Source organism: Ochlerotatus camptorhynchus, unplaced genomic scaffold (assembly GCF_037179485.1).
Source record: "Ochlerotatus camptorhynchus isolate MF236.1 unplaced genomic scaffold, CSIRO-AGI_Acam_v1.1 ptg000414l, whole genome shotgun sequence".
NCBI lineage: Eukaryota > Metazoa > Arthropoda > Insecta > Diptera > Culicidae > Ochlerotatus > Ochlerotatus camptorhynchus.
Window position 1 is genome coordinate 440,962 of NW_027040900.1, and position 72,089 is coordinate 513,050.

At 42.6% G+C, this 72,089-nt stretch overlaps 2 protein-coding genes across 2 annotated transcripts; one reads left to right on the top strand and one right to left on the bottom strand.

Annotated features, from left to right (window-relative positions):
• Positions 1-15,139: 15,139 nt before the first annotated feature.
• On the bottom strand, positions 15,140-35,882 carry LOC135711009 (glutamate receptor ionotropic, kainate 2-like). The gene is made up of 7 exons (XM_065233749.1): positions 35,683-35,882; positions 17,459-18,435; positions 17,155-17,399; positions 16,904-17,093; positions 16,047-16,842; positions 15,711-15,985; positions 15,140-15,648 (listed from the first exon to the last, which is right to left on the bottom strand). Exons 1-7 carry the CDS (start codon positions 35,753-35,755, stop codon positions 15,418-15,420), a joined length of 2,787 nt encoding a protein of 928 aa, XP_065089821.1. The 5' UTR covers positions 35,756-35,882; the 3' UTR covers positions 15,140-15,417.
• A 6,381-nt stretch (positions 35,883-42,263) lies between these two features.
• Positions 42,264-43,916, top strand: LOC135711003 (uncharacterized; the record flags this gene model as incomplete). Its single annotated transcript, XM_065233741.1, has 5 exons — positions 42,264-42,269; positions 42,587-42,870; positions 43,264-43,361; positions 43,528-43,611; positions 43,669-43,916. Coding segments are annotated over exons 1-5 (720 nt in total), but the record flags the coding sequence as incomplete, so codon positions are not given.
• Between the last annotated feature and the right edge of the window lie 28,173 nt (positions 43,917-72,089).

A 72,089-nucleotide genomic window follows, 5' to 3' on the forward strand; every position in this document is an offset into this window, starting at 1 on the left:
TAGCTGTAAAATGAGAAAGGGGATCAAGGGGCTTGTCAATTCTTTTGAATGATTCTACCGTGGTTTTTAATTCTATGTGTTCCTAGCACACCTGAACGCATGTCTTATATTTCCTTATCCATTTATGGGCTTTATTTTAATTATATAGCTAACTTTAACAAATTCATCACCCTGATTCACACACCAAAACTGTGGTAATCTTAGGAGAAACATGTATGTAACATTTTCTTCTTTGAACACTTTTTATTTTTTTGGAACCAATTGCATCAAACTTTGATTTCATTAGGTTTCGTAGGAGGAAAAACATGACCGCGTAAATTTGGAATTAAGTGTTTACATTTTGAAGTCTAGAGAGAAGCAGCAAAATTTTGAACAAGAGTCAGAAGTACCATTTGAAAAATATTCAGTGTTTTGAGCTGACTTTGCATCGTTCGATTCGCAAGAATTTTGTAAGCAGAACGATAAATGAAATCGAGTGTTTATCGATACCTGCAATATCCAAGATTTCCCTATGTTTCTCAATTGCCGTCAAATGAAAATTTCCTCAAAAATGCCAACACAAATAACTACTCCAATTACTTTTTAACAAAAAAAAAAAAACATGGTAAAGTTGATCCTTGTTGATTGAAAAGGCAAAAGAGGAGCTACACACAATCATAATAAACTTTTTTTCGACCACTATGACTAAGGTCTCAGAGTGGGACTCCTAGCTAGCTGTATCAAAGTTAAGCACTATTTACTAACGAAAATAATTGTTAATATGCATCAACTCGATATTTCGTGATGTAATCATACGTTGACTCACTAAAAGCACAATATTTCAACATACAACGGACAAAATGATAGTTTTACACCTATTCAACGCAATCCTCGAAAAAAAAAAGTTGAGCTCGTTTCTTCGGGACCTTCTGGTCTTAGAGTTACCTCTATGATATTACCAACAATCAATACGAAAATAACGATTTTAAATTGGCGCACTACTTGACTACTTGGTCCCAAGCAAACGATTAATGTACCCCATTCTAGTCGAAATTCTAGTACTACGCAATGTTTGTTTTGATTCGCTATGAAAGTTTGACAGATAAAGAGCCAGAGCTGAGCCAAAAAGTTGAGCACGTTATTTCGGGACCTTCTAGTCTTAGAGTTACCTCTAAAGGGTGATACGGTCAAAATTTGGGCAATATCAACTTGACGTATTTCTTTCAATTTTGCATTTAAAAAACCTGAACACCCCTCATTTTGAAGGTGTGTGTGTGTAGAATGTTGCTCCTATTTTGATTTTGGAATTCACTCTTCAGTTGTCAAAATGCCGTCCAAGCAAGAAGAGCAGCGTATCAAAATTTTGCTCGCGCATAGCGAAAATCCGAGCTACTCGCACGCAAAGTAGGCAAAATCGCTAAAAGTTGCCAAATCAACCGTTACAAATGTAATTAAAGTGTTTGGGGAACGTTTGTCGACAGCCAGGAAGTCTGGATCGGGGGGAAATCGAAAACCGGAAGCCGCTGAGACGACAAAGAGAGTTGCCGGTAGTTTCAAGCGAAACCCTAACCTCTCTCTCCGAGATGCCGCAAATAAGCTGGGTGTATCGTCTACAACCGTGCATCGAGCCAAAAAACGAGCCGGACTATCGACTTACAAGAAGGTAGTGACTCCAAATCGCGATGATAAACAAAATACGACGGCCAAAGCGCAATCCCGGAGGCTGTACACGACGATGCTGACGAAGTTTGACTGCGTGGTAATGGACGACGAAACCTACGTCAAAGCCGACTACAAGCAGCTTCCGGGACAGGAGTTTTATACGGCAAAAGGAAGGGGAAACGTAGCAGATGTTTTCAAGCACATGAAACTGTCAAAGTTCGCAAAGAAATATCTGGTTTGGCAAGCCATCTGTACCTGTGGCTTGAAAAGCAGCATTTTCATAGCTTCCGGGACTGTCAACCAAGAAATTTACGTGAAAGAGTGTTTGAATAAACGTCTGCTGCCTTTCCTGAAGAAACACGGTTGTTCCGTACTGTTTTGGCCGGATTTGGCATCTTGCCATTACGGTAAAAAGGCCATGGAGTGGTACGCCGCCAACAACGTGCAGGTGGTTCCCAAGGACAAGAACCCTCCCAACACGCCAGAGCTCCGCCCAATTGAGAAATACTGGGCTATTGTCAAGCGGAACATAAAGAAGACCAAAAAAACTGCTAAGGGCGAGCAGCAGTTCAAGGCAAACTGGATTTCTGCGGCGAAGAAGGTGGACAAGGTGGCTGTACAAAATCTGATGGCAGGGGTCAAGCGTAAGGCCCGGCAATTCGGATTTGGAAAAGCGGAAGCCTAACTGAATATTTTTCCTGAATTTTATACTAATTGAACTTGAAAAAGAAATTTAATTTGATTTTTTAAATAAACGATTTCACCGATTTACACGCGTTTTCCCTTGACCAAATTTTGATCGTATCACCCTTTATGATATTACCATAGAGGTAACTCTAAGACTAGAAGGTCCCGAAATAACGTGCTCAACTTTTTGACTCAGCTCTGGTACGATAGAGGTAACTCTAAGACCACTGGGTCCCGAAGAAAATCATTATTATTTTTGGTTCACTCAGTACCAGAACAACGGTCCCAAGCAGTCCCAAGCTATTTCACTCATCCCTGCATGTTCTGCATGAATCCACACACCCCTGATGTTATCTGTCAAACTTTCATAGTGAATCAAAACAAACATAGTGTAGTAATAGAATTTCAACTAGAATAGGGTACGTTAATCGTTTGCTTGGGACCAATAGGCTACTAACATAGAGGTAACTCTAAGACCTCTGGGTCCCGAAGAAAATCATTATTATTTTTGGCTCACTCAGTACCAGAACAACGGTCCCAAGCAGTCCCAAGCTATTTCACTCACCCCTGCATGTTCTGCATGAATCCACACACCCCTGATGTTATCTGTCAAACTTTCATAGCGAATCAAAACAAACATAGTGTAGTAATAGAATTTCAACTAGAATAGGGTACTTGTTGCTGGTACTATCTTCGGTCCCAAGCTAATCGATGCACTCCTCGAAACATAGGAAAATCCACGAACCCCTCATTTTATCTGTCAATCTTTCATAGCGAATCAAAACAAACATAGTGTAGTACTAGTCTAGTCTAGTCTAGTCTAGTCTAGTCTAGTCTAGTCTACACATACACTTAAAAAAAAAAAAAAAAAACAAACATAGTGTAGTACTAGAATTTTAACTAGAATGAGGTACGTAATCGATTTGCTTGGGACCAATAGGCTAGTCAAGTAGTGAGCCAATTTAAAATCGTTAGTTTCCACCGGTTGCTCACGCTGCTGAGCGCCGCCTACAACGTACTCTCCTAAATTCTATGCCGCCGCCTGTCAACATTTACAAGAGAGTTCGTGGGGCCATGCTTGGCATACACAGTTGTACCAACAATCAATACGAAACTATCGATTTGAAATTGGCTCACTACTTGACTAGCCTATTGGTCCCAAGCAAATCGATTAACGTATCCCATTCTGGTTGAAATTCTGGTACTACACTATGTTTGTTTTGATTATTTATGAAAGTTTGACAGATAAAATGAGGGGTTCGTGCATTTTCTCATGTTTCGAGGGGTGAATCGATTAGCTTGGGACCGAAGATAGTACCAGAGCTGAGCCAACAAGTTGAGCACATTTCTTCGGGACCTACTAGTCTTAGGGTTACCTCTATGGTTGTACCAACAATCAATACGAAACTAACGATTTTAAATTGGCTCACCACTTTAGTAGCCTATTGGTCCCAAGCAAACGATTAACGTACCCTATTCTAGTTGAAATTCTATTACTCCACTATGTTTGTTTTGATTCGCTATGAAAGTTTGACAGATAACATCAGGGGTGTGTGGATTCATGCAGAACATGCAGGGGTGAGTGAAATAGCTTGGGACTGCTTGGGACCGTTGTTCTGGTACTGAGTGAGCCAAAAATAATAATGATTTTCTTCGGGACCCAGTGGTCTTAGAGTTACCAACAATCAATACGAAACTATCGATTTTAAATTGGCTCACCACTTTAGTAGCCTATTGGTCCCAAGCAAACGATTAACGTACCCTATTTTAGTCGAAATTCTAGTACTACGCAATGTTTGTTTTGATTCGCTATGAAAGTTTGACAGATAAAATGAGGGGTTATTGGTTTTACCTATGTTTCGAGGGGTGATTCGACAAGCTTGGGACCGAAGATAGTACCAGAGGTGAGCCAAAAAGTTGAGCACGTTTCTTCGGGACCTACTTGTCTTAGAGTTACCTCTATGGAGTTACCTCTATGGTTGTACCACAAACGAAGTGACAGACGGAGCGGCTCGAAATTTGATTTGACGCACTTACATTTACAATTTTCGAGTGTACCTCACGGCAACACTATCTACTCATATGTACTAGATTAAACTAGGGGGTACCGCCTGTTATCTCTTTTTCTCTAACGAAAATTGAAAGGGAGAGCCTGTTGTCAAACAGCATGTCATTATATCGCTTCTTTTGTATAATGAAAGACCATAGGCCAAAATGATTAGGGATGAACACATCGGGTTAACATTTGCTTACAAGTAAACGATGTTGAGCTGTCAATGACTCGCGCTTGTTGCAATTGTTGCTACAGATTTCTTCAGTCCGTGCTAGAAGCCTAAGTCACAGTCATTCGCGACCGAGAAGACATAGACATCGTTGTTAGACGCCAAACAGAACCCGGCCATACTCGGTATGCTGGTATACATTCACTCCTCCGTAGCGGAACTGGAAGGATCCACCCAAGCTGCCGGATATCAGTTTTGTCTGCTCCAGCTTCTTCTTATTATTCTGCAGAACCAGACAGTGCGAGTACTGGTCGTGTTTGCCAAACCAACCGGTGGAATACTAATCTGAAAGCCGATTTCTTAGGCACGTTGCATTTGTCGCAGTAGATCGTCACTTGCCGCTGCACTTTCATGGAGCGGATTACAATCGCCGTGGCAGTAGTTTCGTCGTACAGATCGATATCAACCCGATAGGTATGGCCGGCATGCTTCGCGTAGTGACGCTCGCTCATGTCACGGGGAATCCTTTCCGAACAGGCGGCGCATTGAAACTTCTGTACGAATCGATCGGGACATAGGATTTGATGTCACGCTTTTGTCTCTTGTTTTTGAATTGCGGACTGTTCGAAAAAAGTTTAAAACTCTGCAGGAAATTCAAAAATATGAAACTTTTTCTGAACTTGTACAGATAAAGTTCTGTTAATCTCATTTCTTTTTTTCCTTTGATTTGTTTTTCGTCGATCTGGTTTTCCGTACTGAGCACCAATGCTACCGATGCCAGCACTGATAAAAATCCCCTTATACCTTTTGGCAAATTTCCATTGCTGATTATTCATAAAATGTATAAGGCTACCACCAACCAAAACATTGATAATTGTATCGTTAAAAACGAAATTTTTTATTTCTCCTTTCCAATATTAATAATAAATTTTTAATGTGCCCAAAATTCAACCGTAAAATTCATTGTAATTTCGTTATTTTATTATAATTTTTTGCGGCCATCCTCGGTATGCATTCGTTACTCCGTAGCGGAACCGGAAGCTCTCGACGAGGGCGATCTAAAGGAGGAAAATTTACTCCAAAATCATGCCGACATCCATCGAATCAAAAAGGCGATCGACGTGCTGGAGGTGAGAATGAAGGAGGATCGGATGAAACAGATTTTTTTTAAATTTATTACGGCTAGAGATGCTGTATGTCAAGCGTTTGAGCATGTTGTTGTTGTTGTTGGATTTTGTTGTTTGATGGCTCGAGGATCGGTGCCTCATATCCGCCAGTGCGTTTGAGCATGATTGCGGTACGATGCACTATTCTGGACTGGTCTACTATACGTGGCAAAACTAGTCATTATACCTGCTACGTGTACCTTGTTACCTGAAGACGAGGAGGGAATCTTCGGATTCATGGAGGAGGACATCAGAAATGAGGAAACTCGTATGCGAGGACAAAAGTGTTACATCTGCAAGGGTTGATGCATATATTATGTCACGCTCTAGGGGGGGTCTAAGATTTTGTGACAAGCAATGCATTAGGTATAGGAAAAACGTCACGATAGGGGTGGGAGGTAAATTTCTCTTCGATTTAGCGTGACATAATTAATGCATGGGCCCCAAGGAACGGTATGCGAACGTTTTGTGTTGCACGAAGAAGTGCTTCCGTTCATTTCAGACGCTTTGTGGGATGCAGAATGAGTGCCTGTCGCATTACGTGGATACGTTCCAGTCGTGGTGCGATAAGCACGTAGCGCTGGTGGGTAAGGTGAAATAATCCGGGACCGAAGCCTGTGGGATTTGCTACGATGAGATGGGACCGTACAGGAAGCTGGAATCGATTCGTGCTGTCAGAATGTCTGGTTCCATCGGAGCTGCATGGCACAGTTTGCCCAATCGGCGGGGTACTTTTTCAAGTGCCCTTTGTGCAACAACAAGGACGACTTTAGTCAGCAGATGCAGCAGCGTGGCATTTATATTCCGGAAAAGTAAGTGAAGCAGAGGAGGGTATTTGAATACTGAATATTTTATTTTATTTGTTCCAGGGATGCCTCGTGGGAGCCTGAACCTAATGCATTCAACGATCAGTTGGAACGTCCTTCGGAGTGTGACGCTGAAGCGTGTCGCTGTCGGTATGGGCGAGATTACGATTGCAACCGTTGGGATATGATCCTGTGTGCAACGTGCGGTTCGACTTGTCGCTACGATCAGTGCATGGAGGTTCCCTCGAAGAACTATGTTTGCACCTTTTGTCTTCCGATTGTTTGAAGCTAGCCTAGGCTTCCCGAAGAGCGGAAGCAGCTTGACGTGCGGAAGCCAGTAGCACAGAGGGGAGTTCTAGGGGCTGATCTCGTGGCAGACGTCATATTAAATCGGATGATTCAGATTCTGAAGAGTCAGTTGCATCGACGACTAAACGCAAATCTCAGAAAAGACGAACCACAAAAGACAGTGACGACAGTGATTCCGATCTGGTTTCTAAACGAAAGAAACCAACGTCGAAGCGACGGCTGTCCACGTCTTCGTTTAGTTCTTCCTCGTTCGTTTCTTCGAATGGCGAAGAAATCAGTCTGGAGGAACTGATCAAGAAGATTCCACTGCCACGAGGAACTTCCGTCGAAAAATTGCTTCGAGCCAAACCGGTCGTATCAAATCGTTGACTTCTTCGGACAATGAAGACGAAGCATCCTCCGCCGGATCGTCGACCGTGTTCGATTTCAACTATCGTGTGAATTTAACCAAAAAAGCAGTGCCGAAAATCGATGGTAGAATTGCAGTCGATCAAAGAGTTCATCTATTCCGACACGGACACGCTAACGGATGCCTCGGTGGGACAGGAGATCGTGCGTCCCAAGACGCCTGCCAGAAATCTTTTGAAAAACTGTTCAAATTGTAGCTTTTCGGGTCGAAACCGTCCCACGAAAACGGTCCACCAGCGAGTCTGATCCGGAGTACGTTACAGCGATGAAAATTAGGTTGATTTAATTTTAATGGTGACGTTCCTTAGACGGTGAATTTTCCAGCACTAGTCAGGTCTTTCCCACGGCGCAGTGGATTACTGCCAACGGTGCCACCTCAAGTGGGAATGCGATTCGAAACCGGGTTGACGTTGATGCTCAAAAGTGAGAAAATGTTCCGGATTTCACTACCCACATTAAGCGAATGTCAGCTGGTATCACGCTGCTTTCAGATACTGAGGGAGAACCTTCCAAAACTTCTAGTGTTTGGACTGGTGGAGATTGCTAAAGTATGATCCCGATGAAAACATTTTGCGTATACGTATACGTGACGTAGTGTGCGTAAGATAAACGTCAGCAATCTCTATGACACAAAGAATGCATCTGAAACCGACGGAGAATCGCAAGTGCTGTGGTGAGGCAGAAGGAAACAAGTTAGCACTTTCATTATCACGACGTTCTTATGCATAATCTAGTGTGACGTAACGTTGGATCATACGTAAGAAAACCGTGAGAACGAAAGAGTTGTCAACATTACTTCTGCCGCACCTACAGTAACGCACACGGTTCCCGCGCTGATTGTTCCTTACTTTCTCACTCTAATCAAAATTTCCTTCGATGAGTGAGAAAACAGCACCACGTCAACGCGAGCGAGAACGAGGGTTGCCAGATCATTGCACACAAAACCAACTTGAATTAATTCAAAGCAAAAATACTAGCGAACCTGGCGGTGAGGGGCGGAAGGTGGACTAAAATTCTATTACAGAGAACCACATTATTTTAATTAATTTCTTCGGAGAAAGTAGTCTGTCACTTCGTTTGTGGTTGTACCAACAATCAATACGAAACTAACGATTTTAAATTGGCTCACTACTTGACTAGCCTATTGGTCCCAAGCAAACGGTTAACGTACCCCATGCTAGTCGAAATTCTAGTACTACGCAATGTTTGTTTTGATTCGCTATGAAAGTTTCACAGATAAAATGAGGGGTTATTGGATTTTTCTATGTTTCGAGGGGTGAATCGAAGAGTGTACCAGAGCTGAGCCAAAAAGTTGAGCACGTTACTTCGGGACCTTCTAGTCTTAGAGTTACCTCTATGCTACTATTCTTAGAGTTACCTCTATGGTCCAGGTCTCGTAGCCGTAGAGGACCACCGGTTTAATCAGCGTCTTGTAGACAGTCAACTTCGTGCGGCGCCGAATTTTATTCGACCGGAGCGTCCTTCGGAGTCCAAAGTAGGCACGATTCCCTGCCATAATAGATGTGATGAACTAGCCTACGGCTAAAAATCACAAAAATAAAGAAAAAAAAAAAAAAAAAAAAAACCTGCCATAATGCGTCTTTAAATTTCTCTGCTGGTATCATTTTCGGCGGTCACCAGTGAGCCCAAATACACGAACTCATCGACCACCTCGATTTCGTCACCGTCAATCTGAACTCGGGGTGGGAGGCTTACGTTGTCTTCCATAGAACCTCTTTCTTTCATGTATTTTGTATTTGAAGCGTTGATGGCAAGTCCAATCCACCTAGCTTCAGCCCTCAGTTTGATGTACGTTTCCGCCATCATCTCAAAGTTCCGTGCCATAATGTCAATGTCATCGGAGAAGCCAAGAAGCTGGATGGATTCGAAATGGCAGCAGAGAAATGCTCAATCTCCCATATATGTAACCATAGACATATCCCTTGGTCACGTGAAGTCACGGTGAACAACGTGCGCATCCCGTACCGAAAAGTCGTTAAAATACTTGGCGTGTATCTCGATCGACATCTTTCGCTTAATCACCACTTTGAACAGCTAAGAGCTGATTTAAAAAAGAGAATTTGCTTACTGAAAACTATTGGTAGATGCCAGTCCACCAGTAATCGAAACACAATCATGAACGTGGGAAGCAGCTTAATTTTGGCAAAAATCTTCTATGGTGTAGAAATCACATGCCGAAATTCCACCCAATTGATTAAGTCGCTTGCACCATTTTACAACAAAATGGTTCGTGAAGCCTCTGGTCTTCTTCCATCATCACCATCAAAATCAGCGTGCGCTGAGGCAGGAGTCCTGCCTTTCGATTATCTGGTTGCACTCGTTATTAGTAAACGCTCAATATTCTACAATGAGCGAAATTCCAAACCTTCTAAAAACCTCTTAATTACGGTAGCTAAAAATCTGTACCACACTCTTACTGGAAATCAACTCGCAACAGCCTTACCATTGATGCGAGTAAGTGATCGCAGATGGAATGACCCCATCCCCCGAATTGATTGGCGACTTAAGCACATACTTTCAACGGCTGATCCCCTATCGAAAATACAAGCAGAATTTAATTCACTTGTTGCGAGAAACTATGGATCCCACATTAAAATATGTGGGTTTTGGCCTACATGGTCCAGATATAAGTATATCACTCCGACTACCCAACCGATGTTCTGTTTTCTCTGCAGAAACGGCCGCATTGAAGATAGCCCTAGAATCAATATCCCGGTTGAATACCGCCGCAGTGATTTTCACCGATTCCGCTAGTGCTCTGAAATCTATTGAAAGTGGAAAATCGCGGCACCCTTGGATACAGTCTATAGATATGCATAACAACCCCAACGTAACATTCTGCTGGATTCCTGGACACAAGGGAATCACCGGCAACGAAGAAGCCGATAGACTTGCAGCTTACGGTAGAACCAGTCAGCGACAAAGGACTAAAGTTCCCGGCGGCGATATTCGAAAACACATAGTGTCATCTATAAAATATGCCTGGAACATTACGTGGTCAAACGAAACCGAACTATTTTTGAGAAAAGTGAAAGGAAACATAGAGAAATGGAACGACAGGGAAAAGCGGAAAGATCAAAGGATCTTACCCCGATTGAGAGTCGGACATACCAAACTCACGCACACTCATTACATAGGAAGTACCCGCAACCCAATGACGTTTATATAAGGTCTGGGCCAAAGGGCTTATTGGTGTTAGTGAAATGTGCAAATGGTTAGTGGTGTTCGTATTATATTGCAATGTTTATCTTTTTACACGAAACAGCTGTTGGCAGTGACGTATATCTATCTGTTCTCAGTATGTTGGCAGTGACGTATATCTATCTGTTCGCAGATGTTCAGCAATGTTTACAACATTTTTGCTTCTAACACCAGCAAGCTGCCTGTTGGCCCAGACCTTATATAAATGTCATTGCCCGCAACCCCCCCCCCCCTCCCAATGCGAAGTATGTCAGTGTCGCCTAACTGTGGAACATCTGCTCGTTTTCTGCCCAGTCTACGAAAACTGTCGGAAAACCGTCGACTTACCTGGATCCATACGAGAAATCCTAGGCAATGATCCCAACGCTGAAGAAAAATTGTTGTTATTCCTGAGAGAAAGTCAACTAGTTGATAAAATATAACCACTTTGTGATTTATAATATTCGACCTCGAACTGAACGTAGTACCAACAATCAATACGAAACTAACGATTTTAAATTGGCTCACCACTTTAGTAGCCTATTGGTCCCAAGCAAACGATAAACGTACCCTATTCTAGTTGAAATTCTATTACTACACTATGTTTGTTTTGATTCGCTATGAAAGTTTGACAGATAACATCAGGGGTGTGTGGATTCATGCAGAACATGCAGGGGTGAGTGAAATAGCTTGGGACTGCTTGGGAGCGTTGTTCTGGTACTGAGTGAGCCAAAAATAATAATGATTTTCTTCGGGACCCAGTGGTCTTAGAGTTACCTCTATGGTAGTACCTTTTATATTTCCTATTCATTAGAGGCGAATGAATTTGTTAAAATTTAAAACCTCTTCAATAAAATAATAAATAAAATAAATAAATAAATAAGTCCAATCCACCTAGCTTCAGCCCTCAGTTTGATGTACGTTTCCGCCATCATCTCAAAGTTCCGTGCCATAATGTCAATGTCATCGGAGAAGCCAAGAAGCTGGATGGACTTCCTGAAAATCGTGCCACTCGTGTCTATCCCAGCTCTTCTGATCACACCTATGGTAATATCATACACAGCAAAAAAAAAAATGTAATATCGATCAACGTAATTCAAGCTGATGTATGAAATAATGATGTAATAGCAAAAAGCAGATACAATATTACATCAATGGATGTAATTTTGTTCGCAAAATCGATGTACATCGTACAATGTGATATTACTCAACCGATGGATTGACCTGGTTGCAGCAGTTTCGATGTAATATTCAACAACTTTTTTTGCTGTGTAGAGGTAACTCTAAGACTAGAAGGTCCCGAAATAACGTGCTCAACTTTTTGGCTCAGCTCTGGCTCTTTATCTGTCAAACTTTCATAGCGCATCAAAACAAACATTGCGTAGTACTAGAATTTCGACTAGAATGGGATACGTTAATCGTTTGCTTGGGACTAATAGGCTAGTCAAGTAGTGAGCCAATTTAAAATCGTTAGTTTCGTATTGATTGTTGGAAATATCATAGAGGTAATTCTAGTCTAAATTCTACTACGACACAATGTTTGTTTTGATTTGCTATGAAAGTTTGACACATAAAATGAGGGGTTATTGGTTTTTCCTATGTTTCGAGGGGTGAATCCATTAGCCTTAACACCCCTCAAATCCCGGTTAATTAAGGCTATATTTCCGGAGATAAACGGGTTTAAAGATTTGGAAAAGAGGTAGTAGCATAGAGGTAACTCTAAGACTAGAAGGTCCCGAAATAACGTGCTCAACTTTTTGGCTCAGCTCTGGTACTCTCTTCGGTCCCAAGCTTGTCGAATCACCCCTCGAAACATAGGAAAAACCAATAACCCCTCATTTTATCTGTCAAACTTTCATAGCGAATCAAAACAAACATTGCGTAGTACTAGAATTTCGACTAGAATAGGGTACGTTAATCGTTTGCTTGGGACCAATAGGCTAGTCAAGTAGTGAGCCAATTTAAAATCGTTAGTTTCGTATTGATTGTTGGTAGTAGGTAAATCACTATTTAGACATTATTTACGTAGATAAACCAACAATCAATACGAAACTAACGATTTTAAATTGGCTCACCACTTTAGTAGCCTATTGGTCCCAAGCAAACGATTAACGTACCCCATTCTAGTCGAAATTCTAGTACTACGCAATGTTTGTTTTGATTCGATATGAAAGTTTGACAGATAAAATGAGGGGTTCGTGGATTTTCCTATGTTTCGAGGGGTGTGTCGATTAGCTTGGGACCGAAGATAGTACCAGAGCTGAGCCAAAAAGTTGAGCTCGTTTCTTCGGGACCTTCTGGTCTTAGAGTTACAATAGAGGTCCCACCCCGAGTTCAGATTGACGGTGACGAAATTGATGTGGTCGATGAGTTCGTGTATTTGGGCTCACTGGTGACCGCCGAAAATGATACCAGCAGAGAAATTCAAAGACGCATTATGGCAGGGAATCGTGCCTACTTTAAACTCCGGAGGACGCTCCGGTCGAATAAAATTCGCCGCTGCACGAAGTTGACTGTCTACAAGACGCTGATTAGACCGGTGGTCCTCTACGGCCACGAGACCTGGACTATGCTCATGCAGGACCAACGCGCCCTTGGTGTTTTCGACCGGAAGGTGTTGCGTACCATCTACGGTGGAGTGCAGATGAATGACGGAACGTGGAGGAGTTGAATGAACCACAAATTGCATCAGCTGCTGGGAGAACCATCCATTGCAAAAACTGAGCGACTACGGTGGGCTGGGCACGTCGTAAGAATGCCGCACGACGACCTAGTGAAAATGGTTCTAGAAAGCGGCCCAACAGGAACAAGAAGAAAAGGCGCGCAGCGGGCAAGGTGGATCGACCAAGTAGAAGGCGACCTGCGGATCCTTCGCAGACTACGAGGCTGGCGAAGTGAGCCCATGGATCGAGTAGAGTGGAGACGACTTCTTCGGACAGCAGAGGACAACAATGCCTTAGCCTGATTGGTAAGGTAAGGTAAGTTGAGACCTAATAGGAAGAGGAGACAATTGGCTTCTTACTCTATCTTACGCACTTCAAATCGGCCAATCACGAGCTGGTTCGCGTTTGACAGAAAAGTGGTTCGTTTTCGCCCCGTATTGTCTCCTCTTTCTCTTAGCTTGGGACCAAGCTAAGACCATTTAAGTAGTGAGCGAATTTAAAATCGTTAGTTTCCACCGGTTGGTATTACCACAAACGAAGTATCTTACGACTTACTGGAATGGTAATGGTTTTTAACAAACCCATTATTTGTAAGGTTCACTTTCCAAAAAAACAATAATACATAAGGTTACAAATTTATCGCACAAACGTTCATGTAAAGTTCCATAACCATTTCAGTTAAAGTTGAGCAGGAATTATAAACAACTTTTAACCCAGGAAAGTGCCCAGGAACCCCGAAAGCAACTGGAACCGAGACAAATAAAAACAAAATCTACACACTAAGATTTGTTTGCCGAGACGGGCACCACCGAGCAACTCGGCATTTTAATTTGCTGAATCTCAGGTGAAAAACTTGCGGATCTCGGTAAGTTTTTAACTAAGATCCAGCAAAACAAAACACCGAGCTGCTCGGTGCTGGCCATCTCGGCAAAAAAATCTAAGTGTGTATGGACTAATTTTGTTAACGTAGGACTACGTCTGTGATTTCTATATGGGGGTACACTTTTTGAAAACCGAAAATGAACCTGTAACAAAATTATGAAAAATTTTGAACGTTAACAACTTAGCTGCCCCTGGACAAATTTCAATAATTTTATCACCAATAATTTTATGGATCAGAAATATTAAAGACCCTATAATTTTCCAAAATGTCACTATTAAAAATTGCATGTTGTGGCTATGATAATAAAAAAAAATTTATCACCGATTACCTGCGAAAAGCGATTTCCCTAACACATTGAATTCTATCCGGTCTCACCAAACGGTGTTTATTCAATCACCGCGTGGTGAGTGGTGGTGTTCTCCAGTACACAACGAAAGGCTGCCTGCAAGCAGCAAGCAGCAAGCTGCATCCCACGAGCATCCACAGAAGGAGGAAGAAGCCGCACCGCTATTGATCGGAATCAGTAGCTCTTTGTGAGTCGCTGTGGGCCATATCTACTAAAAAGTATAAATAGAGAGTTTTGCTACACAAAACACAAGCTCCTGCTGCAGTTAACAAATAAGATTTATTATATAAGACCACGTAGTCCTACGTCACCGTTGCGTACAACCCCATAGGGCTGTCCCTTGTAGGTTTTTTCAATTATAAAATCAAAAACGAGATTGTCCTGTGAGACGAACAGTAACAAAAATAATATTTAACTAGATAATATCAAAACCGAGACAACAAAGGTTCTAGGCACCTGCCCGGTGGATTAATATGGGTTTTTTACGGAGATAAATGAAAACCTAAATCACGATTTAGGCAATCCCGGTTAATTAAGGCCATATTTCCGGAGATAAACGGGTTTAAAGATTTGGAAAAGAGGTAGTAGGTAAATCACTATTTAGACATTATTTACGTAGATAAACGCAGTCAAATGTTTCGAAATCCAGGTTGTGATCTAGGCCTTATATACAGAGATAATGGAATTTAAAGATTTTGAATCCCATAACTTCCCTGCAATCGAAATTTAAGCCTTATTTTAGAATATAAATTGGATTAAAGATTTTGAACCCCCATACTGGTTTGCATGCTTGGTAAACCAAGATTGACAGCTCCATTGTGGCAAGCTTGCACGAAAACAGTTTTATTTACTTTGTTACTATTTAGCCAGGAAATGATACATATCGAATCCCGAAAACATTCTTAAATATCTAAATATGCTTCTATACTGTGTTTATTGATTCTAACTATCTTCAACGTACTTAAAAGTGCATCAATGTTCTAATGTCGGTGCAAAACAACTTGATATGATCGCTGCAAGCTTCATTCCATAGCGTTCTTTTCGAACTGAATGCTATTCTTCATTTCTTAATCAATTTAACGCATTCATTTATTACCGAAAACAAACCCAATCTTGTCTAAATTAATCAAACTGGTTCCGGTTTTGATGTTGTGCATCCGCCTGACCGATTCCGAACCATGCCTGGACTCGGACTTGGAACGCATCGAACTCTTAGCCGAGGACGACTCACTCAGAGTGTTGTGAACCGGTTTGGTCGTTATCGATAGATTAAGGGCAAACTTCAGTTCCGCCTGCAGTGCTTCCCACGGAGTTACCTACGGATGATAGTTTTTTTTTTAGCGTTGATCTTGTATTCTACGTACATCATTTAGCTCACCTTCTCTTCGACCGCAACCTTCCGAACGTTCCACATAAACTCCAATATGCCCAGGATGAACGCACAGAAACACCCGAAGGCCAATACCACGAAGACACCACCGACGTTGTCTATACCCAATTCGGCAGCGCTGTCTCCCGCAGCTGTAGTGGCTTGTTCATCGCACCGACCTCCACCGTGCATCTCTTTCCACCATCTTGTCTTCAGCTGATGGAGTTTACCTTCCTCCTGCATTTTGAGCACCGCTCCCGAGATGGCAGTTCGGTAAGGTGAGTCTGCGAATGGTTTGGAAATGTTAGGGAAGTTGTCCGGATGGAGTTGCTGGACCTTACTCACTAACTGGCATGGCGATCCCGTATCCTTTGGAATCCAGTAGTCCTCCGATCTGCGTAAGCTCGCAGTACCGCTCGGTGATGTACTCCAGCGAGGTTGACTCCATCAGGAAAGCGTACAGTCCACGTCCTTTCAGCACTCGGTCCCGACCTTCATCGTTACTCTTGGTGAACACCGACGGTCGAGTCGATTCCATTGCAGCCCACATTCGTTGGTAGGTCGAGAAGTTCGAGCTACGGAAGAAACTCAGCGTACTGCCACCGAGCACTGCTCCATACTTGATCTTGCTCTGCTTGGCTAAATCTTCGGCACTCTCGATCGTGGCATCCATACGCTCCATCGTCAAGAACGCCGCCAGATTGGCCGTGTAGGAAGAAAGCATGATCAGTGCAAAGAACCACCACATTCCGGCAACGACGCGAGTGGAGACGGCTTTCGGCAAGATGTCGCAACCTTGACCCATGATGGAGCCCATCGTGAGCCAGAGAGCGTTCAGCATGTTCCAGATGTTTTCCACTTCTTCGACTTCTTCCTGCTTGCAGGGGTGGGGGTTTTCCCAGTCAGCTGGAGCCATGCGGGAAAGGACGAACAGCAGGACGGAGACACCAAGGTAGGCAGTGGCCATGTAGATCCACACGTCCAGCGAGAGCGGCGAGAGGAAAGAGAATAGGTCCTTGGGTTGTGGCACGGGTTTGGCGTACAGGATGCTGACACCGAGGGTCATGAAAGGCATCGTGAAGTCCACAGCCGTTCGACGCTCGTAAGTGATGGTCAGGTCACATACGGCCAGGTCAGCTTTCTGAAAAAGTTCATTTGTTTAGCGGTTGAGAATGGTCATATAAAAAGGATGGAAAATTTACCCGATCCAACAGATACTTCACCAGGCCGTCCCACTTTTTCGTTTGCTTGTTGTATGATCCATACTTGCCGTCCGGGACAAGCTCCATGCGGTATTGGAAACCCAAGATCTTGGAAATGCCATCGATCAGCTCCAACGAGAAGCCTTCGAAGCGATTGTTGCCCTCCAAGTATTCACCTTCCTTCTTCTCCCTGCGAAAATATAAAGCATAATAGGATGATCGCGGGTAAATCTGTTAGAAAATCTACGAACTTCCACACCAGGAACGGAGCACCAATACGGGAAGCGACGATGAAGGTTTTGTTTTGCAGCGATTCAACGATCTGCAAATGGACGTCTTCCTGACTACGGGTGTAGTTGATTCCATTTGTCGGGTCCCAAATGGCTATCTTCTTGAATACCTCCTGCTGATTCAGTTCGATAATGTCCAAATGGAAGTGCGTTCGCCGACCGTTGTCGTCGAAAATGATTGGTCCTGTTATTCCGTGTTCAGTTTTCTACCAGGAAAAGGCAAAGTTATCTTCAAAGTCTCCGATGCGATTGGTTGGATACCTACAACTTTCATATAGTTTACGATCCGTAATCCAAACGGCCACTGTCGGAGGTTCTTGCTGCCGCAAGACAACCTGGACGGGGTGATCTCATCCGTAGCGTCCAGTTCCCTGATAGCCGTTGCGTAGATCTTCACGGCGTCGTTGTACAATGCTGATTCCGTCTGAACATGTTCTGGTGAAACTCGGAAAACTTTTTTCATCCTGGCCTCACCCTGTTCCCAATCGTGGACCGCATTCTTGATGTCGAAGCTCTTCGTATCCATCAGCCGCAGTGTGGTTATGTTCGATCGGGAGTACTTCAATTCTTCGAAATCCAACGTGTGAGCATCCAGCGAAGTGATAATATAGCTCTGGTACTCCTCCAACATCTTGACCTCCTTTGCTTGGCGAAGAATCTCCAGGATCTTGTCCGGATGTACCTCCAGAATGATGTGACTCTCACCAGACGACTGGATATCCTTCAACAGCGGCCTGTAGTCCGGGTCATCGTCGATCTGCCGCACCGTAATCGGACTATTGCCCGGTCCATGGATCTGCAGGATGTCTTTCAAACGCATCAGACCTTCGTCACTGTCGTAGATGATCGTGAAGCTTTTCCAACTGTAGTCTACGATCAGATCGCGCAAGGCCCTCGACAGGACGTCCGCATCCGGATAGAGGTTGATGGTCATCGCTTGCAGTTCCGGATCCCAGCCACCGAACGGTTCCGGATCCCAGTGGGTTATGATGTGCGGAATTTCGATAGTCTTGCAGATTGAGCTCACGATACCGGAGGTCATCATCGAGCTAGGACCGAAGATGGCCGTTACGCCCTCGGAGGCCAGCTCGCAAACTTTCCGCTCCGTCTTGTAGCTATCCTCGGGAGACACGTACCGGATCAAAGGGGTCAGCTCGAAGTGTTTCTCGTGCATGTTGACCCGCTCGATGGCATATCGGAAGGCGATTTCCGCTTCGTAGTTGTCCCCGTGGAAGATGGCTCCTGAAATGTGATTTCGGGAAAACATTAATGGCGATTGACATGATAACGGGGCCTCGATTAGCTCCACGGGGCTATTACCAACCGGTCAGCTTTCGTGTTTTTGTTTCAGTTACTGTGTGAACGACATATGTAATTAACCCCGGTTCATTTCAAATTGTCTCTCTCATTATTTATGAACGGCCCTTATATTTGATATTGATATTGTTGGATGTCAAAATGACGTTTCACATTCTTCTCATGGTGTCCGATTTGTTTTCGAATAATTCGAAAAATCCATTATTTCAAATCGCATTCTCGGATTGGTGGAAAAAATCCGGAGAACTTCGAGATTAGGGCATAATTGCTTTTGTAAATAAACACTTTATTGACCGATTTCTTGTGAATTAAAGCTCAATCAAAAAAACTAACAACACAAACAGGCATAGGAAGGATATATCTATCATTTGGTATAGTTTGTTTGGGAGATTGTGCTTACGATTTTAAATTGGCTCACTACTTGACTAGTATATTGGTCCCAAGCAAACGATTAACGTACCCTATTCTAGTCGAAATTCTAGTACTACGCAATGTTTGTTTTGATTCGCTATGAAAGTTTGACAGATAAAATGAGGGGTTATTGGTTTTTCCTATGTTTCGAGGGGTGAATCGATTAGCTTGGGACCGAAGATAGTACCAGAGCTGAACCAAAAAGTTGAGCTCGTTTCTTCGGGACCTTCTGGTCTTAGAGTTACCTCTATGGTAAAAGTATGGACGTCTGTCAAAAGTTGTTCCAATCTATTGGGATTCGGTTACTGGAACGGGACTCGAAAGAAAAACGGGAGAACTACTTGTGCTAAACTAAATTAGAGCTTTATTGAAACACGTCCTGTTCGTACGGTTTACACTTTAGGAATAATGAAAAATTAGTCCTCAAACAAATTCGTTGCTAGGGAAAACACGTTGCAAGGCAGGGTGGTCTGAGCAACCAGAATAGCCGATTACTACTTCGATAACTGGAACTGCTATCGGCAAGACGGCTGAAATTGCAGCGGCTGGTTATATTCGATATCGTCCAGAATAACGTCGACTGTTCGGATCTTCTCCTGCAAGTATCACTGAACGTTCCACAGCGTCAGCTGCGGTACTCAGCACTTATCGCAGTTCCCGCACATAGAACATGTTATGGTCATAACAACCCGCTCAGTTCTTGCCTCAGAGCTTTCAACAATGTTAGTGATTTGTTTGATTTTAATGTGTCCAAAAATTGTTTTAAAAATAGGATTAAAAACATAGCATAAGTTAAACTAGTCTGTACGACACTGTCGAAGACGAAGAACAAATAAACAAATAAACAAATAACACCCCCTCTCAATCCGCTATTCCGAGACGTTTTCCAAGTTTGTCTAGACGACCGACTTCCATCGGTTTGGTGAAGAGGTCCGCCAGTTGATCGTCCGTCCTTCACGCTTCCGTTTGAGATGTGCTCCCGGCTAAAGTGTTGCTTCACATCAATATGCTTCGACCGTTTGGATTCACAGTTTTTGGCCATCCCTATGCAGCCTTGGTTGTCCTCATAGATTGTGACCGGTTCACGAGTCTTCAGCTTCAAGTCTTCTAGGATACCAGACAGCCAAACTGCTTCCGATACCGCCGAGCTCAGGGCGATGTATTCAGCTTCGCTTGACGATGATGCAACCGTGTTTTGCTTCTTGCTTGACCAACTGATCAAGTTGCCGAAGACGAAGAATGCAAAGCCACTTACCAACTTACGGTCCTCGGTGTCAGAAGCCCAATCCGCATCTACGTAGCCCACCAACGGTTTTACAGATTCGATTCGGCGATACTCCAAGCATTTGGTTTTTGTCCCCTTGATGTACCGAACCACACGTTTCAAACTCTCCCAATGTGGTGCTGTTGGCTTCTGCTGGAATCGTCCTAGGAACCCTACTGGATAGCAGTTATCCGGTCTAGTACACAGCATCAAGTACATTAACGATCCGAGAAGTTCCCTGTAGGGCTGGCTTGTTAGATCTCCTTTTCTCGTCAACTGGGTTCCTTTTTTCATTGGACACTTCACTGGATTGCAATCCGCCATCTCGAATCTTACCAAGAGCTTGTCAACATTTGCAGCTTGCGATAGTCGCATGCGTCCTTGTTCAACATCGTAGTCCACACGTATACCAAGGAAGTGCGCAACTGCTCCACAGTCAGTCATTGCAAATGTTGCCGTCAATTGCTTCTTCAGCTTCATAATGCTCTTCAGATTCCGTCCGCATATGAGCAGGTCATCCACGTACAGGACTAAATATATCTCGTCCCCGTCCTGTATTCGCGTATACAGACAATAATCATGTCGGGAACGTTCGAAATCCAAATTTAGCAACTTTTGATTGAGTTTCTCGTTCCAGCATCTCGGATTCTTCAGCAGCCTGCATACGGTGTTTGGTGGTGCCTCAACGCCATCTGGGACCTCCATATAGATGTCCTGTTTCAGTTCGCCGTACAAGAACGCTGTCTTCACGTCCATATTGTGGAACAAGAAGCCATGGTTGACACCTGCTGCAAACATCGTTCATATTGTAGCAAGCTTCGCCACTGCAGCAAATGTTTCCTCGTAGTCCAGGCCAGCTTTTTGAAGAAACCCTTTAGCCACCAGTCGCGCCTTGTATCGTACTGCATTTCCATCAGCATCATTCTTAATCCGGAACACCCAGTTGGCCTTAAGGGGTTTCACGTTATCCTGGCACTTCACGAAGCGCCACATATTGTTTGCTGCCATCGATTGAAGCTCATCCTGGATTGCACCCAGCCATTTACGTTGATCGTCAGGTCACATGATGTCGTTGTAGCTCATGGGAACATCTGAGGAAATCAAATCGCCAGAAGTTGCTCTATAATTTTCAAAAAAATCGAACAACTTACCAGGAAGCCTGCGCTTCCGTTCGCTACACCTCGACACCGACTCATCATGGATTTCGTGTCTTTCTATTTGCGAAGGGAGCGCAAGAATCTTCAAAGTGGTCCTCGTTTTCGGTCGAGCAGCCAGCTGTCTCCTTGCTACCGGAACTTCTAGCTTCGTCATCAGGAATGTCAGGAACAGCTTCATTTTCTGTAGTTTCCCCCTCTTGCTCGAACGGACCAACGGGACATCTTGACTTGGCTTCAGCTGGGCATACGGGAACGAACCTTCATCAAATTTCACGTCCCCAGCAGTTTTCACTTCGCGCGCTTGCATGTCCCACAGCCGATAGCCATTCGGTGCGTAACCGATCATAATCATCTCACGGCTCTTTGGATCCAACTTCTTCCGCTGCTGACTTGGGACCCACGCAAAGCATCTGCAGCCGAACACACGCAGCTTGTCCAGATTAGGCTTCGAACCATACCATCTTTCAGCAGGTGAAATTTCAGCAGGCAGGGTGACTGTGGGGCTTCGGTTTAACAGGTACACGCACGCCAACGCTGCCTCGGATCAAAGATTTTTCACAGCACGAATCTTCTCCTCCAAAGTCCTGTTGAATCTCTCAGCGACTCCGTTCTGCTGCGGCGTGTAAGCAACGGTTACTTCCAGCTGGATGCCTTTATGCTTGTAGAACTTCTGGGCTTCTGGGCGTTAGAGCAGTATTCTTTTCCTTGGTCAACGGTCATCTTCGTAATCGACATCCCGAATGCTGCCGTCACTGTGGCTTCATACTCACGGAACACCTCGAACACGCCAGATTTCTTCTTCAACAGGTAGATCATTGCAAAGTGGCTGTAGTCGTCGATGAACGAAACGATGTACCTGAAACCATCCCAGGCCAGAGGGTCGATCGGGCCGCAGACATCGGAATGGATACGTTCCAAGGGCCGACTAGCACGACAACGCGTTCCGTTGAAGGGCTCACGGCACTGCTTTCCTTGAACAAAAACTTCACAAAAACCGACTGGAGTCGATTTCTTGATTCCGTCCAGCATTCCTTCACGGATCATAACGTCCATCCCGTGCAGGTTAATATGCCCCAACCTCCTATGCCACAACTTACTTGGTTCCGCATCACAGACATTGGCACAAGCTTTTTCCAACGTCAGCACTCTTTCGTACAAGCTGCCAATCATCTTGCCGGTTGCCAAAAGTTCTCCATCTCTCTTCTGTTGTTAAGAACTACTATTTATTACGTCTATCTTGGTTGGTGGTCGGATAAAGAATCAATCTCTAACTTATGACAATCAGGCAAGGCCTACTACATCTAGGCCTACTACATCTCCCCCTTTTAGAAAATGTCATAGGAAGAGAGCCATCTTGGAATTCTTGATTCTCGTACAGAACGTCGAATAAAGTCTCCAACTGCTTCAGATGACACGGGCTTTTGTGCGGACTGAAGTTCTCCATCTTGAGCAGCAGGTTCATGATCGATTATCGAAAAAGGATTTTCGCCAGACGTACTTGCCACTTGACCATCAGCTTCGAGTGATACGGAACCAACAGGAATAGGGACATCGTGATTGAATGGCACTTCTCGATCCAACGGTACAGCTTCATCTTGAATTTCATCAAGCAGGATTTCCCATGGTACTTACTGCGTCGCTTGTTCTGGATCATTAGAAGTGTGACGAGGGCGCATTTGGTTTACATGCGACCTCACCAGCTTCGGTCTCCCGTTCATGTCCAGTGCAGTTGACGGAACCTTTCCGTTCGATGACTCGACCAGGACTTGGCGTTTCTGCGATGCTGTTCAACGTAGACCAGGTCATCTTCTTCAAACTCCACTGCTCCATGCCGCCAATTGAACTGTTCGTTTTGTTTGTGGTTCTTGACAGCTTCAGTTACAGGAACAGGTTTCTTCAGTAGGTCCAAAGTGGTGCGCACTGGTCTTCCGAGGAATGCTTCTGCTGGAGACGTCGACTGCGGTGTGTTTCGGTTTGAAATTGAACGATACACCGAAAGGAATGTCTGCAGGTGCTCCAGTGTGGGTGATCCTTCCCCCTTGGCTAGCTTCTTGAGGCCACGCTTGAGTGAATCAACGAATCGCTCCACTTGGCCGTTGGACAGCGGGTGGTAGGGAGCAGTGCGGAGATGGGTGATACCATTTGCACGGCAATACTGTTGAAACTGCTCGCTGGGGAATTGCGTTCCGTTGTCTGAGACCAATGTGTCTGGGTTGCCGTAACGAGAAAACGTTTCACGCAGCATATTCAGGGTTGCAGTTGTGGTAATGGATTGAGTGCGAAAAATTTCGGCCACTTAGAGAAAGCATCTACCATGACGAAATAGTAGTATCCATGGATCGGACCAGCAAAATCGATATGGACACGTTGCCATGGCTTGTCCGGGAGAGGCCATGACTCCAAGGTTGCTTTTGTCGGGGACTTCGCTGCTTCAGCACATGCAGTGCACTGACGGACAAATTGCTCCACATCGTCGTCAACGTTAGGCCAAGGTTGCAAAGACTCATTTCAGCTAAAACAATGTTTTTCTAAATTATGAAATAATTAGATGCCATGATCAAATTTAGAATTGGTAGGATACAAGAAGAGGTTGCAAAGAATGTGTTTGACATATTAAACCTGTTTATTTCACTTCATGAGAGTCACAATCAGCGATTTTTCACAAACTCACTCACTCACTCACTCACTCACTCAGCGATCAGCAAATCGCTGATTGTGACTCATAGAAAGCAAAATTTACAGGTTTTATGTTTCCAACGCATACTTTGTAACCTCTTCTTGTAAGTTACAAGTAAAACATGCCATCATACCATCTTTTGGTTTTATTATTCCGAAAAACATTATTTTAGCTGAAATGAGTCTTTGCAACCTTGCGTTAGGCCAGTAGATGTAACTTCGGGCCAGATACTTAATTCGGTCCATTCCTGGGTGTCCACGATGCAGTTGACGAACGATCCGCTTTGGAAACTTTGATGGGACGACGATTCGATCGCCGAACATAACGCAGTTGTCGACAACTTGAAGTCCATGACATGAATTCACCACTTGCTGAAGAACTGGATCCTTTCGCGTCTCAGCCACAATCATCTGGTGCGTGACTGGAAGGTTGCTGATGGTGTCGTCGAGAATTGCTTTTGCTTCAGATTCGACGTACACGGCGGCTATGACGTAATCCTCATCTGGTCTATGCTGCGATGACATTAGCCGGGATAGAAAATCTGCATAGCCAAAATTCGTCTATGAAACGTGTTGGATGTCGAAATCGTACAGCAGAAGTGTCAAGGCCCAGCGCTGCAAACGGTTTGCTGTGTGCTGTGCTTGCAGGAGGAAGTGTCGTCCATACAGCATTTTGTGGAAACGGGTGACAGCGAATATCAGGGCTAATGCTTCCTTCTCCACTTGTCCGTAGTTCATCTCTGCTGGGGTCAGTGAGCGCGAGGCGTGCGCAATTGCCTTCACTTCACCGGTCGGGAATCGATGCATGATGACAGCGCCAAGGCCGTACTTCGATGCATCTGCTGCAACAACGATTTCCTTGGACGGGTCGTAGTGTGTAAGCAGCAGGTCGGAAAGTAGAATCGCCTTGAGCTACTCGAAAGACTTCTGGCAATCTTTGGTCCAGTTCCAGCGTGCATCTTTCTTGAGGAGGCTATCCAGAGGAGCCCTGAGTTGCTTCATCTGCTTAACGAATCTACCATAGTAGTTGACAGCACCGAGGTAGGAACGGAGTTGCTGGACATCCTTCGGAGACTGCATCTTGGAAATGGCTTCTGTTTTTGAATGGTCAGGCCGAATACCGTCCTTATTCACGATGTGTCCGAGAAACTTGATCTGGGAGAGTGCGAAACGACATTTTTCGAGGCGTAGGTGAAAGCCATACTCACGGATCTGCTCGAGAACAGCGTAGAGACTGCGATCGTGTTCCTGCTTGGTGCGACCAGCGATGAGGATGTCGTCCAAATACGGCTTGACTCCAGGGATGCCGGCCACCATGCTGTCGATGATGCGCTGGAAAGCGCCGGGTGCCGACTTGACTCCGGGGGGTAGTCAGTTATACTGGAACAGTCCACGATGCGTGTTGACCGTGAGTAGCTTTCGCGATTCCTCCTCGACCTCGACCTGTAGGTAAGCGTCAGACAAATCGAGATGAGTGAAGTAACGTGCTCCAGCTAGTTCCGCAAAGAGGTCGTCAAGATGAGGCAGTGGATGATGGTCACATTCTAGCGCGTTGTTCAGCCCCGTCGAATAATCGCTACATACACGGACTGATACATTGTCCGACTTGCGTACGACGACTATTGGTGCTGCCCAGTCCGAGAATTGAACTGGAGAAATTATACCGTTTTGCTGGAGCCTCTCAAGTTTTGCGTCCACCTTGGCGAGCGCAGCGTACGCTACTGGTCGTTTCGGGCAATATGCAGGACGTGCGTCAGGCTTGAGGTACAACTTCACTTGCGCTTTTGTGCATCTACCCAGCGTGCTTCGAAAAACTTCCGGAAACTGTTGCTTGAGTTGATTGGTGAACTGATCAGAACGTTGGTGTACGACGTTGACCAAGCTGCTTATCGGCACAGACCACAAATAGAACAGATCCATAGTCTCGATTCCTAGAACGTTGAGTTCAGCGCAGCTTGAGATGAAAATGCGACCAGTCTTGGTAACATTCTTGATGGTGATCTCGGTCTGGAACTCAGCGAGACTTCTGTCGACCGAACAGTTTCTTCAGTTTCGTGACGGTTTCGTCCAGGGTAAAGTCCCGGGGATGCTTGGGAAGAATGGTGTTGACGTACTTCTTGTGCAGAGGCGTGCTTAACTTGCGAAAAAGCAATCTCACACGAGCGGCGTCATCCAGGGATTGGCCGTCCTTTGTAAAGACATCCTCGTACCTCGCATACCAGCCATCGAAGAAAACTCCTCCGTCCGGATCGTACTGGAAATCCTGGATCCCGCTTGCCAAGGACTCAATTATCTTCTCACTGCCAGCAGTCGGATTTCCCCGATTTTCCAGGTTTTCAATCTGCTGCTGCTGCCTCGTGATGAGATTCGTTAGCTACAGGATGGCGTTCTGAAGCTCCTCGTCAGACATTTTCTTGCTTCGAGGTTCGAGGTGCTTCCAAATTTTTTTCGTTATTGTTATATCCGTAACCAAGGCCAACAAGTAAAACAAGCTGTTGTTAAGAGCTACTATTTATTACGTCTATCTTGGTTGGTGGTCGGAAAAAGAATCAATCTCTAACTTATGACAGTCAGGCAAGGCCTACTACATCTAGGCCTACTACGCCACGGACTTTTTCGCGTACGTAGCTTCGAGACTCTCCCACATCTCCTTGGTGGTCGTTTTTTCGCGCACGACTTCCAGGCAATCGTCCGAAATGCAACTCACCAGTATCGCTTTTCCTTTCCGGTCCTGTTGTGATGACTGGCAACCTTGTAACCTATGGGACGATTAATAAAGTGACGCTTGCAAAGTTAACACGTTTGTATTTTCTCTTCGTTGATATTCCAACATTTTGGCGACTGAAGATGGGATTAAATTCGGAAAAATTTGCTTAAATGCGTAGATCTTGGTGTTTTGATACGGACAAACCAAACGAAAGACGAAAATCAGTGGAAAAACAAAAAAAAAATAGCTGACAGCGGATCGTTTCTGGAGGCCGGAGATGCCTAACCTAAATCAGTGAAAAGTATACACGTCATAGTTGCAAAAAAAATAGAAGGAGAAACAAAAAGTGAAAAAAAATGGATGTAAACAAATCGACGGTACCACCCTTCGACGTGGCGGACAGTGCCTCCATCGGGAGCCGATGGACAAAATGGAAACGCTCGTTTGAACTGTTCCTTGATGTTAATTGCGTAGCTCTGCCTTCTAGGAAGCGGTCTTATCTGCTTCACTACGCAGGTCCGGAAGTACAAGACATATTTTTCAACATCGAAGGACACAACGCTGCTCCCCCTGCGGGTTCTGATGTATATAAACAAGCTATCGGTTTGCTTGATGCTCATTTTGCTCCGTTGAATAACGTACCATATGAAAGATGTGTTTTCCGGAAAATGGAACAGTTGAATAGTGAAACAGTCGAGAAGTTCATCCATCGTCTTCGGGATCAGGGCAGACTTTGCGATTATGGAGTGGCCCTGGAAATGCGGATTACCGAACAGGTCTTCGATAAGTGTTGTTTGGATTCTCTGCGGGAATCGATATTGAAGAAAAAGCTGATGATGGTGCAGGAAATAGCAGATGAAGGTCGGATTTTGGAAACGGTAATGAGGAATAGAGAGCAAATGAAGAAGTCTGTCGAAGAGGATTCTGTCAATTTGGTGAAGAAAGTTGCTCGCCACCTGGATCGCCACGAAACATGTTTCCGATGCGGAAACCCAGGACATTTCGCAAACGACAAAAGCTGTCCGGCCAAAAGTAAAGTATGCGACAAATGCGGAATCGTGGGTCATTTTAAAAAAATGTGCAAGACCAAAACTGTGAAGGCAACAACAAGCAAATCTCGAGTACGTCAAGTCCGTGAAGACTATGATTCTGTATCGGATTCATCGGAGAGCGAGAGCTGTGAAGCAGCGCAGAACGATGTGCAGCACGTATATGCAACCAGCACTGATGCAGACAAAGTAACATGTTACGTTGGTGGCGTGGAACTACGTTGGATTGTGGACTCCGGAGCTCACGTAAATGTAATTACTCGTGGAACCTGGAAATGGCTAAAAGGACAAGAATGTGTAGTGAGCAAGGAAGAAAAGTCGGACAAGGTATTGAGGGCGTATGGTGATGGGAAGCTGAAAGTGGAGAAAATAATTAAAGCTGATATTGCAACGAAGAATGCTACAGTGCATCATGAAATCTATGTCGTCGAGGGAAACAAAGGAGGAAACCTTTTGAGCAAGAAAACGTCAATGGACTTGGGCATCCTCGAAATCCACAGCGAATTGTGCAATGTTAGTGATGCGGGGAAACTCTCGATCGGAAAGCTGAAGCATGTACAGGTTGACATCAAGATTGACCATTCCGTACCACCTGTTCAACAACCCTGTCGACGGTTGCCGATTCCGTTAAAGAAACTAGTCGACGAACGGATCGAAGATTTATTGAAACAGGATATCATCGAACTCGCGCCCCTGAATATCACTTGGGCATCGCCGTTAGTAGTAACTATCAAAGACCACGGCAAGAATGTGCGACTTTGTGTGGATATGAGAAAAGCGAACAGGGCTATTATTCCGGAGAAACATCCTTTACCAACCTTCGAGGAAATAATGCCGCACCTGGAAGGCTGTAAAGTATTTAGCAAAGTGGATCTCGTGAAGACATTCCATCAAATTGAACTATCGCCAAATTCGCGAGACATTACGACGTTTGTGACGCAAGATGCTTATTACCGCTACAAAAGACTAATGTTCGGCATGAGCGTTGCCCCCGAGATTTTTCAACGCTGTATCGAGAGAGTGCTGAAAGGTTTGAAAGGTGTTAAAGTCTTCATAGATGATATGCTGGTCTATGGGTCTTCTCAAGAAGAACACGATAAAAGGCTCAAAGCTGTCCTTGATCGTCTACGTGAACATGGCCTCACTATCAACGAATCGAAATGCGAGTTCGGTAAATTTACGGTTTGCTTCATGGGGCATCAACTTTCTGCTGATGGGATTCTGCCTACAAATGACAAGGTGAACGCGATCCAGAACTTTCGTCGTCCTCAGAGCGTGACCGAAATGCGTAGCTTCTTGGGTCTAGTAAACTACGTAGGGAAGTTTATTCCTAAGCTATCTAATGCGACTGCCCCCCTGAGGGAAATGATCGTAAAAGGGAATAAATTTCATTGGTCCAAAGATGCAAAGAGATCATTCAACGAAATTAAGAACGTTATGTCGAATCCACGAAATCTGGCTTTCTATAATCCTAGTTATCCAACCATGCTGGTAACAGATGCTAGTGAGAAAGGCCTTGGGGCTGTCTTGTTGCAAACCACTAAATCGAAATCAAGACCCGTATGCTACGCTAGTAAAAGTCTAACCAAAACGGAGCAGAAGTATTCAACGCTGGATAAAGAGGCTCTTGCCATAGTCTGGGCTACTGAACGCTTTGCAATGTACCTGAGAGGTTTGGAGTTCACTGTCGTCACGGATCACAAGCCGCTGGTACACATCTTTAACGAATCATCACACCCAAATCAGCGTCAAGAAAGATGGATACTGCGTATGCAATCTTTTCGTTTTTCTGTGGTTCATGTTCCGGGTGAAATCAATATTGCAGATCCGTTATCGAGGTTGTGTGATACAATCAGCTCTACAACGTTTGACAAGACGACGGAGGATTCATTGGGATTGATTGTTGAGATGAACAAACCTGCTGCTATCACGATGAACGAGATAATACTCAATTCGCAAGAGGACGAAGAGATCCAGAAAGTGAAACAAGCTCTTCTAGATGATCGCTGGGATGAAAGCTTGAAGAAATTTGTGCCGTTCAAGACCGAATTCTGTTTCATCAAGGAAATTCTGCTGAGGAAGAATAAAATAGTGATTCCTGAGGGCCTGCGGGCTGCACTGCTAGAGCTTTCGCACATTGGACACCCGGGGAAGGAGAAAATGAAACGTCGTTTGCGCTCGGCTGTTTGGTGGCCAGGACTAGATGCCGATGTTGAAAGGTCCTGCAGAAACTGTGTGGAGTGCCAAATGGTTGGACCATTGAACAAACCGGAACCGCTGCGTTTACGTGAAATGCCGTCAGCCCCATGGGTGCATTTGAGTGCTGATTTTCTTGGTCCTCTCCCGAATGGTAAATACATTTTTGTGCTAGTTGATTTGTATAGCCGTTTCGTGATTGCCGAGTTCATGTCCCACACTACATCTTCTGATGTAATACGAGTCTTGAAGCAAATTTTCACGAGAATGGGACTGCCGTTTGTGTTGACAACAGACAACGCGAAAAACTTTTCAAGTCAAGAGCTCAAGGACTACTGTGTTGACTACGGCATAAAACTCGCTCACACGACACCTTACTGGCCTGCTGCGAACGGAGAAGTGGAACGGCAGAATCGTTCACTCATGAAGGTGCTCAAGATCAGTCAACACCAAAGGACCAATATGGAACACGCGCTTCAAGAATATTTGTATATGTATTCGGTGACACCTCATAGTGTTACTGGAGTTGCCCCAGCGACTTTGATGTTTGAACGTCGATTTCGAGACCTATTTCCACACATGCAGGATGAAGTAATCTTCGATGAAGAACTGCGAGATCGTGATGCCATAGTAAAACACGGAGCCAAGGAGAACCGAGACAAGAGGGTTGGAGCTAAGGAAACTACGATCAAGGTTGGTGACGAAGTTTTGATGAGGAATATGCAACCGCATAATAAGCTAACCCCTACATTTTTGTCCACGTCTGCAACGGTCGTAGAGAAAAACGGTAGTATGGCGACCGTTGAAACTCCTAGTGGACAAAGGTACAAGCGTAACACTTCCCACCTGAAAACCTTGAACTCATCCGACAACGGAATCCCGGAAAATCCAAAGGTAACTGAATTCGGAAGTGCCGTGTTACCAACAGTGAGTGCATCGTCGGATGCAAGGCCCCGCCGGAAGATTGTACGTCCTAAGCGTTACGAAGATTATTCAATGGAATAATGTCCTTCCGATATTTTATCATTTTCAAAATGAAATAAAGAGAGATAATGTTGTGATGACTGGCAACCTTGTAACCTATGGGACGATTAATAAAGTGACGCTTGCAAAGTTAACACGTTTGTATTTTCTCTTCGTTGATATTCCAACAGGTCCAATTCGACGAACTTCGCTTGCTCAGCTGCTACTGCCGGGGCCACCCCGGTGAGCACTTCCGATACGCCAACGGCTTCGAGGTACAGCTTCACCCGGTAACTCTAATTTTGGCACTCGCTTGCATTCCCGCGGAACTGCGGAATTCCTTGCGCCAATTCCTTCTGTGTGGTGCCCATAACCTATTGGGTTTCGGTTACCGGAACGGGACTCGAAAGAAAACGGGAGAACTACTTGTGCTAAACTAAATTAGAGCTTTATTGAAACACGTCCTGTTCGCACGGTTTACACGTTAGGAATAATGAATAATTAGTCCTCAAACAAATTCGTTGCTAGGGAAAACACGTTGCTAGGCAGGATGGTCTGAGCAAGCCGATTGCTACTTCGATAACACAATCGAACCGTCAAAATGCACCGCTTTGCTCGATTGGAACAGCTTTTTTTCAGTTTTGTGGTGACAGTCGTCCATACTTCAACTAGAGGGCTTTAATATGCATCTATACCGAAAAGTTAAATCTCATAGGCACCAGAACGTCAAAATCGAAGACATGTTGGATTCAAACTGAGGGTGTGTTCCATTTGGAAAATTTTCACTTAAATTTAACACTTCAAAAATTAATTAAGATGTTCGAAAATCCTACTGTTGTTGATCGACCGATTTTCGAGAAAGTGTTTTTCAAAGTTGATTCCTTGTCGGTCAGAAATTAGTCTACTGGAAAATCAGGTTTATTTGAAAATTTTCCATCCGCCAAATTTAAGTGAAAATTCACCAAATTCTGGATCAACAATAGAAAAGGGCCCAGCAGCATTTGTAAACAAACCGTTCACAAATCGAAGGCCACCCACACAAACCAACACCATCATCGTGTAGGTAGAAATTTCCCCTATCCGATGATGGTGTTGGTTTGCGTGGGTGGTCTTCGCTTTGTAAGTAAAGGGCTTTGGAACGGTTTTTTTTTACAAATGCTGATGGGCCCTTTTCTATTGTTGATCCAGAAATAGAACACAGCCTGATGGTTAGAAAAAAGTACACACCCTTTGACTAGTTTGTCTCCTTTTCTCCTTCTAATGTTGTCAAAAACAGAGGAGCAAAACAACCCAACAGGAGTAGTAAAGTGTGGGAACCAAGGGGTATTCAACTCTGCACACCTTAATCCGTGCCGAGCGATTGAGCAGTGCCGAAAGCTGTGCCAAGCGCTATGCCGAACGTGGTTTCAATCAAAGTGTGCCTATCAATGTGTCAATATTCCATGAGTTTGGCAACCCCGAGAGTTATGACTTGTTTTTATTGTGTTTACATTCTCAATTTATCAGATGGATCAAGGCAAGCATTCAGCTTCCCTTCATTCTCATTAGTGCGTTTACGGATCGGGAGGTGGAAGAGGAAGTGGAAGCCATCAAACATGTACGGTGTTCAATCCGTCCACCAGATTCCGGCTCGATGTCCCTGCTGCTGATTCCTTGCAGATGTACAGAAACGAAGGCGTAACCCGATCTATGATGGATGAAATTACAACCTGCTCCCTGTCAAATTATTCACGACTAAAGTAAATCAGAATTTGAACGGGCGAGAATTCAATCCCACCCTAGGAGCAACATCCTCGGGCCAGTTTTTAATAATGCCTGAAATCCGATCGGTAGACCACCCATCGTTCTGGGGTCTCTTAATACGAACTAGTTTAACAGAAAAATGATGCATCAGCAAAATTACTGGATGTGGTGAAGGGAATATGCTTGATGTCGGACTCGTGGAATACAATGTAATTGCATTTTTAACTGCAATGATCCGTTCCTATAAATCCTATACTATTGCACTAAGGCAATCGTACTCCGATCCAGGTCTGATGGAATATGTGGGGTTAATACCTATTGGCTTCCTCCAGCAGTACTGGGACTTCATTCAAAATTATATGGACATTCTTTTAAAGTCCTGTGGATATCCCATCGTAGCCAATATCAATTGAGATCAATGACTGTGAACGTGTATAAACTGACGTTCATTATCTCCAGGTTTGGTTTTGATTTCCATGATCACGGGATCCAACTAATTTGCACCATAGGTAGCTTTTGACCAACCGTTGGTCACTGGAGGTAACCAGTTTCAGCCGTCTTGACTGCCGTATCGACAAGACCTTCTCGACCGGTCATGGTGTGGATGAGCTAGATTGAAGTCAATCTCGAATAGAAGCTGTTCTGGAGTAAATCACGAGCCGCTGGGATTTTTGCTGTGAATTGGATGAGACGGACTGAGTTTTGCTAGATTTAAAGAGATTCACGGTTCAGAGAATACTTACAGGATTTTTTCGGAGCGTTTACCAGTTTTATACATGAAAAATTCTCTCACTAGCTTCACTTTTTAGTAAACAAAGTATTCAACCGAGTAGTCAACCTTAAACGCTGTACAGACTGGAGAGTAATAACATGTTATAACGGTTGTCAAATAATTGCAACACAGAAACCACCATCAAGATAGCGCTATAAAATGTTAAAACTCTGTAGTCTGAACGTACTATTAGCAACGATTGGCAAAACGTCAACACTCAACGGTTATGCCATTTTATATTATATCGTTTGTGCCCTACTAGTCAAAGTGTGCCCTATCGTTCCGAACAGTGTGCCGTGCTGTGTTTTGGCTACGTTGAGTATAATCATATTTACCTACTTTTGGGTACAACTAACTTACTTTTGGGTAGAAAGCTAGTCTAAAATTCCATAAGAATTGCACAGAAGTAAATGAAAAATACTTTGACCCGCTTTACCTACTTTTGGGTTCTTTCACTATAGTGCCGAGATGAGTGAAAAGAACTTACTTTGGGGTACTTTTTCCTTACCGTGTAGGTGTTTTGACAGATGTAGAATATCCCTGATTATAACTCAGTCAGTAAAGGCGCAACTATAAAGTAAGACCATGCTGGAGGCGGCTGGAATCGGTTCCCGGTCTTGGGACCAATGTCTGATTTTATTGTTTACCATCACAAACAAGGAGTAGCGCTTCAACCGAGTGTAGATGAATTGCGTTTGTTTTGAAAATCTTCACTGTTACGTACGAGCGAAATGAACAAATGAATTCATCATGCATCAACGAATACGCGTTTGTTGATATTCACCAGTGCTTGATTATCCAACCCAAAATTGTAAAAATCAGAAGCGATCCTCAAATGTAAAATAATCAAATTCATTTTGAGCAAAAACCTAAACCTAAATATTAACATCAATTCAGCATGAGGCAATAATTTGCAATCGATCAGTGTGTAAAAACCAACACGACACGTTCTTGAGCGCTATATTTGTGACAAATTAAAATAATCATTTAGCATTTGATCCTCAAAATCATCCGCACCAAGATGAAGACGAATATTAATATTGACAACATAGAGGCGATAATGAACATCCAACCAGCCTTGATCAATAGAATGCTGTTATGTCAAAATTCAAATTCTTTCAGGTAGTTGGTCTATCTGTTTAAGTTGTCTTCATTTTCAGTCAAATTGAGTGCAAGGTTGCAAATACTCATTTCAGCTAAAATAATGTTTTTCGGAATAATAAAACCAAAAGATGGTATGATGACATGTTTTACTTGTAACTTACAAGAAGAGGTTACACAGTATGCGTTTAAAACATAAAACCTGTAAATTTTGCTTTCTATGAGTCACAATCAGCGATTTGCTGATCGCTGAGTGAGTGAGTGAGTGAGTGTGTGAAAAATCGCTGATTGTGACTCTAATGAAGTGAAATAAACAGGTTTAAAATGTCAAACACATTCTTTGCAACCTCTTCTTGTCTCTTACCTATTCAAAACATGATCATAGCATCTAATTATGTCATAATTGAACAAAACATTGTTTTAGCTGAAATGAGTATTTGCAACCTTGGTTAAAAGAAACGATTTTTATCAGCACTGCTTGAGACCCTCTGGGCAAGGATTTTTCGGGTTGGAAATTTCTCGGCTTCCCTGGACATAGAATATGATTGCACTTGCCACATAATAATACTAATGCAAAAACGGTACAGGCATAGAAAGCTCTCGATTAACAACTGTGAAAGTGCACAAAGAACACTAAGTTAAGAGTTGGCGTAAAGTCCCCAGTGGTAACATAACAGAACCAACAGATCAATAAGACAACGGCAGGCGATGGAAAAACATGATCCCAATGCGCAAGCGGTACTGCCTTCGTTTTGTTTATAAACAAACCGTTCGACTGAGTTCGTACGAAGCACGTGCTTACTCGGCCTACTTCGGTTCTTTGTGTCGGTAAAAGTTGCGCGCGCATTTTTCGCAGAAAAAATGGCGACTCGCATTCCTTTTGTCACATTTCGCTGGATAACTTTTGGCGAATTGAATAGAAACGTATCCTACATCAATCGAGCACTGCTATTTGCATTGATAAGGTTAGAAAATTAATGGAAAATTAATTTCCCTCCCGTTTTCACCCGACTAAACCCATCCCAGTGACGCCATTTTCCTCCACAATCACAAATCGCCGATTAATCGATTTCCAGCCAATTACGATCGATTACGACGCCCGATCTGGGATAAACAATCATCAACGGACTTACCCACTGGGATTTCCCGCTTGCCTTCGGCAAGCCAGAGCAGCAAACCAACGATAAGTAGCCGGAATCGAATCATTTCGAAAAACTTTCCAATATGGCGTCCGAATCTCCTTTGTCGTTTTCTTATTGTTTTTTTTTTCTTTTGTCACCTGTCACTTAAAAGTGTAGCATTTTCGCTCACTTGAAACGGGTTTTTCGCTGTGGTGTTTCGCCTGTGACGATCACCGACCGACTGATCGTGAAAAGTGGTTGGGAAAATGCTTTTTCACGACAACGACGGCGTCGCTGGCGTCGTGTCGCATTTAATATGCGAAGGAAATAAGGAGTAGACGGTGAAGAAGGTGGAAGACTTTGACCGAGTGACTGAGTTTTTATGGCAGAGGCCGCCGGGAGGCAATGTAGGATGCAACAAACGATGCAAAGCCGGTGATTTACTCGTAAGGAAGAGACGGAAAGGTGCGACAGAAAACATAGGAGTTTATTTATAAATCCGAATGTTGGTAAACACTGATGATGAAGCTAAATGATTGCATATGGTGCAGATGTGCTTTTGCTCTTAGGCATATAGGAGTGAAGGTTAGATCTACATCTGCCTGGCTGATGGGTATTTAGAAAACGGTCATCTAATATGATTGAGATGAATGTATTTTGACCTACTGGTGGATGGAAAGGATAAAACTCAATTGGATGGTTATTTCCGGTACAATTTTAATTTGAATTTGAGATAGAGAAGAGATGGTAAATTGATCCCACTCGTCCTTCGACGAATATGATGCATACATTCTACGTTGGCAGGATGAATTTTCAAAAATAGTTTTGATTTGGAATGTTTTTATTCGTCCGACTCGGAGACTCTTTCATTCTCACTCACAAAGAACAATGCACCGGGCAAAGCTTCTGAGTGGTGCAGTATTATGGAGACGCTTGGTTACCCTCTGCAAAAGAATGCAATTTCCTGTGATATAATTAATCCGTGGCTTTAGGCTGAATAACTGAATAATGTTAGTTCTACTTAAGAAACTGGAGTGGCAATTCGCCGATTTAAATGCATTTCATATAACAAACCGGTTTAAAATACTTCAAAGTGCTCCATTTATTATATGTTGCAGAATTACGATAAACTGAATCTCATTTGAGTTTGACTTTTATCTGTGTTCAAATAACAATTTATCAAATAGTTATCAAAAAGTCAATTTAATTTATTCATAGTGAAATATTTTAAACTCACAACAGAACTGATCTATCCCCGTTAACACAATTGCATAGGGTTAAATTTAAATTTGCAAACATTATTAGTGACGTTTGGCGCACGCTTACTAGCGGGTGAATCGCCGTGTAAAGTTGTTTTTGCGCCGTCTGGTGAGAACATTTTGAGCTTTTGTCCACTAAATGACACATTAGCGCCACTTGGTGAGACATTATTTTAGTGTGATGAACACCATCCAATAAGGCTTATTCACTTGAACAACTTTGCCGAGCATGAGCATGAGCATGACCATTGATGACGATACATTTCAGTAGTTGCTACTCCGTGATTGACCAGATTTAGTGTACAAAATCCAGAGAATTCTTATTTTTGAGGTCAATAACGGTGCCGGCCACGTCCTTACGTTACGTCACGGCCACGTCATCTGGGAGGGAAAGGATTGTTATTTCAACAGCCGTTTTTACAAGATACCGAGTCTACCTTTGCATCTCCACGGTTGTTACGGAAAGGACGTTTTTGTTAGTGGGAAGGGTAAGTTAGATTTGGATTCACATTGGGAAGTGATGCGATCTGTTAAAGCCTGTTAAGCAAATGACGCGACCCTATCAACACAGTAATGCTTGGGTTCTAACCCACGATCTTCTGCTCAATAAGAAAAAACAGTCGCTCTTAGGCCACCGTGCCCCTTACATCACAACAAGCTACGACCGACGATCGTTCATTATCGGTTACAAGAAGCTATTGCAATGACATGAAATCCTCCAAAGTAGTTAAAGAACCGGATCAGGCGTACGTCACATTGGTCTAAATCAAGGGGTGAGACAGGTTTACTCTGAGTTGCTTTTTTGCAGCGAGTAACTCGCGAGTTACTCATTGTACCTCAACATTTAATAGGCGTTCATCGATTTTTTTCTCTGCTTACTCCATTTACGCTTAAGAATATGCTTCTCATATTAAACGTCAGTTTTGTTTTTAAACAAAGTAAGCCCAAGTGTATCCTGAGGCTTTCGAATAGCTTGAATACACTAGAACCTCCATTTACGAACCAAACCGGGGGTTCGTAAATCGAATTAGTGCGTAAAAAAAACTTCGTTATTTGGGATTTAGTTACTTCGTAAAAAGAAAACTCGTTATTTGGGATTTACTTCGTAAAAAGAGGTTTTTGAAAATATTGTCAAATATCTCACAATATGGGTATTTTTTGAATCAGGGTGACGTGAAAGAACTAAAAATCTATGTCGGACGCCATTTTGAAATCCAAGATGGCGGCATCCGGTTCATGAAAAACTGAAAAATACTGTCAAGTCCCCACAATATGGGTATTTTTGGAATCAGGGTGACGTGTAGGAACTGAAAATCTATCAGGGTTATTCTGCGTGGCGAATGAAGTGAGACGACAATTGTCACCTCGCAGTCACATCACTCTTCTCACTCGATTCCGACAGTCGACTTGGGTGACGTGAGAGGTTCATTATTATGTGAGTTGCAAAGTGACTCGGTGTTCATTCGCCGAAATGTCAGTTTGCTTTGTTTTTCGAAAAGGGCATCATGCATAAACACATCATTAATGTCGTTTTCGTTTTTGCGGTGTAGTTACACCGGTGCTACACTGCCGTACACCGAAATATTTTAGGGTGTAGATATAGAATGCACCTTTGTTTACAAACAAATGATGTTGAGCTGTCAAAGACTCGCGCTTATTCCTGCTTACACTACACCAGTGCTACACCGCAAAAACGAAAACGACATAAAATAGATTGAAAATGTTCGGCCTGTGCTAGGCCCTTTCAGTTTTGGCTGTTTGTTGTTTTCGATTGCGGACAAAGATTTGAAAAATTGGGATCGTTCCAATCGTGTTTTTTTTTTTAAATTAGGTTCCAGGTTCCAGTGTATTCCTCCATTTACGAACCACACCGGAGGTTCGTACATCGAAACAGGCGTAAAAAAACATTTGGGTTTTACTTCATAAAAAAGATTTTTTGAAAGTTTTGTCGAATACCCCACAATATGGGTATTTTTTGGTATCTGGGTGACTTGTAGGGACTGGAAATCGATGTCTGAAGCCTTTTTGAATTTCAATATGGCGGCTTCCGGTGCGAGAAAAACTTAAAAATTCTGTCAAATACTCATCAATATGGGTATTTTTGAAGTCATGGTGACGTTTGAGGACCGGAAATCGATGTCTGACGCCTTTTACCCTTCTTACACTTGAAAAACCGACTATCGATCCGAGGCCCGGAGGGCCGAGTGTCATATACCATTCGACTCAGCTCGACGATATCGGAACATGTCTGTGTGTGTGTGTGTGTACGTGTGTATGTGTGTATGTGTGTGTGTGTGTATGTGTGTGTGTGTGTGTGTGTAACGAAATGAATGCTCACGTTTCTTAGCAACCGCTCAACCGATTTGGACAAACTCGGTGCCAAATGATAGGTCTTGAGGTCTCATTGAACGCTATTGAACGGTTTTGGAATCGGTGAACTGGTTCCGGAGATATGGCCGGAATAAGATCCGGTGAATATGGGCCTTCACGCTGGATTTAACGGAAAACGTATCAAAACCATCATATACCATTCGACTCAGCTCGACGAGATCGGAACATGTCTGTGTGTGTGTGTGTGTGTGTGTTACGTGTGTATGTGTGTATGTGTGTATGTGTGTGTGTATGTAACAAAATTAATGCGCTCACGTTTCTCAGCAACCGCTCAACCGATTTGGACAAACTCGGCGCCAAATGATAGGTCTTGGGGTCCCATTAAACGCTATTGAACGGTTTTGGAATCGGTGAACCGGTTCCGGAGATATGGCCGGAATAAGATCCGGTGAATATGGACCTTCACGCTGGATTTAACGGAAAACGTATCAAAACCATCATGCGACACATCAAATTACTACAGAATTCAAAAATAAGATCAATGCAAGTCGTGTTAAGTGTTCCAGACCACATTGGACACACTTGGACATGTTCCGGGTGTAGCCTCACCAAATAGACTACACCCGGATATATTCCGGGTACCCCCAGGCAGTGGCGTAGCGTCACTGGATGACACGGGGGTGGGGGGCTTGGTCACTGATAATGACAATAAAATAAATAAACTTGAATAAGTAAGAAGGATCTGATCACACCATAGGTGGATAAATTCGGGTTTTTTAAATTCAATATGGCGGCTTCCGGTTGGAAAAAAACTTGGAAATTTTGTCAAATATCGCACAATATTGGTATTTTTGGAGTCGGGGTGACGTGTAAGGGCTGGAAATCGATGTCTGTCAATTAAGTCAAATATCTCTTAGTATGGGTATTTTAGGAATCTTGGTCAAGTGTAAGGACTGGAAACCTGAATTCAATATGGGTCATTCCAGACAGGGTACAGGGTAAATATACTCAAATAAGGGTATTATCCAAGTAGCAGCTGTCATCCACAACTGTAATTTTATATACCTGCCAATCTATGGCTGTATTCCATAGGAACGTATTTTTCACTTTTAGGACCACAATTCAATTATGGACAGAAGTAAATAAATGAGGTAGTTATGATTTCATAGAATGAGAATTCAGCCAAGAACATGTGAAAAATAACATAAAAATATTATTGTGCCATAAGCGCGAAGGAATTCAAGAAAAATAAAAATATATTAAATACATTGATTTTTCACCATAAAAGTCAAAACTACCTCTCACTCATCTGGCGATAACTCAAAAACTATTTGTCCAAATCATTTGCCCTTGGAAACACATAAAGTAGAAGAGTTTTCCAAAGTGTGGTGAAAGTTTGAGCCCAAAATATTAAGAAACAAAAAATCTCGCGCATGGTGAAAATAGGCCATTTTATGACAATTTGGATACCTGCCGATAATCAGTCTGTTTACTGTAAGTACTATAACAAAAACAAAATGTTTTTACACATATAAGAATGTACATTAAAAAACCTTCAAGTTGACGTTCTTAGCGTTAGCGTTAGCGTTAGCGTTGTTATGATATACTTCGTAGATTGGATACTAGCGACACTCACGTCCCTTCTGGAATTCTCAGTTAGACTACTTTCAGGAATAATGCTGGGGAGTAAACATTGGTTCCAATCTAAACAAGAGTAACAGAAGCATGACTGTCGCTATTCCCGGCCACGCCCATCTTTACCATAACTAGGGATAGGGAAGGAAATGTTGATGTAGTACTTACTTAACGAGAGGCCACCGACTTAGCGACACCCTCATAAGTGCTACGGAGTTGGAGGGTTGGGAAGGGTATTCGGTTAGGATTCACCTCAAGTTGGCGATGCAACCAAAAGTATGTATTGTTTATTAAAAAAAAAACTTCAAGTTGACGTTCTTAGATCACGAATAGCTCATTTGGTTGTGGAGTAATCTCACCTGAAAGTTGAATTTTTTAAAAATCTCGAAAATCCAGGGTTGTAGCCCAGAAGGATCTAGGTACTTTAGAGCAAAATCAGAATTTGTTTGTTTGTTCAGAATTCCAAAATAAGCGCCTTGACCAAGTTTGGCTAAAATCGGTGACATCGACCACAGGTGGTGTACCCACTTGAGCTGGAATGACCCATATACCAGCTTCCGGTTAAAGAAAATACTGCAAAATTACCCTCAATATGGGTATTTTTAGAACGGTGGACCGGAAATCGATGTCTGAAGCCATTCAATTTGGCGGCTTCCAGTTAGAGAAAAACTTGTAAATTCTCTCAAATACCTCACATGAATTTCCGGTATCTACACGTCACCCCGACTCCAAAAATACCCATATTGAGGAAGCCGAAGAAATTATTGGCTGGAAACAATAAAAAAGTTGATTGAAACAAATTTAGAAGTAATAAAAACCGAAAACAACAACCATCGCCTATATAACTCTAACGTTCACATCCATCGACTGCAGCGGAGGTTACGACTCGACGATAAAATCGTCACTTCAGTACGACTTTTGTCACCGAAATACGACTGTGAGAATAAGGTGAGAGTTCATCGGGTTCATCCCAAGTGACTTTTCTCACCTCACTCACCAGCTGGAATCGGGTGACACGAGTTACTCAAGTCACCTCATCTCATTCGCCACGCAGAATAACCCTGTATGTCTGACGCCATTTTGAAATCCAAGATTGTGGCATCGGTTCATGAAAAACTGTGAAATATATTGTGGGATATTAAAAGTATTTTCCAGTTTTTATGTAACCGGATGCCGCCATCTTGAATTTCAAAATGGCGTCAGACATAGATTTCCAGTTCCTACATGTCACTGCAATCCCAAAGATACCCATATTGTGGGATATTTCACAGTTTTTCCCAGATTCCAATAATCGCAAAAAAAACTCGTTATTTGGAATTTACTTCGTAAAAAGAAAACTCGTTTTTTTGGGATTTACTTCGTAAAAAGATGGACGTAAATTGAATACTGCGTAAAAAAAAGACTTCGTTAATGGAGGTTTCAGTGTATTATGGCCGGTGCCTGCTTACTACCAGCAAGAACTTACAGTTCCAGCCAGCTTTCAGCAGTTGTTCTTCCTCATCAGCAGCCAGTCACTTCAAAAGGATCATCGCTGATCAAACAAGCTCTCCAAACTGTTATTCTTTTGAACATTTGGAATTTCACCTATAATGCAACGATCCCATCAGCATCGACTGATCCAGTAGTCGTAACAGCAGTCCCATTGAAAGTGGCCCCTCCAATAAAATCTGCCGCTACAGTTTCCGATTTAGAAAACATCTCCCCGGTTCGACAACAACCGATTAGCACTCAATTCCAGCTCCAACGGCAATGCTACCAACCATTACCCCGCGGAATGTTCAGCCAGAGCAGCCACCGTCATTTCCGAAGCCGAAGAGGAGGAGGACGTTGAAGTAACCGCTACCAATGTTTCCGGTGAGTGCCATCCTCGTCCGGACTTCAAACCCATCAACGAACAACCGGAAGAAATCGAAGTGAAAACCGGTCAGGAAGACGAAGAACAAATCAAGCCGACAGATTATCTTCGTCGACGGCCGTGTTAAGACCAAATACAGGATCGTCATGAGACGTGATTGAGCTCACAAGATCGCTACCAATCACTCGATATCGTCAGCGCTGTTCATAAAACACTTAGCCAACGAGAAACCGAAGTGGGGGCCACACACATCAAGTGCATAATGGAGGAGACGGCAACGCACATCCACTTCCATCGAAGTTGCCGTTCGAACTGCTGATCTTAGCCCTAGGAAAAGCCTCAACGGACAATGAAACTCCCTACGTCAAGCAGGTGGAAAAGGAATTCAAGTCATTTTTTTCCAATCGGCCCAAGTTGAACTCGTTGCTGATGCTGGTCAAGGGTTCGAAGAAGAAAGAACTAATGGTTAAGGAAGGCTGATGGAGTTTCTGTTTCTGTTCGGACACTTGCCAGTGAGGTGGAAACGCTGAAGGACGTGGCAAGTGACACTCAGGAGGTAAAGAAGCGGAAAGAAGTCGAGCGAGAAAAGCGAGCAAAACTCGATCGGAAATGTAAGTCACTCCTTGTTTCCCGGATCCATGACTCACAACTCGAGTATATCCAGGACAAGAAACATCCCAAGGACATTTGGGATGCACTGCGACGGGTTTTTGAACGACGCAGCATCGCGAGTAGGATGCACCTCAAACGAAAGATGCTGACTCTTTGTTTCGACAGTGGAAGTTTGCAGCAACACTTTTTGCAGTTCGATAAACTTGTCCGAGAGTATCGTGCAACATTCCTTGGTTCAAAGGTTTGGAGGTATGTCGAGACTTTATTCGTGTGATGTCTCGCCTCATGTCCAATCACTATTCACAGAGGTTCCGTATTGTGATGTTTTCCAGTATCCGGAGGAAGAAAAGTCATGCGATAATTCAGCTGAGAGTTACGTGCAATCGGTTGATAACGATGATAAAGTCGGAGAGACGGATGATGAGTTCAGAAGTTTGAGCACCGGAAGTGAAGATGCACCTGTTGAACCGGAGAATGAAGCGAGCAGTGCTCGTCAAGGTGAACCACGACAACAACGCCAGCGAACCTTGCCGAAGTGGCATGATGACTACGAGGTAAAATATGCAGCATATGCCCTGAACGCGACAGGATATGTTGATAAAGTTCAGAATTCCTTAGCAGAGGCCCAAAAGCGATCGGACTGGCGAAAGTGGAAAGCCGCTGTGGAGGATGAAATGGAATCGCTTCGAAAGAACAGTACTTGGGTTCTCACGAAGTTGTCTGAGAATCGGACCCCTATTACCTGCAAGTGGGTGTTCCGCATCAAGCGAGGGATTAACGGACAGCCTGACCGCTATAAGGCCCGCTTGGTGGCACGCGGTTTTAGCCAACGACGAGGGTTTGACTATGGCGAAACATATTCACCAGTAGCTAAACTAAACACATTGCAAACAGTTCTAGTAATTGCCAATCAAGAAAACGGTCCTCTTGAATGGAGAGCTTTCGGAGGAAATTTTTATGCCTCAGCCAGAAGGATACCAAACTGGTGAAAATCAGGTATGTCGCCTAACGAAGTGCTTGTACGGGCTCAAACAGGCTTCTCGTGCTTGGAACGAGCGTTTCCACAATTTTGTGAAGAAACGTCTGAAGTTTGAGAGAAGCCAGAATAATCAATGACTGTACGTGTGGAAGACCGGTAAGCAAACAGTAATGTTGGTGATATACGTTGATAATATCGTGATTGCTGGTACGTCGTTGAAGCTTGTTGAATCAGTAAAATATTGCTTGGCTCGTGAGTTTGAGATGACGGACGCAGGATAAATCAAATATTTCCTCGGATTACGAATCGATCGTGACGTGAATAACGGTTGGATGCATATAAGTCAGAAGCAGTATCTCGAGGATTTGCTGAAGCGATTCAAAATGGACAATTCCAAGCAGATTTCAACACCCATGGAAAATCGGTTGAAGCTTAAACGCGTTGAAGAAAAGGATCGGACTACACAACCCTACAGAGAGTTGATCGGATGTTTAACCTACGCAGCGATAACGACCAGACCGGATTTGGCAGCATCTGTAAACTTCTTAAGCCAATATCAAAGCTGTCCAACGGATCTACATTGGGCGCACCTGAAACGAATCTTGCGCTATGTAAAAGGGACGTTAGACATGGGTCTGTTGTTCAAAAGGAATCCGGATGCTGCTACGATGAAAGTGTTTATGAGATGGATAATAACTAGGTAGGTCATGACCTTTCATACTCATTTGGATTCAAGCGGCTGCACGGGTAAGTTGGACATTGATAAGCCCATGGTGATTTGCCCATAATTAATATCGGCGGATTTTCACATTCTGGCGATCCTGCCAGGAGCCGAACCTGGAATCTTGGAGAACCCCGATAGGTAATAAAAGGGCAAATCACCCACTTGCAAGGAAAATAGGATAAGAACGCGACTTCTGAACGCCGTTCTGAATGCGAGTGAGGACGGATTTGCAAAAATCGTCTCCTCGCCGTGGCAAAGCCACAGGAGAGAACGTGACCGGGACGGCCGTTCTGATAAAACGAGTGAGTCCTTCTTAATGCTGCTAACAGAATTGTAAAGGTAATCACACCGGAGGTAACGGAGCCCTCGACGGAGCCAATCTGAATCGCGGTATTTATAAACACGATCGGAACCACCAGCAGGGGATAAGTATGCAATTCCGGCAAAACCACGTAAGGATGAAAGTTTTGAAGGAACAACAAGCAAATACAAAGAGAAGGCAGTAATCAAACGTTGACAACTGGTATCTAAATCCAAGATACGCATTTGTATGCTGCTGGAAATTATTTGATTAAAAATAAATAGTTGAGAGTCATGGGAATGAAGAAGAGCAGCACTATTTATTTTTGTGTTGTTATTGAACAATCTCAGTGATTTCCAGGATCTCCTGTTTATTTATTAGACTGTTCAAAAGTTCAAAACCATGGAGGCAGTCGATTAACTCTCTCACCAAAACATGTTTAGCAAACATAGATGAATTCAGTACCCAAAAGTTAAGGCTAACACTAGGAAGTAACTGAAGGTCTATTGCTGCTTCTACTATCGCCAGTGGGAATTTTAGGTCGAATCCTTCTTGATTTCTAGGTTGTAGCATTGTCCGAGTACCATGATGATAATGTAGAGGTACATTTTCCACTTGCCGGGTGGGTCATAAGTACAGGTTTCGGCAAACGTCTACCAGAATGAGACACGGTAAAGAAATTTCTTGTCCTGGATGGACAGCTTCTGCCATCACTCACCCTTCTCCTTCTCGTGGAGGAGTTGAACTTAATGGTTGGCAACGGTCAGCGTATACTGGCTAACAGTTCCAGCAGTGGCCGACGATCTCGCGCTTACCAATCTTATCATCGTTAAAGCAAGAGGAATGGATGTTGTACAAAGAAAAACTCACATTAGTAATATTTGATGCACGTTTTACTTATTAACAGGACAGGCACAGTGATTACCCTCGTATATACTATGGAATATACACAGATATAGCTCGTTTAACCATCCATGAGAACTTGGCAATGTAAACAAACAATCACAAAAGTCATAACTGCAGGGTTGTCAAACTCATGGGATACTGAGATCGACAGCTTGATTGCCACACTTTGGCACACTCGACCCAACGCTTGCCACAGTTTTCGGCACAGATAAAGTTCTCGGTACAGATTGAGGTGTGCAGAGTTGAATACTTCTTGCATATGATAGTTATTTGATAATTTTCTTTTTGCTCGAGAGACGACGGTAGAGCATGAGTGTATGAATAAAAACAGAATGTCGCGCACGACAACGTAGCGAGTGTAGTAACAAACGTCAACCGTTTCAACCCCTGTGTCCAACAATGATCGCGTTGAGGCTTTGCTGCAGAAATTGTCCGAGTCGAACAGCAGATACTGTGATCTGGTTCTATATTGCTGTGAAAATCTCCAGTCGATTAACGTTGTCAAAGTGAGTTTTAATTCTAGACGCAGCCAATGCCGCCGATGTCGCTTGAAAAAGATACGGCGATTTGTTTTGCTTATATGAAAAAATGGGAAATACGTACTTCAAGTCTCCGCGTACATCGTACGGGTTAGGCAAAAAATGTGCGTCTATCTTTAAAAACTGTCGCATTAATGGCTCTTCGCTCATTTTCAACTTCTATTCAATTTTCATACTGCCGTACTCTAACGGAACTATCCACCTACTCTCTTCTAAAAAGATCATTCTCTAGCTAATAAATCATCACACTAAAGCTTCATGTTAGCATTTCCAACCAACTCCGGGAAATACTGGTTTTAATGTAAAAATTGTCACTGGTGGTTCAACACATTTTTTGTGGAACACAACTACAAAATATTGTTTTCTTTGATTACGCTAAAAAAACTCGAAAAAAAATATTAAAAAAAAATATGGAAATAAAATCAACTCTCCATACATTTTTGTATTAACACAATGCCAATAGAAAGGTGGGTGGCGCCATGATATTAGTGAAATTAAAACTGACAGCATTCAGTGATTCATTACCATTAATTATTGTTTAAAAAAACATTTAAAACTTTTATACCGAAGCAGAGGGAAGATATGAGATGGATAATAACTAGGTAGGTCATGACCTTTCATACACATTTCCTGACAGTTGGTGAAAAGTCATTTGGATTCAAGCTGCTGCACGGGTAAGTTGGTCATTGATAAGCTGCGTCGTGGGTGATTTGCCCATAATTAATATCGGCGGATTTTCACAGTGTTCTCCGATGCAGACTGGACCAACGATGTTACAGACAGGCGATCTGTTAGCGGTGCCATTTTTAAGGTGTTTGGATGTACCGTGCCGATTCAAATTTCGGACACTTAAATTCGAATTTCGGACACTTTTAAAAGTTGATTATCTCGGTCGAATATGATCCACATGTCTTGTAAATTTAAAATTTTTTTGACTAGTGCCCTCCACGATCATCTAACATTATTACTTTGTTTCTAACTGGATGTAATATTTAATTAAAAATGAAAGTGTCCGAAATTTGAATCGGAACGGTACCATAGCGTGGATTACAAGAAAGCAACAAACCGTCTCTATGTCATCGGAGGCGGAACTTGCTGCACTTTGTATGGCAGCATGCCATGAGCAGTGGCTGGTAAGACTGTTGCGTGACCTCAAATGTGATCCAGAAGAACCGGTTGAGTTTCTCGAAGAAAACCAGTCAACGATGCGTATTGCTGAAGAGTCTAAGGATTTCGGTCGGCTCAAGCATGTGGACGTTTTTTTTTCCTCTGTTCGGGACCTAACACTACTGCGACCAGTAAATTGATCTATTGTAGTATATCCCGTGTCCTTAGTTTAGTGCATGTCGTATTACTCCATCACTATTGAGAAATGATGAAGTATTCGATTTTTTTACAGTTGTCACTCTTGCATTTACCGCAAGGATCCGACTTTAATTGAAAGGTCCCGCTATTTATACCCTTCGGAGTGTTGGAACACCCTCCAAAGGCGCGCCCCTTTGTCAATCAAAATTGGATTCCTTAGCAACAAAATTAAGGTATGACACCGATAATGACCATGCATCAGAACCCTAGTCTTAACCACTTCAAACTAGGGAACAACGAATAGAAGATTAGGAATCACATAGATGAAGACAACTAACTCATTTTTTTTCCTTCTTTCAAGATCATCCTCGGTAGACAAAGCCGAGTCTTGTCACTATCAACAAGGCATAAAAAGTAACAAGGACTAAGATGTGTTCCTTGGATTACTGAAAAATCCTGTTCCCCTAGTCAGGAACTAGGGAACAACGAATAGAAGATAAGCAATCACATAGATGAAGACAACTAACTCATTTTTTTCCTTGTTTAAAGATCATCCTCGGTAGACAAAGCCGAGTCTTGTCACTATCAACAAGGCATAAAAAGTAACAAGGACTAAAATGTGTTCCTTGGATTACTGGAAAATCCTGTTCCCCTAGTTTGAAGTAGTCAGGACTAGGAATCGGTGGTAGATCTTACATCCCGTAACGTACCACGAAAAGGTGATCTACCCACATTACGGGGCATGTGGACGTTAAGTTTCATTATCTCCGAGATCTGGTGAAGTCAAAGAAGATCGTTCTTCGGTACGTAACATCGTCAAATCAGCAGGCAGACATGATGACCAAGAGTCTTCCTGTTGCGGCGTTTCGGAAGCATTGTGCTAGCATCGGGCTAGCTAGCTCCAGTATTTGAGCAGGGGTGTTGGCGATACAATCTCTAGTAGTGAGCAGCCCTATTATTATTTCCTAGAGTGTGCACCTTCTGTGCCTTTTTTTGTCTTATGACCAGAAGTGTATAATATGATGTTTACCTTTTTACTTTTCATACAAAAGACTATATAATAAACTTCACGCGTTTTTATCGAAGTTGAAATTAATCCGTATTTGTTCCGTATTACTTAATGTGGTTATCAGAAACCATTTCAAGATTTACCTACTTTTTGCATATCTATAGTAAACTATGATCCTAATCTAAGAAAACCAAATTACAGCAAGTTACTAACAAATGAGCAGTTGGTGTGTACAACTGTGCATGCCAAGCATTATGCCAAACTCCCTATGAAGTCCCGGGTAGAAGAAATTTCAACTGCAGCATATCTGGTAAACAAAAGCCCTATAATATATTTGGTTCCACAGCAATGATTCACGTGCTTAAGCAGAAATGATGAAAGCCTGACCCGAAAGTCAAGGAAGGGATCTAAGGGGGGTCGGGTATGCAAAGACGTCAAAAGGATACCGGATTTTCAATCTGGTTTATTTGTTTATTTATATTTGTTTATTTGTATATTGAAAAATTCAACTGACAATTATTGTCTAAATGAATAAAACTTTAACTAAATAATTACGGTCAACGGTACGGAAAAGGCCAAGTAGCCGATGACGAAACACGTCAGCTGATACATTGAAGTCCAATATATAAAATAAGTTGTTGAATTGCCGGCTGATTGCACGAATTGGCTCGTGTTGTGTATAATTTCGGCGCCACAAACAGAAAGTCGCGTTGACGAAGAGGCCTCTCAAGGGCATACATATTTAGCTGAGCCAGCAGTTTTGGACAGTCAATGTCACCCGTAAGCAGCTTTCCAGTGAACATAGCTTGAGAGACCGTCCGTCTTACCTCTAATGGTTCGATTCCCAAAAGACGGCAACGTTCCTCGTACGGTGGCAAGTTTGTTGGGTCACGCCAGTTGAGGAAACGAAGAGCATATCTCACAAACTTGCGTTGACCGGATTCAATTCTAGTGATCCAGCTAGCATGGAAAGGGCACCAACTAACTAAAATGGAGTTGGTTGGAAATGCTAACATGAAGCTTTAGTGTGATGATTTATTAGCTAGAGAATGATCTTTTAGAAGAGGGTAGGTGGATAGTTCCGTTAGAGTACGGCAGTATGAAAATTGAATAGAAGTTGAAAATGAGCGAAGGGCCATTGAAGCGACAGTTTTCAAGATAGACGCACATTTTTGCCTAGCCCTTCGCTCATTTTCAACTTCTATTCAATTTTCATACTGCCGTACTCTAACGGAACTATCCACCTACCCTCTTCTAAAAGATCATTCTCTAGCTAATAAATCATCACACTAAAGCTTCATGTTAGCATTTCCAACCAACTCTGAAAATCGTTAACTTCGCGTATGAAGTAACATAAAAAACACTTTGAATGTAACAACTCAAGGCGGGAGTAGCCGTCAACAATGCTGATGATGGTACAGCACGCAACAACCACCCTACTGCTTTCTCTCTGAGATGATCACGTTGGTCATGACGAGAGGAGCAACACAATAGTTGGGTAAAGAAGAACTGCATTATAACACACCATCGACTGGAAATGCTCTCGCAGCGTGGGGCTTTAGGTAGTGATGAAAACGTCGCTAGAACTATTCCACAGCCGCAGTCAGTTTATGAGCAACAAGAGGGACGCACATTTTTGCCTGTGGACTTGGAGACATACTTCAAGTCCCCGCGTACATCGTACGGGCTAGGCAAAAATGTGCGTCTATCTTGAAAACTGTCGCTTCAATGGCCCTTCGCTCATTTTCAACTTCTATTCAATTTTCATACTGCCGTACTCTAACGGAACTATCCACCTACACTCTTCTAAAGATCATTCTCTAGCTAATAAATCATCACACTAAAGTTTCATGTTAGCATTTCCAACCAACTCTGAAAATCGTTAACTTCGCGTATGAAGTAACATAAAAAACACTTTGAATGTAACTAAAATGGACTCCAATAAGGATCACACAAGCGAGCAGTAGAGTGACCTGAGGCATAGCGGGTCACGGAACTCGTCAGCAATTTTGAAAATAAATCCCATTTGTCGATTAGCTCTGGAGATGATGTCATTGTAGTGGATTCTGAAAGTAAGTCTGCAGTCCAAGGTAACGCCGAGATCCTTTATGTGCTCTACACGAGCAAGACAGCGTCCGTAGAGAACAAAGTCTGCATAGAAAACGCGGCATCCTGATGGTATCAGAAAGGCGACGTCGTTTAAAAAGATCAAAAACGGTATTGGTCCTAGGTTACTGCCTTGCGGAACTCCCGAGTTGTTAAAGAAAACATCAGATTCCGACGTGCCAGTCTTAACCCGTACATAGCGATTCACCAAGTAAGATCTGAACCAATCCACAGTCGTTGACGAGACGCCAAGTATCTCCAGCTTGGCAAGCAAGATAGAAGTAAACTACACCAGGTTCGTGGACATGGAGCGCTTCGGGTAAAAGCCGTGTTGTTCTGTATCGATATAAGTTTTACAACACACGAACAAGGCATCATTTATGATAATCTCGAACAGTTTTGAGCAGGCACACAGGGAGGTGATTCCACGATAATTTGCGACATTCCGTTTATCTCCTTTGTTGTAGACTGGCAACAGAAAGTTTCCAGCGGCAAGTCTGCCTCGCAAGTGGAAGGTAGAGATTGGCTACACAACGTTCTAGAACTGATGACGGAATGCCGTCAGGTCCGGCGGCGAACGAGAGCTTAAGTGTTGCGGCTATCACCATGACTTCTGAAATGCGCGGAATATCGATACTAAACACATCAAGTGGCATCCCAACAGTAGCATCCAGCACTTGTGCCGGCGAAGCGGAGAAATTTTGGAACACTTGCCTGAAATGACAAACAATCAAGCCGCCTTTTCCTCTTTCGCTATTAGCCGCTTGCCGGCAACAGCATCGCAATAAGTTGTGAGGTGAAGTTTATTAATGAAGGTCATTCTTCTTCCATGGTGGTTTGCAAACAGGATACCCCAACTAACAATTTTCGCAATGTAAACGCTTTACTCATTTCTTTTATACAGCCTCAAGCTGTATTCAAATGTTATACGATATGAAGAAACCTTTACTCAACCTCTATTCAAGCAAATCTGGCGAACTTAGTCAACTACTTATGGCTTTGACTATATGTTTTTTGTATTACTTCTACGTGAAGTCAACGATTTACATAGTTGAAGATGCTAATTTCAAATAACAGACTGTAGTGGTAATTTTTATACGATAGATGGAGTAGATGAAAGCATAGAGTTGATAGTTGCGTTAGAGTACGGCAGTGTGAAGATTGTAAATAGATATTAGAATAGCGAACTAGGACAACTTTTAAGGAAGGTACAAATCGGTTTTTTCATCTCTCTTTACCAAACTCCCCCTTTGGAGAGGGATGGTGAGGGGTGTCCCCCCCGCCACCACTGGCAAAAAGAGATGAAAACCGACCCGTTCAAGTACCAACTGTGTGTTTGAAACAGTTCTACCGATTTTTACCGCACTTCAATTGTTATTTGAAGGAAGGCATCCAGTCGTAGGTTTGGAAATTGCAACTATTGTTTACCCCTACCACGATATGTGCTCCTGTCATCGTCGACTTGACCGATTTGTACCTTCCTTAAAAGTTGTCCTAGTTCGCTATTCTAATATCTATTTACAATCTTCACACTGCCGTACTCTAACGGAACTATCAACTCTATGCTTTCATCTACTCCATCTATCGTATAAAAATTACCACTACAGTCTGTTATTTGAAATTAGCATCTTCAACTATACTTATGGCTGTTAAGACGGTTTGGGCAAGCTCGTATTGCATATCTATTTACGCTTCTATACAGCTTTTATCCTGCTGTTTAGTAGTGTGTGAACTTGAAAGGCGCATACTTGACTTTTACCCGATCATCCAATAATCACTACACAGCTTTCTCTTGACGCTAAGATAAATATTGTTTACGCTTTTTTTTGTGGGAGAAATTTGTCATGTTTATTTACTGCGAATCAAACTAATCGGAATTAGTTATAAGCAAACCACCAAATTATTTACACTGTACCTGTAATCGAACACGAGACGACCACAGTGGCGAACCTTGATACTACCAACTTCGCTAAGCCAACACTTTGAACTGACGTAAAATAATCTACATGCCCTTCTACAACAAGATTGCTAAGTAAAGGCACATGAATCACTTTTCTCGACTAGTTAATTCAGCTTTGTAAAGAAGCAGAGTAAAAGCTGTAAAACTGCACAAGTCTAAAAATAAACCTAGTTGACAGTAAAACAGCTTCCAAACTAGCGCTAACACTGTTTATTAGTTGAGTACAGGTTGTATGGTTGTTGAAAAAGCACTATTGATGTTTATGTTATTCAGCAAGAGTGGTTGGTTGTATAGAAGCCATCAAATAAGTAATATATTCGCTTTATTAGCTTTGTTTTTAAGCTAAAAGTTGAAAGTTGATTAATATTTGCATATAAGTTACATTATCGTTTATTGGATGATGTTGATGTTATTGAGTGCGACTGAAAAATTGAATAATGGTTGCGGCCAAGTTGAGTAAACGCTCTCCAAAACTATTTTGATAGCTTCTGCTTGTAGCTGTATCTGCAGCTTTGTTTCAGCTATTTTACAGCACAACGCTAGAAAAGTTGGCTTATAAAGCTGAAAATGTTAGTTGGGACAACAGTCCATTTCATAGATATTCGTGGATCGAACTCTGGATGGGAGCTTACCATCAATTACTGTCATTGGTCGAAAGGTACAGTAGCAGCACCTACCCTACTCGTGTCTCCTCGTGATCGTCAAGTCGACGATGACAGGAGCACATACCGTTCTAGAGGTAACAGTAGCTGCAATTTCCAAAACCTACGACTGGATGCATTCTTTCAGATAACAATTTTAGAGCGGTAAAATCGATAGAACTGTTTCAAACACTCTCTTTTTGCCAGTGGTGGCGGGGGGAATACCCCTCACCATCCCTCTCTAACGGGGGAGTTTGGTAAAGAGAGATGATCAAACCGATTTGTACATTCATAAAAAGTTGCCTTGCTCGCTTTCTACTCTCTATATACAATTTTCACACTACTGTACTCTATCGGAACTATCAACTCTATACTTTCATCTCCTCATCTATCGTATAAAAATTACCACTTTAGTCTGTTATTTGAAATTAGCATCTTCAACTATGTAAATCGTTGACTTCACGCAGGAGTAATACAAAACATAAGTCAAAGGATAATTTAGTTGTTGCTAGCGTGTGCAGTGAGTCGAGACCCTAACGTTCCGGAAGAAGAGGTTGTGGTCACCAAGAGTCACCAAGAGTTTACTGATGCTGAACCGCATGTTGCACTCCCACAGCAATCAACAAGACTAGCTGAAGAGCAGAAATTAATCATGCTTCCATGCTTCTGCGTTTCCTACAGATGTCACTGCTGTTTTTAATGGTAACATCTTATGGAAATTACGCATACGCTTAGTTCCTTTAATTGTTAACAGAGGGCAGTGTGGTCAAAACGTATATGGTACCTCTATATATGCGGAGTCAATCCTTCCTTACAAATTCGAGGACAAAAAAACCTGATTTCTTTAGGTTGTCGTTCCCTTTTATACCTGATTATACTGACTTTTTTGTATACCAATAATTTTTTACCGACACAATAGAACTGGTAGTTTATTCTCATATGAATTTCTTCTTTGTTTGTGTTTACATTCAGCACCATTAACACCAGATCACTCACACACTCTAGATTTCTAGCTGTCAGTTCCACTGAGAAACGTCTCTTGGATCACCTTATTCCCACTTCTCTCAATTTCTATGTGTAGATTTTTATTACTTCTTACCGGCGGAACAGCGCCATCTCTGTGAAAAAATGGCGTAACGATATGATTAATTGTCGAAGCCCAGCAGCGGTCAGGAGCACCAGTTTCCAGGCAAGTACAGCGATTATCTATCAATTTAAATTATTTGTGGCCATGTTTGAGGTTTTGTATGGAGGGCCGTTCGGATGGATTTCAGTGCTTCGTAAATATCGATGATGGCTTGCTTCATTGGTGTTGCATTTAGAACAAAATGGTGCGAAACACCGACGGATTGGTTCAACCACAGACAGACGTTCAAGGGGGAACAAATTTTGTTGAAAATGTTGTGTAACTTTTCAAATTGAAATAGGTTAGAAATGGCTTGCTTACTTGCGCCACGTAGGTTACTTATTGCTACAGTAAAACTGACAGATGCCACCCACTCTCGCTATCACTGCACGCACCTAAAAACAACGTAAGATCCTATTGTTACTGCACCGTTCTATGCGAGCTGTTTTTTATTTTTTTAATTCGTATGTACCTATCAACATCGAGACCAAAATTTAACCATCGGTCATGCTACGGGTCTCCTAAAATGGCAAGAACCTAACTATAGAAATTACTATCTGTGTACCGTAGTACTAATACTACTACCAAATAGAAAGGCAGACCTTTTCACAATCACAACATGTACAGCGCTGAATGATTATGTATACTGCTAGTTTCTAATGTTGCATCCAGCTTAAATCCCTACAACAGAAGTAGATTAGTCAAATTCTCGGAAAAACCTAATAGACAGCATTGTGTAAAATTGGCCGCAGCTCCGCTTCCGATTTTTGACCACTGGACACTGCGTACAGCTGGGAAAACCTGTTTGTGGAAGGAGTGGATTTTGGTGGTACAAAATCAATTCAACGAGGACTCTGAATATGGACCCAATTGGGACTACTAGAACTAAAATTCCCATACCCGAAGAAGGTAGTTTCACCTAAACAAACCAAATCGTTACCGGATGAAACATCTCGCAGCTTTGTTCCTTAGCGTCCAAGTTCAAGTCAAAAATGAAAACTTACTTCTGACAGGTGAATGAAAATTGCGCCACCTTAATGCTTATTGCCACTTGAATATCTTATTTTAAATGACGGTTACGGAGTTTTACGTACGCGGAGATGCAAGCTTGAATGTCTATCTGTGGTTCAACTAGACACATTCATTCTGGGTACCTATTTGCAGATCCTACACTATTCAATTTACACTGGAACACTTGATGTAAAGATAACGTCATCCACCACGAAATGGATGACCAAGGACCATGCGTCTCCACGATATTGAGAGTTTATACGAACGCCCAAATTGCAAATGTAGCTTATTAAATTTCACGCGGCCTTCGCTTCTCGAAATGAACAACCGCACCTCCTGAAAGGCCCCCACAAGGATCGAATAACAACAAGGAATAAACTGCGAGCACCATTTTGGGGAGAGACCTCAATACAATCATCTTTTATCGACATTACACCGGATGTGTAATTTGGCTAAAACCGAGTATAACACTGAAAAGCTTTCCCACCTTTCCAATTTAACAAAGAAAAATAAGCTTTTATAGCTCAAAAGCTTCTAGCTAGTTCAACCGTTCTCTTCCGAGTTCCACCTGATTACTAACCCACACAAACACCCACCACAGCACTCACACAAACGTAGCGCCACATCCCGGCCACAATCGCAGTTGTAGATAAACAACCCTTATCAGCAGGGATTTGAACTGTGTAGCTACAAAACAGCAGCATCTGACAGCCACAGCCACATGGACCTCTTTCAACACGCGCATGCGACCACCCCCCACCACCCCCTGCTGCCTGGGTGGCTACACTATTGATGGGCGAGAGAACGTAAACAGAGAGCTTTCCTTCCTTGTGTGTGTGTGTAATGGACGTAACGACGGAAGCGACCTTTCGTCAACAAGGACCACTCGCAGCATCCTCAGTCCGAGATAGACGCTCGCGGTGAGAGAATCTTCGCTTCGCTTCTGGATTTTTTTGGTCGGAGTCTCGAGTTTCAGTCAGAATTTTCCCGTCTGGTGTGTTGAATCACAAGCGCCATTTTTCCGGGTTGACGTTGTGAATATTTCCCGCTGGCTGTGTGTGGACTTGGTGCGGCTCGCGAGTGTTGGTGCCGCTGGGGGCCTAGTGGATGCTGGGCAAAGGAAGGAATCCTCCAGCTAGAGAGAAGAAAAAAAAGAAACGAGCTGTAGGCTGCTGGTGGTAAAGTCAAAGTGTCAAAAAAGTGTGTGATTTTTCATGTTCTGACGTTTCGAGTTGGAAGGAATAATCGGGAAATCGGATTCTTGTCTTGCGGGGAAAATCCTGGACATTCAAACGGTCTTGTTCGGTGTCGTCGTCGTCGTCGTCGCGGTTGTCGTCGTTCTGAATGATTGGACAGGAAGTGAAGTTTGAAGAAAGGTAGTGGCACCTCGTTGGATGCTGGAGCTTCCGAAAAACGGGGTTCAAGAGGAGGATGCCCCTGGCTGGAAAAGATTGATGTCCTGTTTTTGCGGGGCGTAGTGTGTGAAGATTAACACGGCTATCGGAGTGTCCGAAGATAGAGCTGGCAGAGAATTGAGCCCTGAAGAAATAGTGCCGTTGTTTTTAGTAGGTCGGAAGGGGGCGGGCAGGTTCGCGTGTGCTTACATTTTACAAGTGAATGTGTGTGTTGTGATTTTCGATCCTCTTTTTTTTATCTCTGAGGAAGTGAAACGATGAAGCAGTTGACTTCGTTTTTGACAGTGGCCGTCCCAGTCGGATGGATTCTGCTGGCAGCGGTGTCCAGTGAAGCCCTTCCGGACGTAATCCGAATCGGTAAGTCGTGGACTTCCCTGTGCCATCACAAAGCAAAGCACGAGAAAAGTCATGCATACATTTAGGAGCGAAATCCGATTGCGAGCAAGATTCGCAGTTTGGATCCCTCTTATTTTGGTATCCCTTCGTATTTATGTACGTGTAGAGCAGATACAAACACAGTTACGCTTCTGGGATTGCACGGCGGAACGGGAAGCGGGATGGGGGCGGGTGCCGAGGAACGATGCAAAACATGAATCCAGCGATATTTTTCGCTTGTAGATACAAAGTACCTACACTACTGGGATGTATTGTACAACTGTTTTGCCACTGTCAGTTTTGTGTCCCCAGCCTGCCTGCGCCCCATCGCCATCATCTCTCGTCATCCGCACTCCTCGTGGGGATGATGTTTTCTACTGATGTTGTTGCTACTGCTGTTGCTCTGCCTCCGATGGGGGTTTTGGTGACAGGCCACTATGAAAAATTATACTTTTTGATGGAACCGAAGCAAATCGTCCGGAATGATGAATTGATGGATGGTAACGGACGTCTGCGGGAGGGGGAAGGGAGGGGGGAGGAAAATGCTTTATTGCTACCATAAGTGCCCATGAACGATGATGTGGTCGGATGGAGCGGGGCTTAGTGTAACTTGGAGATTTTCGTTTTTTGCTGCTGTCTGTTTAAAGTAATCTGAAGTGGTTTTCAGAAGAGGATGACTTTTGATGGGATTTGCAGTATTGATTATTGACTGATAAGTTTGTAATGGATTTTTTTAAATGTTGCGCTTTAAAGCGGATTAAACAAGCCATGGTTTTAATCCAGTTTATGACTAATAGTAGCATTCATTGAACAAACTCCGAATTTGCCGACGCGAATAAGTTCTGAAATCATGACGAGTCTTTTGCTGAGCCTGGAGCATTAAGCAATTTTGTTTTAAGAGTTTGCCGGTTCAAAAGTCATAACAGTTGATGCAGAAGTCAGTGGAGACGACAGTCGGCAGCATGGATCTGCACAGATGAATAAAGGTGTTTTTTTTTTGTTAATTGAATAACAATGATACACTTTATGAAAACAAGCTTATTGCCTGCAAATCGTCTTGAAGTATCAAGTAGGTAATGTTGAGATCTGATTTCCATCATACTAAGCGCATCCTGCACTTTCCCTATATTTTTCGAACGGGTTTTAACAAAAGGTGGAAGATTTCTATCAAAGATGATTCAACATTTATATAGGTACCTTTCCATACGATCCGCTGGATGTAATGAAGAGTTTCAAATTGTTGAGATATTGTTAAAATTCTAACAGCGAATTGGTTTATTGTCGGGAACTGTTCGTCAGTGAAAACCTCAACCTGAGGTAGATTTTAAAAACAAACGATCAAACTGACGTTTGTCAGAAAACAAGCAGACCCAATCTTTATGCCCGATCGAGGAATCCAGGAATAATAAACGAATTATCTATAGCACTGCTTCTGATTCCAATTCCGTCATACGAGTTTCAATTCCGTCCAAACACATCGAAACGTCATTTGATTAACTTCGGCATACGGATGATGGCAGATAAAGGTGTTTGAGAATAATTAATGTCTAAGTACAGTATTTGTTCGGTAACTGGGCGTTCTTTAACTGGTCCCAGTTAAAAAGCAGTCATACGTCAAAAATAGACGTCACATTTAGTTTGACACTTCGTTGTCAAAATTGATGAGGGACATTCGAATGGAATATAAAATGTTAATATAAATAAATTAGTAATTATTTTCATTTCACTCTGAAAGCAGGACTTGAATGCGTTTTTAGCGAAAGCGTTAAGCCTTTCTAAACTCGCGAAATTGAATGCTGTGGAAATAATGATAACAATCTTTACCCTGTTTCAATTTAATGCACATTAAATTTTTTAACGCTGATCAAACAATTCATCGAAGTTCCCATCAGTGTTTTTTGACGTTTGACTAGTCAGCCCAGATATCGAGTGGAATTCGCTAACTGGACTGCGCGTTTAGCCCAGTTAGCAAACAAGTACTGTATATGAATAACAATCATACTATGCGTTCTTATTGATTTTCTTATGCAGCTTTTGAACCAAACTTTCGTATCGTATCGCATGATTGATTCGTTCACGTAGAAATCATTAATATATTTGATGTTTCTGTGACGCCCTTACGGGACTACGTTCGAATATCCCTCTGTGGTTGATCGTCGGATTTTCGAGATGGTTTTTGTCAAAATTGATTCCCTGAGTGTCAGAAATAAGTCTGGTGGAATAGCAGGTTTATTTGAATTTTTTCATGTGTCAAATTTGATTCAATATTCTCCAAATGGTAAGACTCTACTGGTAAACACAACTTTACGGAACCGAAAGACTTTGAATCAATACCGGCCGAATAAGTTGTGGCATTACTGATTACACTAGTTTACAGCATATTTGAACTTTGTACGCTGATGGTCATTTCCCATGTAAAATCGTGTGCTGAATCCAAAAATGTAGTCAGAAAAAAATTCAGTAGGATAGTTTTCTAGATACAGCTAAAAATGAAACGTCACTCAAAAAAGTTTGTTTATTAAAATACAAATATCTCCGGCTGCAATGAAGCTATATCACTTATTTAACGCCAAATTAAAGGTTTGATCAACTGGACAACATCTTTCAGTTAAATTATTGGTATTGTTGGCATAACCATTACAAAAAAAATATTGACCTTGCTTAAAAACATAGCTGAAATCCATTTTTTTTGGAAACATGCAAAAACTTAAAACAATATTAAACAAACGCTTAATTTACAACAATACCACTTGTCTAACTAAAAAAAAAAACAAGTAAGAGGTTGTATCAAAGACACGACCGTAGATTTGACGTAGGATTACGAAAGGTAGTTTTGATGTCACAGCAAAAGTAAAATTAATATTAAATTGATTTCTCAACTCGTTATCAGTGACAAAGTTCGACAGGTTGAAATTCGGAAGCAGTTTGAAAGTTCTGTTTTTGAGATGCTCTGTCGGTGTCCATGAAGCCAATCCTGGATGAGGTGTCTTGGATACGAGCTCTTACTTGAAGTCTTCAGTTAACTCTTTTATAAGCCATTTGTGGTCCTGAAATTGGTTGAAAGCTTGGAATCCAGTTTAGAACAATGCTGTAAAATTCTTTCCTCGAGTTCTTGGAGATGATAGCTGTGCTCATGCCTTGCACCTGTATCGATTGGTGAACAGTTTGGTGACCACTTTTCGTGACGGTTTTTTACACAGAAAAGGCTGGCGAGCTGTATGTTGTTTGGAACGGTGACGCGCTTGGCATAGATGGCCCACAGCGGCTCACGGCGAGCAACTCAAATCCGATCAGTAGCGGTGCAACTTCTTCCTCCTTCTTCAAAAACGAGCGAAAGGACCGCTTAGTGGGCAGCTTGCGGGCAACCTTTCGTCGTGTACTGGAGAACAATCTATAACACTACGCGCCGAGAGCACTACTGCTGCTGCTGCTGATGATGACTACTGGACACTACCACTCACGTGGTGATTGAATAAACACCGTTCGGTGAGACCGAAGTGATTTCGATTTTTAAAACTGTGTTAGGGAAAGCGCTTTTCGCAGTCAATGGCTGATAATTTTCATTATTATAGCAACAGTTGCTCATTCGTGCAATTTTCAATAGTGACCTTTTGAAAATTGATAAAGTGTTCATTTTAGCAGATTTGTAGATGATATTCCAATCGATTGGCTTGTTTAGAATTAATATCCATCCGCTATTAACAGAGTTATAAGTGGTCAAATTGTACTCCCAATATGTTGCCGAAAGGCGTAATCCTACGTCAAAATGATGTGCAGTTCATCGAAAGAAAAAAAAATCACCTTTTATTTGGCGTTAAAATAATTGATTAATCATTATTACAGCCGGAGATATTTGTATTTTAGAAAACAAACTTTCATTAAAGTGAAAAATCGTTTTTTAGCTGTGTCTAGAAAACTATCTTACTGAGATTTTCTGACTACATTTTTGGCTTCAGCGCACAATTTTACGTAAGGATCATAGGTCAAACATTTCAGGGCCATTAATGCGACAGTGCAAGTCAAACGCACACTTCGCTCCTTTTCAACTTTCATTCAATTTTCATACTGCCGTACTCTAACGGAACTTTCTACCTACCCTCTTCTAAGACCAAATCATTATCACACTAAAGCTTCATGTTAGATAGCTTTTCCAACCAACTCTGATTAGTAACTCTTTTAATGTAGATTTGCATTTGATATTTACTAATAACAAATCTACATAACAAATTCTGTGAATTAGACTAATTTAAATGTAATTATTTGAATATTCTCTGTTGGTGCTATTTTCCACAATTATTACTTAACAACCCAAGTAACAATTTTGGTATTATGTAGACCATAATTAAGACTTGTAGAATGCTTTAAAACTTCGATAAAACTTGTAATGTTACTTGGGAATCAACAATTATTTATAAGGGATGGTTCTAAAATGATTTATTTGATATGTTTACATTTGAATTCGAAGATAACAGGGTTTCTACTATCTTTAAAACCTTTAATTCCTAGGGAAGTTTATTTTTTCCTGGAAAAACCTGGAGTTCTCAGCGAATTTTATCATTACTCAGGGAATTCTCAAATTCTCTCACTTGCCGGAACTTGTGACTCCGCCAAAAGCATGCGCGCGTAGTTGAACGCGGCAAAGCCTTGTCACCAGGAGCAAATGCCTTTGTAGAGCTGCGCTACCGACACCCAACAACACATAACACCCTGGGACGGTGCCAAGGGGGGGGAGGGGTAGTGGCTGTCAAATATGAACAATCGTCGCCTTCCTCGCATAACTGGTTCCAAACGTAAACAAGCCATAAGAAACCTACAGGGTTTGTTTACGTTTGGAACCAATTTCATGCAAGAATGATAAGTAGGCTGATTTGACAGCACGTTCCCCCAGGACGGGACTTGACAATCGGGTAGCGATTTCGAGCCAATTTGCTGTCAAATCTAAGCCAGTTTCTGATTGGTCGATTTGACAGTAGCAATCGTGGAATAAAAAAGGACAGAGAGATCGCATCAATCTGACTTTCAGTGATGCCGGAATTATGGGATGGGAGTATGGAATCCGAACACTGGTCCTTGGCGTGATAGACTTATTACTTCCCAACTAGACCAACAAAAAATGGAATGTTTCTGTCAAAGATGACTTTTAAATTTATTCACCATTCCATACGTACCATTGGATTTGATAAAGAGTAACAAATTGTTGAGATATTGTTTAAAATCTAATACTGCTTCTTGATTCTAAATTCGTTCTACGAGTTTCAATTCCGTCCTAACGCATTGACACGCTATTAGATTTTCTTCGTCCTACGGATAAACGTAGAAAAAGGGGATTCGCTAGGAGCGCTTCTTTTGTTTTGAGAACAATGAGCGTAAATATTCATACAATGCGCTCTAACAGGATTTATGTTATAGCTAATTAACTAACGCATCGGAACAAACCTATTATTGATTTTTGCACGGTGAAATCATTGATATTATTGATCTTTTCTGATCGATGGAACGGAAATGGGCGATTACGACAAAGTAGCGCTCTAATAATCGCGTACAACACGCCTTCGATCCGTCATAAAGACGTTTTGTTAGCCTCAGCAAAGCCTTCATTTAATTGCCAGAGTGTTATTTGAAAGTATTTTCAACTCCTTATAAGACAACCTGTACCTTTTCAGTTGTATTTGTTTATGAGATGTCATAACAAAGTTTTTTCAACTTTCTTTATAACAAACCGCCAAAAACCTCATACGAAATTGTCAATCACTGCGTGAAGAGACAGTTCGGCTCAATGGCGCCATCAATGTCCACGCCAATCCGGAAAGTACAGAATCTCTTCAAGAGCTTTATAATTTCAACTAAGATTGATTTTGCAAACGACAAGTTTATAGTGGCATTAAAACAGTTAGATGCACGTTTAAGTAACATTTAGAGATAATAGCAGAAGAAAACTATGTTGGAAAATGTTGAGTTCTAGGAAGTATGAAGATAACATCTATAAACCTCATTTAAAACACGGGAACAAGTCGTTCTAATTCTTTTTCAGAATAGACGTTTTATGTGTTACATGGGTTGATCAACTCCGTCAAACCAACGCCCAACTTTCCGAAGGGCATTCTTTAAAAACATTAAGAAAATGAGAAGCTCGATTGTCTAGTCCTGTCCCGAAATTGAGCACATCATGCTGAACATTGCATTAAGTCCTAAGTAACATTGACCGATTCTCTTCGTCGGCTTTCTCTTTGTATCCCCACGGCCATGTAAAGACATTCCCAGGTATTTTCATAACACAGATCGATAAAAGAAGCTTTTATCTAGCATTTAATATGACAAATACAACAAGAAACGGCTATGTGCTTAAATTATTAACGAAAGAGAAAATCGACGAAGAGAATTGATCAATGTTACTTAGGACCTAATGCAATATTCGGCTTGACATGAGGAACAAAATCGAGAATGAGAGTATGATAGGGAGAGAGGAAAACCGCACACAGTAGGAGAGAGAATAGGAATGACCACACAGAAACATAAATAAAACGAATGTTGTACCAATGTAAATAAACAGTAAAGCTGGGTTAAGACAGGGAAAGTCAATTGATCGAGTCAGTTGATTTCAACTGACTTGAACACGAATTGAACGTGTAAACCATGTCATTCAACTGACTTGATCAACTCACTTGAATTGAAAAAAGTTGAACCAGACTCAACTTTTCAAGCCAATTAAATTCAACTGAGTTGATTATTTTTTTTTGTTAATTACTTTATCTGGACAGGCTCAATCGAATAAACTTTACAGAGCCAAGTTATCATTTTCGTTATACATTATTAATATCTTAAATCTAAGGTTAAAGGTTTTGAACCGATTACTTTTTTACAATTGTATGGATCGGGAGAGGGAGAACGAGATTTGGAATATGATTTATGATTAAAAAATTTCACTATTTCTAAAACATGTACTTAATCCTATCAACGTTATATCAACTCTGTAATTATACACACACACACACACACACACACACACACACACACACACACACTCACACACACACACTCACACACACACACACACACACACACACGCACACACACACACACACACACACACACACACACACACACACACACACACACACACACACACACACACACACACACACACACACACACACACACACACACACACACACACACACACACACACACACACACACACACACACACACACACACACACACACACACACACACACACACACACACACACACACACACACACACACACACACACACACACACACACACACAGAAGTGTTTCGAGCGGCCAGGGCCGCTTTTAAACGAGTGATTAATCAGAGCAAGTCGAACTGTTTTAAGGAGCTGTGTCAAGACGCTGATGCCAACCCCTGGGGCGACGCATACCGAGTCGTGATGGCGAAGATCAGAGGTCCAACGATGCCCGCTGAAATGTGCCCAGAGAAGCTGAAAGTAATCGTGGAAGGACTTTTCCCGAAGCACGACCCAACAACCTGGCCACCTACACCGTACGGAGAAAGAGAGGGAGATAACGTCGAAATCACCAACGAGGAGCTCGTAGTAGTGGCGAAAGGATTGAAGGTGAAGAAAGCTCCCGGTCCGGATGGAATCCCCAACGTAGCGTTGAAAGCGGCGATCCAGTCATCCCCGGACATGTTCAGGATGGTGCTGCAGAAATGCCTGAATGAGGGTCACTTCCCTGACAGGTGGAAGATACAGAAGCTAGTGTTGCTGCCGAAACCAGGAAAACCGCCGGGGGATCCAGCATCATACAGGCCTATATGCCTGCTGGATACACTCGGAAAACTCTTGGAGAGGATCATCCTAAACAGGCTGACGAAATACACGGAGAGTGAGCACGGATTGTCGGAGAGGCAGTTCGGATTCCGGAAAGGGAGATCGACGGTGGATGCAATTCGGACAGTGGTCGAGAGAGCCGAGAAGGCGTCCAAACAGAAGCGGAGAGGAGATCGATATTGCGCCGTCATAACGATCGACGTCAAGAATGCGTTCAACAGCGCCAGCTGGGAGGCCATCGCCGAAGCACTGCATAGAATGAGGGTCCCTGACTACCTGTGCAGGATCCTGAGGAGTTATTTCCAGAACCGGGTTCTGGTCTACGAGACAGACATGGGACAGAGATCGATTAGGATCACAGCGGGAGTTCCACAAGGCTCCATCCTTGGTCCAACGGTCTGGAACGGGATGTACAACGGCGTGCTAACGCTGAAACTGCCCAAAGGAGTTGAGATCGTTGGCTTTGCGGACGACGTCGTCTTGACGGTAACAGGCGAGACGCTGGAAGAGGTGGAAGTGTTGTCAACCGAGGCAATCGACATGATTGGTAACTGGATGAAAGGAGCGAAGCTGCAAATAGCCCACCACAAAACGGAAGTGTTATTGGTCAGTAACTGTAAAGCGGTACAGCGGGCGGAAATCACCGTCGGGGAGCACACCATAGCCTCGAAGCGTGTGTTAAAATACCTGGGAGTGATGATCGATGACCGGCTAAACTTCAACAGCCACGTCGAATATGCCTGTGAGAAGGCTTCGAAGGCCATCAACGCGATAGCTAGAATCATGCCGAACAACGCTGGTCCCAGCAGTAGCAAGAGGCGTCTTCTGGCCAGCGTGTCATCATCGATACTGAGATATGGAGGTCCAGCCTGGGTTCCAGCGCTGGAAACGAAGCAGAACCAAAGGAAACTGAGCAGTACGTTCCGGCTCATGGCCATGCGAGTCGTGAGTGCGTACAGAACCATCTCGTCGGAAGCAGTATGCGTTATCGCCGGTATGATCCCTATCGGCATCACCCTGGCGGAGGACAGTGAGTGCTACAGGCAGAGAGAAGCCGGAAGAGTACGGAAAGTTGTGAGAGTGGAGTCATTGGCTAAGTGGCAACAGGAGTGGAACACGACGGAGAACGGTAGATGGACACATAGACTAATACCGATTCTTTCGACCTGGGTGAACAGAAAACACGGAGAAGTCAATTTCCACCTAACGCAGTTCCTGTCTGGCCACGGCTGCTTCAGGAAATACCTGCATCGGTTCGGACACGCAGCGTCACCCCTCTGTCCGGAGTGTGGCAACGTCGATGAAACGCCGGAGCATGTGGTCTTTGACTGTCCAAGGTTCGAGGCAGTGCGAACGGAGATGCCCGTCCTTAACGTGGATAATGTCGTCGATGAAATGTGTCGAGAGGAGGACTCTTGGAATGCCGTCAGCAGGGCAGTCACACAGATTATGTCAGAGCTGCAGCGTAAATGGAGAGAAGAGCAGCGATCTAGTAACGCCAGCTAGCGCTGAGAGTACGACAAGTGCATGAGCACAGCCACCCCCCGAAGTAGTCGCTTCACAGTGGTCCCGGGGGGATCCAGGCAGAGGAGAGAGTAAGGAATGGGTTTTAGTGGAGCTGCACTAGGCAACTAGTGGATACCACACCGTGCCACCTTCACTGCAGGCCAGGCTTCTTGAAGCTTTCCTAAACCTTACTATAAAAAAAAAAAAAAAAAAAAAAAAAAAAAAAAAAAAAAAAACACACACACACACACACACACACACACACACACACACACACACACACACACACACACACACACACACACACACACACAGAGACAGACACACACAGACACACATACACACACACACACACACACACACACACACACACACACACACACACACAAAGTTAATCAAACTTACAATCTAAGGTTAATATTCTTACAGAAAAAATATATAAGTTTCATGAGCTCCAGATCGCGTCTACCCAAAATATCCCGAACTGGAACATTACCCAAGTAACATTTTAAGCTTTATGAAACAATATTCATAAAACGCTGGTCAAGGCTATTTTGTCATTAATGCATCCACCAAAACCTCATTAAGACTAGAATATGTCTAGTTGGCCCACCCTGGAGAAGGTTCTGAAGGGTGTATTCTCGAAGCTCTTCAAGATTGATTTACTACAAAAGGTTGTATGACGAACGCATTGACAACCATTTGAAAGCTACAACAAAAGCTATTTAGCAACAATAAAAACCCTTTTCGAGCTATTTCCCCTAGCCGCTTGCTAAATCCACTGGAAAAGCATTGATCAAGATAGAAATAGATTTAGGAATCCGATCTTATCAAAATAATTAAAATAGAAACTGATGGTATAAAAATCTGGTTGAATATCCATATTTATTTCAATAGTTCTCATTGTGTGGCCTAGTCTTAGTTCCTTATTAAATGTTATGTGAAATGTACGTGAAAACATCGAAAAAAAAAAGTCCTCCCTCGTAAAATGTCGAATTGACTAATTATTTTACATTGAAAAAAAAAAAAATCTTCAGATCGAGCTAGGCCGAGATATTTTTTAATGATTTTCGCATTTAAGTGTTTCCTAATTGCTAAATTTACCAAAATATAGTTATATTCATGGAAAAATCGAATTTTGTAAAAAACAAGCAAACTAATTGTAACATAGCGGTGGCAAAAAAGTTGATTTGTATGGGTCATTTGTGAAAAAGTTGTTTTGCTTCAAGACTGCCTACTGCTTTCTCTCTGAGATGATCACGCTGGTCATGACGAGAGGAGCAACACAATAGTTGGGTAAAGAAGAATTGCATTATAACACACCATCGACTGGAAATGCTCTCGCAACGTGGGGCCTTAGGTAGTGATGAAAACGTCGCTAGAACTATTCCACAGCCGCAGTCAGTTTATGAGCAAAAATAGGGACGCACATTTTTGCCTGTGGACTTGGAGACATACTTCAAGTCCCCGCGTACATCGTACGGGTTAGGCAAAAATGTGCGTCTATCTTTAAAAACTGTCGCATTAATGGCCCTTCGCTCATTTTCAACTTCTATTCAATTTTCATACTGCCGTACTCTAACGGAACTATCCACCTACCCTCTTCTAAAGATCATTCTCTAGCTAATAAATCATCACACTAAAGCTTCATGTTAGCATTTCCAACCAACTCTTCAAGAAATCCTTAACAAACTCATAAGGTTTTAAAATGGCTTTTATAAAGTAAAATTGTAGGCTGAATTGTATTTATCTAAAGCCATTTTGCTTGATCCTAACCCGTTCAGATTTATGGCAGCATTTAAAAGTTAAACGTCAAAGTTTGTTTATCTTTCGATAGTTGCGCTGTGGGATCCAGAATTCTTCCAGGCAGTTTTCTCCCGATGGATTGGGAGCAGTTACTCAGATAGTTTGCGCTTCTGTTTTACAACATTTCGCATTTCGAACAGCTGGAAGCGCAATCGTCCCCGAAGAAGATCCCCTTCTTCCGGATGGTTACAGAAGTGCACCATCCAACGATGCAGGGATATACACTTGAATGATATTTTCGAAGAGTTGATTCTTTCGCCGAATAAAAACGCTGATACGGATCGGAAACCAGTCAATCTCTGGTAACTAACAGTTTTTTGCCCCGTAACGTGGGTAGATCACCTTTTCGTGGTACGTTACGGGATGTAAGATCTGCCACCGATTCCTATTCCTGACTACTTCAAATTAGGGGAACAGATATTTTCAGTAATCCAAGGAACACATCTTACACAGTTCGAAAAAGTAGTGTAAATTTCTGTTCAATATGATGCACATAAATGGAGCGTCACATATCATAAACGTTTACATTATAGATCATGTAAAGTTCTGACACATTTCATGCAATGTAGCAAATATTGTATACAAAAGCCCATCTTTGTAAACAACATTGTTTGCAAGTTGCTCGGTTGTGTGAAATGAAATACAAGTCTACGTGATTGAATGTTTACATCACAATTAAAATTCAGAATTTTACTCTGTGTAGTCATTGTTACTTTGATAGTGACAAGATTTGGCTTTGTCCACCGATGATGATCTTGAAACAAGCTAAAAAATGAGTTAGTTAGTCTTCATCTATGTGATTCCTAATCTTCTATTTGTTGTTCTCTTGTTTAAAGTGGTTAAGAATAGGGTTCTGATGCATGGTCATTATCGGTGTCATACCTTAATTTTGTTGCTAAGGAATCCAATTTTGACTGACAAAGGGGCGCGCCTTTAGAGGGTGTTTCAAAACTCCGAAGGGTATAAATAGCGGGACCTTTCAATAAGAATCGATTCTTTGCGATGAAGGCAAGAATGACAGCTGTATCAAAATGGAATACTTCATCATTTCTCAATAGTGATGGAGTAATACGACATGCACTAAACTAAGGACTCGGGATATACTACAATAGATCAAATTACTAACAGAAAAAAAAACTAACAGTTTCAGTTGTTTGCTGTCGGTTGTTATTTCGATTGTCCTCGAGTAACATTTCAAGTTTTATCGTGGTTTTAAAGTGTTCTAGAAGTTTAAATCATGGTCTTCAGAACCCTCATAAAACCCAAATTGCTACTTGGGTCATCTATTCGCAAGATCTGGAGAAGGCTGGTCTATTTTTAAACTTTCGTCAATGTTTTATGAATTCGAGGGCCACGTTCACTTTACTCTTCTCCACCAGATGGTCAGTCGTTGATGGTGTACTGGTTCTTCTAAAGAAGTAAATTTTTCTGAAGTCGACTGGAATTTTTCATGCTAGACGAATCCTTCGAGACTTCCTTGTCATAAATTTGACTCTTATTAACTATGGGGAACCATCTTTTAAGCTCAATTTGTAAACAGAGTAAGTGGGGAGTTTATGATGCACTTTAAAAAACCTTAAAAGCAACATTAAATGCTTTTTGCTCTAATGAAAAACCTAATGGGTTTATGGTTGCTTTTATAATGACAGAACACGTTTATAAAGTATTTTATCAAGACATTTATAAACAATTGCTAATGACGTTTATGCTTGAATTACAGAGCAGTTTTAAGGAGGGATTGAAAACTGTTTTAAATTTATTTTTAAAACAAGACAGTTTTCGACTTTCTTGTCAGAATATAAAAGGTTTTTAAAACAACAAAAGGCTGAATTACTAAGCAAGAATGTTTTACACTTTGAAATGCTGTATTTAAACTCAATGGATTGTTCATTGCCGTTATAAAACCATCATAAATCAGAGTGAATGCCAAATGGTTATTGAACTGTTACTTGGGTAGGTTGTCTACCTCGAGTCCGAAGGGAATCGTCCAGCTCAGATCTGACTCCACGATGCTTAGCACAAGACCAAATGATGTGATCTGCGTCCTGGTAGCCTTGTCCACATTCACAGAGATTACTGTCCCCCAGCCCAACACGGAACAAGTGAGTGTTTAACAAGTAGTGATTGGACATGAGGCGAGACTTCATACGAATGAAGTCTCGACCCACATCCAACCCCTTGAACCAAGGACTCTTCGACACCTTAGGGATGATCGAGTGTAACCATCGTCCCAAACTACTTTCGCTCCATTTATTCTGCCAGCTGACGAGTGACTGTTGACGATAAATGAAGAAAAATTCATCGTAGGTGATTTGTCGATCGTAAATATCGCCTTCCATAGCGCCCACCTTTGCAAGTGAGTCCGCTTTCTCATTGCCCGGAATCGAGCAATGAGATGGGACCCATGCAAAGATGATGACAAAAGATCTTAAAGATAAAGCACTAGAAGCTCTTGTATTTTCATAAGAAAATACGAGGAGTGCTTTACCGGCCTCATGGAACGGATAGCCTCGACAGAACTGAGACTATCCGTAAAAATAAAATAGTGGTCTGGAAGAAGTGAAGCAATAGTTTCCAAAGTGTAGTGAATTGCTGCCAGTTCAGCCACATACACAGAACAAGGAGCTTCAAGTTTTCGAGAGGCGCTATGAAATTCATTAAATACACCAAAACCAGCGGACTCCTCTATAAGAGATCCAGCTGTGAAAAACGTTCTTGCAGAATCAACATGGCCAAACTTTGCAGCGTTTTACCTCTCCCCCCAGCAGGCCTGGGTTCAATCCCAGTCGGCGCCGCCGGGACGTTCTGAGGCATACATCTCTGATCACGCCTTCCTTCGGATGGGAAGTAAAGCCGTTGGTCCCCGGTTCATGAGTTGATGGGTCGATAGGTAGGGTCCAGGTGTGGGAGCTGCCTTCCTGGCACGTCGGTAGCATTGGTGCTCAACACGGAAAACAAGATCGACGAAAAAAACAAAACCAAAGGAAAAAAAAAAAAACAAACTTTGCAGAGTATAATGACGGAGCAATCATAGGACGATGATGCTCTGGAATTCCGCGGATTTCCTGCGTCATAGATAAATCAAAATTCACTGAATTGTCGAAATCGGAGAAGACTACACGATTGGGAATATTTCTTGAAGGGCTGACATCCTGTGTTAAATATAGGTAGTACAAAGTCATAAAACATGTTTGAGGATTTAGC

Excerpts from the sequence above, each read along its gene's own strand:
- LOC135711009 (XM_065233749.1), bottom strand. The coding sequence starts at position 35,755 with ATGATTCGATTCCGGCTACTTATCGTTGGTTTGCTGCTCTGGCTTGCC. Across the intron at positions 18,436-35,682 it reads CAAGCGGGAAATCCCAGTGG|GAGCCATCTTCCACGGGGAC; the intron begins GTAAGTCCGTTG and ends ATCACATTTCAG. Across the intron at positions 16,843-16,903 it reads TGAAGTATCTGTTGGATCGG|AAAGCTGACCTGGCCGTATG; the intron begins GTAAATTTTCCA and ends GAACTTTTTCAG.